At 42.4% G+C, this 72,089-nt stretch overlaps 1 protein-coding gene across 2 annotated transcripts; it reads right to left on the minus strand.

Moving 5' to 3' along the window:
- Positions 1 to 5,030: 5,030 nt before the first annotated feature.
- LOC132391246 (prosaposin-like) lies at positions 5,031 to 33,542 on the minus strand. 2 transcript variants are annotated; one of them, XR_009511137.1, is made up of 4 exons: positions 33,478 to 33,542; positions 17,751 to 17,831; positions 9,978 to 10,088; positions 5,031 to 5,806 (listed from the first exon to the last, which is right to left on the minus strand). XR_009511137.1 is itself a non-coding variant. In XM_059964167.1 (4 exons), exons 1-4 carry the CDS (start codon positions 20,384 to 20,386, stop codon positions 5,765 to 5,767), a joined length of 249 nt encoding a protein of 82 aa, XP_059820150.1. In that variant the 5' UTR covers positions 20,387 to 20,632; the 3' UTR covers positions 5,031 to 5,764. The 2 variants fall into 2 exon arrangements, 1 of the variants encoding a protein (XP_059820150.1); XM_059964167.1 differs by lacking the exon at positions 33,478 to 33,542 and adding an exon at positions 20,372 to 20,632.
- Between the last annotated feature and the right edge of the window lie 38,547 nt (positions 33,543 to 72,089).

Genomic DNA, 72,089 nt, shown 5'->3' on the forward strand with positions numbered 1-72,089 from the left:
TGACCTGACACATGATACTATGTGCAATTTTTGCTTACATAAGTAACTTCCTTGCAGATTATGCTGCTTCCAACTTTTTGTGCACTCCTGTCAGGGTACAGGGAAGTGGTACGAGCGGCAAGATTTACAAGTAATTGACATCTTGCTACAAATGATTACTTTATTTGAGGCTTCAGGACTGAAGAAGAGTCTTGGCCTGAAACGTTGACTGTTTGTTTATTTCCATAAATGCTGCCTGGCCTGCTGAGTTCCTCCAGCAATGTGTGTGCGTTGCTTCTTCCCATTATTTCTCTCAAGGGTGAGGGTGAGCATTCAGAAGTGTTGGTACATATTGTTAGCAATGATATAGGTATACGTGGTGAGGAGGTAGCGAAGAGAGATTTTAGGAAGTTAGGCAGAAAGCTGAGAAACAGGACCTCTAAAGAAGTAATCTCTGGATTGCTGCCTTTGCCAGTGAGGGTCAGAATTGGATGATTTGGCAGGTGGATGCATGGGTGAGGAACTGGTGCATTCAGATTGATGGAAAATTGGAATCTCATCTGGGCATGGCATGACCCATACAAACGGGGAGACTGAACTTAAGGGGGATCAATATCCTTGTGGGCAGGTTGACTTCAGTTGATTGAGTGGATTTAAACTCATTTGGCAGTGCAACTGGAACTGGAGTGATAGTGCTGAAGATGAGGTAGTTGGTTTACAAACAGAGGCAGTGTGTAGTCAGACTCCGAGCAAGGTGAGGCTGATGAAGGGGCAAAATTGCAGTCAACAGGATGAGTTGCAATGTGAAAGGTGAAGAAAATTGACAGACATTGTATCGAAATGATAGCCAGGAAGGCAGACAGGGTGGCATGGCTCTATTTGTAAAAAATAAAATTATATCATTAGAAAGAGGTGATCAGGGGTCAGAAGGTGTTGAATCATTGTGGATAGAGCTAAGGAACTGCAGGGGTAAAAGATTCTGATGCTAGTTATATACAGACTCCCAATCAGTAGTAAGGATGTGGTCTACAAATTACAATGGGAGATAGAGACTGCATGCCAAAAGGGCAATGTTGCAATAGTCACGGGTGATTTCAATATGCAGGGAGATCGGGAAAATCAGGTTGGTGCTGGATTCCAAGTGGGGGAATTTCTAGAATGCCTCCGAGATGGTTTTTTAGAGCAGCTCATGGTTGGGCCCAATAGGGGATCAGTTATTCTGGATTGGGTGTTGTGCAGTGAACCAGAATTGATTAGAGAGATTAGATTAAAAGAGCCCTTAGGGGCAAGTGATAATAATATAATTGAATTCACCCTGAAACTTGAGAAGGAGAAGGTAAAGTCAGATGCGTCAGTATTATAGTGGAGTAAAGGAAATTACAGAGGCATGAGAGAGGAGTTGCCAGAATTGATTGGCAGGGATGACACCAGAGAGCAGGAATTTCTGGAAACATTTTGGAAGGCACAGGATAATTACACCCCAAAGAGGAAGAAGTATTCTAAAGGCAAGATGACACAACCATGGGATAGGTGACACAACAAGGGACATCAAAGCCAACATAAAAGGCAAAGAAAGGACATATAATAGAATAAACATTAGTGGGAAGTTAGAGGACTAGGAAGCTTTTAAGTACTAACAGAAGGTATTAAGAAGATAAAGATGGAAAATGAAAGTAAGCTAGCGAATAATATTATCGAGCATACAAAAAGTTTCCTCAGATACTTAAAGTGTAAAGGAGAGGTGGGAGTGGATATTGGACCGGTGGAAAATGATGCTGAAGAGGTAGTAATGGGGGACAAGGATGAATTGAATAAGTATTTTGCATCAGTCTTTTCTCTGGAAGACACTTGCAGTACAGTGGAAGTTCCAGGCATTGGGGGCATGAAGGGTGTGTAGTTACAAAAGCTAGAGAGAAGGTTCTTGGGAAACAGAAAGCTCTGAATGTAGATAAATCACCTGGACCAGATAGTGCACACCCCAGGGTTCTCAAAGACATGGGTGAAGAGATTGTGGAGGCATTAGTAATGATTTTTCAAGAATCACTAGATTCTGAAATTGTTTTGGAAGACTGGAAAATGGCAAATGTCACTCCACCCTTCAAGAGAGAGAGGCAGAAGAAAGGAAATTATAGGCCAGTTAGCCTGACCTCAGTGGTTGGGAGATGTTGGAGTCGATTGTTAAAGATCAGGTTTTTGGGGTACTTGGATTCACATGATAAATTAGACCATAGTCAGCATGGATTCCTCAAGGAAAAATCTGTTGGAATTCTTCAAAAAAATAACAAGCAGGATAGACAAAAGGAGAATTGGTTGATATGTACTTGGATTTTTAGCAGGCCTTTGACAAGGTACCATACATAAGGCTGCTTAACAAGATAAGAGCCCATAGAATTACAGGGAAGATTCTAGTATGGATAAAGCAGTGGCTGATTGGCAGGAGGCAAAGAGTTGAAATAAAGGGAGCCTTTTCTGATTTGATGCTGTTGACTAGTGATGTTCCACAGGAGTTAGTGTGTGTTGTCCCTATTCTTTTTACGTTATATGTCAATGATTTGGATGATGGAATTGATGACTTTGTTGTAAACTTGGAGGGGAAGGTAGTTTTGAGGAAGTAGAGAGGCTAAGAAGGACTTCGACATATTAGAAAAATGGGCAAAGAAGTGGCAGATGGAATATTGTGTCAGGAAGTATATGGTCATGAAATTTGGTAGAAGAAATGAAAGGACAGTATTTCCTCAGTGGAGAGAAAATTTAAAAATCAGAGGCGCAAAGGGACTTGGGGGCCCTTCTGCAGAATTCCCTAAAGGTTAATTTGCAGGTTGAGTCTGTGGTGAGGAAGGCAATTGCAATGTTAGCATTCATTTCAAGAGGACTAGAATATAAAAGCAAGGATATGACATTAAGTCTTTCTTAAGTGCTGGTGAGGCCTCACTTAGAGTATTGTGAACAGTTTTGGGTGGAAAAACATGATGCTGCTGCTCAGGTGCATAGTTCACGATCAGAATCAGAATTATTATCACTGACATATGTCACGAAATTTGTTGCTTTGTGGCAGCAGCACAGTGTGATACATTAAAAAAACAGAAATTACAGGGAGAATCAGCTGACACATGATTATCGCAGCCTTGACATGAGCAGATCTGGAAGCTGTTGGCAATAGCTGAACCAAACTCTGACTATATCCCAGTGTTCGGCAGATATGGATTGAACTGATTTGTCATTGATGCAAAGTGATTTCCCACCTCTGCTGCTGCATGTCTAAAGGAAAGAACAGGAAGTTCACTACTGACTTGTGAAGGGAGTACAGTAACTCAGATCCTGCTACCTGGAGGTATTGCCATGACTATTTTGATGGAATGAGTCTCATTTGACAGAGTGCCATGCAACAGCAGCAATTATTTCATTCGTCTGGGAACGGCACCAACTGATTTAATCACCTCCTGTTCTCTTCATTTTTGTCCTTGCGTTCTGTTCGCTGGAACCCTGACAATGATTCCCATAGGATGTTGCAGAACTCACTGTATTTTTGTTATGACCTTGCCTTATTTTGTTCAAGCATTCTGGCTGATGTTTCAAATGTTGCAGAGCTGAGAAGAGAGATAATTTACTGTGTTTTACAGCCATTCCAGGTTGCAGAAACTGGCTGTTTGTCTTGTTTCAGGCTGGAAACATCAGTGTGTGATTCCCAGGTCTTAATTTTGTAAAATGTTTTTGAGTGGATTCAACTGCGTAAGACCTTTGGTCAGTCCTGAACACTGAAGGAGGGTGGTCTGGGGATTTGGGGTGTTTTTCGGATTGGTTGAAATAAGTTTTACTCTTGCTCTATTTTATAAAAATTATATCACTGAAATATTTCCCTGTCTGCTTCCTACCTTTCAGCTCATTTCTGTCAACCAGGGTAAATAAAATTTTCAGAATTGTTTAAGCATTGAGCAATTGGTGTCAGTATGAATGCTGCGTTGTTGATATAACTGAACAAGCCTTAGCCACCTGAAGAGTAATGCCATATGTGTGTATATTTTTAAGCATTTGGCATTATTATATATATATTTTTTAATCTACTTCTCTATTGCTAGTTCCAATTCCTTGCTTTCTGCAGATATAGCTTTTACTTTGTGTCTAACAAATGTACAAGCCCGGATGGTGGTGATCGACAATCTTATTTGATCAGGATTTGGTCCTCAGGAAACTGTTTGTTTTGTGCATACCCTTACCCTGGCGCACTTTGGATAACGGAAAACTAATTAAATTTATAGTTTTATAGTTCAGAGTTGCACAGTCACACAGAACAAGGCAGCAGGCCATTGACATCCCAAGTCTGTCTCAACTATAGAGTACATCTTTGCATGAACCCTACACAATCCTGTTGTTATTCTCCTCAGATTCTACTAGGGACAGTTTACTGGGGACTTCAACCTACAAACCTGAACATCTGTGGGATGTGGAAGGAAACTAACAGCACCTGAGCAAAAGGCACATGGTCACAGCAGGAACATGTAACCTCCAAACGGTCGGAGGTTTAGGTTTAAATCTGGGTCACTGGCCAGCATTCTATTGCGGGGAAGATGGATTCCTTATAGGAAAGTCAAATGAGGAAGAAGCGGACTGTTGGGTTGTGTTGACATTTTGCTATGGCATTGTGTTTTGACATCAAATCATCGAGAAGTACAGAACAGAAACAGGCCCTTTGGCCCAACTAGTTCATGCTGAAACCACTTAAACTGCCTACTTCCATCCTGTACTGGGACCAAAGCCCTCCATAGCCCTACTATCCATGTACCCATCCAAACTTCACTTAAACATTGAAACTGAGCTTGCATGCACCACTTGTGCTGGCAGCTCATTCCACACTCGCACAACCCTCTGAGTGAAGAAGTTTCTCCTCATGATCCCTTTTTAAAATATCTCTGCAAGGGCTCTGGCAATTTCCGCAATTGCCTCCCATAGGGTCTGAAGGAGCATCTTGTCAGGCCCTGGGGATTTGTCTACCCTGATTTGCCTCAGGGTAGCAAACACCTCCTCCTCTGTAATCTGTACAGGGTCCATAAAGTTGATGTTGCTTTGCCTCTGTATTCATCCCCTGAGTAAGTACAGATGCAAAAAATGCATTTAAGATTTCCTCCATCTGTTTTGGCTCCACACATGGATTACCATTGTGATCTTCCAGAGTACCAATTTTGTCCCTCTGGGTCACTGGACTCCACTTTGAGGAAAATGTTTGCATATAGGAACCTCAAATGATGGAAGGGCTGACCACAGGGCTGTGTTGATATATCTGCTGTGGTGTCATGTTTTGTTTGGGTAGGAAAGGCTGTGTTCTCAAGTTGATTTGTTTATGATGCCTTCTACAGCAGGGAAGTGTTGAGCCTTGTATGACTGACTACTTGAGGCAGGTTCAGCAGCCAGATATTGAAGGGTACGAGAATGAACCACAACTCTAAAAGCTTATTTAAGAAACAGAACATGATCTTAAAGCACTTTAGTCTGCTGAATTTTTACAGTTGATGAAATCAAAACCCCAATCAATATTTGTCATTGAAACTCTGCGTATATGGCATCTGGCAATGTTGATTCGATGGAAGTAAAGGATTACCAATAATCTCGTCTCTGTAACATCTCACAATAAAAGAGATTGCATTGAATGCACAAGCTACAGCAACACAAAATTGCTTAAAGGAAACATGCAAACACACAAGCAGAATCATCATTTAACTGGTACTAAAGGAAGAGCCTTTGCATTTTTTTAAGTATTCAATTTCTGTTGCCTTCCACCAGTGATATGAAATTAGCCCTGTTTCCAGCGGCGTCTCTTACAGTAATCAACAGCCTAAAAAAAAATCCAAATAGAAATAAGATATTTTTGTATTATCAAATTCATAATACTCTTTCATTTTACAAGCACCTGATCTTTAAAATTGCTTACATTTTTCTTAAGTTCCTCTAGATTGATTATAATCTGTTATGGGTAACCCTAGGTAATTTCTGAATTAAGTACATGTTCAGCACAGCATTGTGGGCCGAAGGGCCTGTATTCTGCTGTAGGTTTTCTACGTTTCTATGTTTGTTAATTTTATTTAGCGATACGGCATGGTAGCAGACCCTTCCAGCCCAATGAGCCCATGCTGTCCAATTGCACCCATACGCCCAATTAATCTAGTAACCAGCAGGTCTTTGGAATGTGGGGAAACCAGAACACCTGGAGTAAACTCACGCAGTCATGAAGAGAATGTACAAGCTCCTTGTAGACAATGGTGAAATTGAATCTGGGTCACTGGCACTGTAGTAGCATTAGGCTAACTGTTATGCTACTGTGTCTTGTCACCATTTTGGCTGCATATGGCATGCTGCGTGACAAGAAGGGCAATGTGTTTTTTTAAGTAGAGAGATAACTGCAAGGTGTATCTGAAAGATCAAGAAAATGGCACAGAAAAGGAGTTGAGGCGGGCATATATCATAGTGAACGGTGGGGCAGGCTTGAGAAATGGAGTGTCCTACTACCCCTCCTAACTTTTCTTTTGTGAAAGAACACAAGAAGTTAACGTGAGGGCATACCGAGTAATTAAGATAAATGTTACTTTAGCCCACAGCGAAAAAAAAGTCAGAGTACAAGTATAGAGATGTCTTCCTCTAATTATTTAGATCCCTGGTGAGACTGCATTTGAATTACATACAGGTTCAGTTTCCCTACCCAAGGAAGGATCACAGTGACTTATCCAACTTGATGCTTTCCAAAAGCTCCAGCACATCCTTTTTCTTAATGTCTAAAAGCTCAACCTTTTCATTCCACTGTAAGTCATCCCTACAATCACCAAGATCGTTTTCTGTAGAGAATACTGAAGCAAAATATTCATTAAGTACCTCCACAATTTCCTCTGGCTCCATACACACTTTTCCACTGTCACACTTGATTGGGCCTATTTTCTCACAACTTATCCTCTTGCTCTTCACATACTTGTAGTATGCCTTGGGGTTTTCCTTAATCCTGTCTGCCAAGGCCTTCTCATGGCCCCTTCTGGCCCTCCTAATTTCATTCTTAAACTCCTTCCTGCTAGCCTTATAATCTTCTAGATTCATAACATTACCTAGTTTTTTTGAACCTTTCATAAGCTTTTCTTTTCTTCTTGACTAGATTTTCAACAGCCTTTGTACACCATGGTTCCTGTACCCTACCATCCTTTCCCAGTCTCATTGGAATGTACCTATGCAGAACACCACACAAATATCCCCCGAACATTTGCCACATTTTTGTCGTACATTTCTCTGAGAAAATTTGTTCCCAATTTAAGTTTCCAAATTCCTGCCAAATAGCTTCATATTTTCCCTTACTCCAATTAAACCTGTCTGTTCCTGTCCCTCTCCAATGCTATGGTAAAGGAGATAGAATTGTGGTCACTATCTCCAAAATGCTCTCCCACTGAGACACCTGACACCTGACCAGGTCCATTTCCCAATACCAAATCAAGTACAGCCTCTCCACTTGTAGGCTTTTCTACATATTGTGTCAGAAAACCTTCCTGAACACACCTAACAAACTCCACCCCATCTAAACCCCTTGCTCTAGGGAAATGCCAATCAATATTGGGGAAATTAAAATCTCCTACCGTGACAACCTGGTTATTATTGCATCCTTCCAAAATCTGTCTCGCTATCTGCTCCTTGATGTCCCTGTTACTATTGGGTGATCTATAAAAAAAACACCCAGTGGAGATATTGACCCCTTCCTGTTCCTAACTTCCACCCATAGAGACTCAGTAGACAATACCTCCATGACTTCCTCCTTTTCTGCCACCGTAACACTATCTCTGATCAACAATACCCTGCCCTCACCTCTTTTGCCTTCCTCCCTGTCCTTTCTGAAACATCTAAAGCCTTGAACTCTTAAGTAGCCATTCCTGCCTCTGAGCCATCCAAGTCTCGGTAATGGCCACAACATCACAGCTCCAAGTATTGATCCATGCTCTAAGCTCATCCGCTTTGTCCATGATACTCCTTGCATTAAAATAGACACATCTCAAACCATCAGTCTGAGCGAATCCCTTCTCTATCACCTGCCTATCCTCCCTCTCACACTGTCTACAAGCTTTCTCTATTTGTGAGCAAACCACCCCTTCCTCCATCTCTTCAGTTCTGTTCCCACCCCCCAGCAATTCTAGTTTAAACTCTCCCCAACAGCTTAAGCAATCCTCCCTGCCAGGATATTAGCCCCCTCAGATTCAAGTGCAACCTGTCCTTTCTGTACAGGTCACGCCTGCCCCAAAAGAGGTTCCAATGATCAAAAAATCTGAATCCCTGCCCCCTTCTCCAATCCCTGAGCCACGCATTTATCCTCCACTTCAGTCTATTCCTATACTCACTGTCACATGGCACAGGCAACAATCCCAAAATTACTACCTTTGAGGTCCTGCTTCTCAACTTCCTTCCTAACTCCCTGTAGTCTGTTTTCAGGATCTCCTCCCTTTTCCTACCTACGTTGTTGGTACCAACATGTACCACGATCTCTGGCTGTTCACCTTCCCACTTCAGGATATCGTGGACATGATCAGAAACATCCTGGACCTTGGCACCTGGGAGGCAATCTACCATCCGTGTTTCTTTCCTGCGTCCACAGAATTGCCTGACTGACCCCCTAACTATAGAGTCCCCTATCACTTCTGCCATAATCTTCCTTTCCCTACCTTTCTGAGCCACAGGGCCAGACTCTGTGCCAGAGTCTCAGCCACTGCTGCTTCCCCCAGGTCAGATGTGGGAAGTCCAGGAGTACTTATTGTAAAGGGGGACAGCCACGGGGGTACTCTCCAGTATATGACTCTTGCCCTTCCCTCTCCTGACTGTTACCCTCTTATCGGTTTCCTAAGGCCCCGGTGTGACTACTTGCCCATAGCTCCTATTACCTCCTCACTTGCCCTGATTAGACGAAGGTCATGGAGCTGCATCTCCAGTTCCCTAACACGGTCCCTAAGGAGCTGCTGCTCGACGCACCTGACACAGATCTCGCCGTCCGGGATGCTGGCAGTCTCCCGGACATCCCACATCTTAACACATCCCAGTACAGAACACCGGCCTCACAGACATACTTTCTATTCCTATTCTTCACAAGTAACTTACCTTGCCTCAACCTGTTATCGCTGAAGCCCTGTTGAGCCAAAGCCCTCCTATTCTGACTCCCTCTACTCTGTCTCCCGCTCTATAAAGCTGTCTTATTTTAAAACTCTTCCTGCTGGTCTAACTCATTGACATTCATACGCTTTCACAGTTGTTCCTCGATCAAACCACCGAAGTAATAATCATTTCCTGTTAAACACTCCTGCTGGTCTAACTCACTGGCATCCATGCGCCTGCGCATTCGTTCCTTGATCTTTGTTCCTGATAGCTGTAACACATTTGTGGAAGAATGAGGTCCTGTTCCCTGAGATTGCATTGGGCTTCATTGGAAAAGAGTAAATAATACATTATCTATCTGATGTCACGATAGCGTAGTGGTAAGCATGACACTATTACAGCTCGATGCATTCCAAAGTTCATTTCCAGAGCTGTCCTGTCTCTGTATGTCCTCCCCATGGAATATGTGGGGTTTCCCTCGTTGCTCCGGTTTCCTCCCACATTCCAAAGACATAGCAGGTAGGTTAATTGGTCATTCAAAAATTGTCCTGTAACTAGGTTAGGGTTAATTGGGATCGTGGGGTTGCCGGGCCGGTGCCTGGAAGGGCCTACTCTGCGCTTTATCACTAAATAACCGTTGCAGAATACCTTGTTCCTGTTGTAGTCATGGTGGCTCTAGTGCAGCCCCCCTGATATTGGTATAAATTATATTAAGGTCTTTAAGTTGGATGCGACCACAGTGTGAAAGGCAGGCTCTCGGATCCCAGTTTTGTTGGTTCAGTGCAATACTCCAGAAGGAAAAATAAACAATCAGATCTGTTTGTCACCCACTGTCTTCTTTTTTATCTCTGGCTGCTAACACTATTCCTGTATCACATCAAAAAATAACGTTTACTTACAGTACACTTGGTGGCTGTAAGTAGGCTCTTACACCAGTACGCTGGTCCCAAAGTACATACAACCCGTCCAAGCATTCGTACAGTCTGTTTCCTTACACAGAGGTCCAGTTCCTATCAGTAAATCAGAGGCATAGATAGGGTGGATAGTCAGTACCTGTTTCCCAGGGCACCAATAGCAAACACCAGAGGGCATATGTACAAAATTAAGGGAGGGAAGTTTAGGGGAGACATCAGGGGTAAGTTTTTTTTTGCACAGAGGGTTGTGAGAGCGTGGAATGACTTGCCAGGGATGGTGGTGGAGGCTAAAACATTCGGGGTATTTAAAGAGCAGGGAATCTGCAGATGCTGGAAATTCAAACAACAACACACACAAAATTCTGGTGGAACACAGCAGGCCAGACAGCATCTATAAGAAGAAGCACTGTCGACATTTCGGGCCGAGACCGTAGTCCTGACGAAGGGTCTCGGCCTGAAACGTCAACAGTGCTTCTCCTTATAGATGCTGCCTGGCCTGCTGTGTTCCACCAGCATTTTGTGTGAGGGGTATTTAAGAGCCTCTTGGACAGGCACATGGATAAAAGAAAAATAGAGGGTTATGGAGTAGTACTTTTTTTAAAGGATTATATGGGTCGGCACAACATGGAGGGCTGAAGGGCCTGTGCTGTAGTATTCTATGGTTCTAAATGTGCAACATTACACTAGTTAAAATTACTTTGAAACATTATGGGTTTGTACAACTCCAAAAGATCATGCTGGAAATATTCAGCAGCTGAAGAAATATCACTTCAGGTTGATTAAAATTACTTTTCGCCGAAACTAGTAAAGGTTTGGAAGCAAGTGTAATTTAATTAGAGAACAACTGGGAAAATAATGGAGTGAAGTCAAGATGGCGCTAAATGGCGACTCCTTTGTTTGCATCTTCAGAAACATTTATATCTTTGATATCTCTCTTTTCTCTTTTCAAGGTTCTTCTGAAGACTCTGGCCCGGAGTTACTCTCTGACTTTGGTTCTCTGTGGGAATGGGACTTACATCCTCGATTGAAAATCAATTAATGAAAACTAAATCTGATTTTTATATACATAGTGATAAATCTGGTAAACTGTTAGCTAGTCAATTGAAGAATGCTCTGGTTAAACGTCAAATCACTAAGATTGGTCAGCAGAATGGGAATCTGACAGTAAATCATGATGAGATAAATAAGGCATTTCAAGATTTCTATACCTCCCTGTATCAATCTGAATTTCCTCAAGATTATAATACCATGTCTGATTTTCTTGGAAAGTTAAATTTTTCAAGGTTATCATCTGATGATCTTTTGATATTGGATACTCCTATTACGGATGTAGAAATTAAGGGTGCTATTTCCTCAATGAATTCTGGGAAAGCACCGGGTCCAGATGGTTATACAGTTGAATTTTTAAAATTTTTTTCCGCTACTCTTTCCCCTTGGTTAGGTAAGGTTTTTGAGGAGGCCATTAGATTAGGGAATTTGCCACAATCTTTTTATAGAGCTTCCATTTCTCTAATATTGAAGAAAGATAAAGACCCTACTAATTGTGCTTCTTATAGACCTATATCTTTATTGAATGTAGACTCCAAGATTTTTTCTAAGTTACTGGCATCAAGATTGGAGAAGGTATTACCCAAAATTATTTCAGATGATCAAACTGGCTTTATTAAAAATCGTTATTCTTTTTTTAACATTAGGAGATTGTTGAATATTGTTTATACTCCCTCACATGATACTTCAGAATGCGTGATTTCATTAGATGCAGAGAAAGCATTTGACAGAGTTGAATGGCCTTACTTATTTAATGTGTTGGAGAAGTTTAATTTTAGTCCGATATTTATATCATGGATTAAATTGATTTATCATACTCCAGTAGCCTCAGTGGTTACCAATAATCAAAGATCTCCCTTTTTTCGCCTATTTCGGGGCACTAGACAGGGATGTCCTCTTAGTCCATTACTATTTAACATTGCCTTAGAACCTTTGGCAATTGCCATCAGACAATCACAGGATATTTTGGGTATTAATCGTGGGACAGATATTCATAAGTTATCTTTGTATGCAGATGATTTATTACTATTCATTTCTAACCCGGAGAAATCCATTCCAGCAGTTTTATCATTATTAGCTCAATTTAGTGAGTTTTCTGGGTATAAGTTAAATCTTAATAAAAGTGAATTGTTTCCATTAAATAAACAGGTCCCAATTTATGGAAATTTACCCTTTAAATTAGTTAATGACTCTTTTACTTATTTAGGGATCAAAATCACAAAAAACCATAAAGATTTATTTAGATTTAATTTTTTACCCTTAATTGATCAGATTAAAGGTTTGTTTACTAGGTGGTCACCTTTGTCTCTATCCTTAATAGGTAGGATTAATGCTATTAAGATGGTTATTTTACCTAAGTTTTTATATATTTTTCAAGCGATACCAATTTTTATCCCGAAATCTTTTTTTACTAATGTTGACTCTAAAATTTCTTCATATATATGGCAGTATAAAAATCCCAGGTTAGGTAAAACATATTTACAGAAGACAAAAAAGGAAGGCATTACCTAATTTCAGATTTTACTATTGGGCAGTTAATATTAGATATTTGTTATGTTGGTTGAAAGATGGGGGTGGATCTTTTGGCCCTTCTTGGGTGAGTTTAGAAACTAAATCGGTATCAGCTTATGCTTTGGGTTCTATTTTAGGGACTTCTCTCCCTTTTGCTCTTTCTAAATTGCCGAAACGAATTGACAACCCGATAGTTAAACATACATTGCGTATATGGTTTCAATTTCGGAGATTTTTTGGGTTGACTCAATTCGTTTTAAATAGTCCTATTGTATCTAATTGTTTTTTTCACCCTTCCATTATAGCTTATTCAGCTTGGAAAACTAAGGGATTACTAAGATTTTCTGATTTATTTTTAGATAATTGTTTCATGTCTTTTGAACAATTATCCAACAAATATAACTTGCCGAGATTTCATTTTTTTAGATATTTACAGATCAGACATTTTTTAAGTTCTGTACTCTCTACGTTTCCAAATTTTGTGCCTTCAGATATTTTGGAGAGTTTATTTGAATTAGACCCTTTTCAAAAAGGGCTTATTTCAAAACTTTATAAAATAATTATGAAGATACGTTCAGAGCCTCTTTATAAGACTAAACAGGATTGGGAAAGAGAGCTTAGTTTTAGTATTTCTAGTGAGAATTGGGATAGAATTCTTCAATTAGTTAATACATCATCGTTATGTGCCAAACATTCACTAATACAATTTAAGGTCGTACATAGGGCCCATATGTCCAAGGATAAATTAGCTCATTTTTACTCTCATATAAGTCCTATTTGTGATAGATGTCAATCTGAAATTGCGTCTTTAACTCACTTGTTTTGGTCTTGTTCGTTCATTTTTGGAGAAATATTGGAAAGATATTTTTGATATTATTTCTGCGGTTTTGAATATTGATTTACAACCTCATCTTATTACCGCAATTTTTGGTTTACCAATGTTAGATTCACTGCATTTACCTTCTTCAGCCCGTCGAATGATTGCATTTCTAACTCTGATGGCTAGAAGATCTATATTGTTGAATTGGAAAGAAATTGATCCTCCCACTGTATTTAATTGGTTCTCTCAAACTATGTTATGTTTAAATTTAGAAAAAATTAGAAGTGGTACTTTTGAGACTTCTATTAAATTTGAAAAGTTATGGAGACCATTTATTCAACATTTTCATATGATGTAATATGACCCTGTGCCAAGTTCATTTGATTTCCCAGCTTTCAGCTTATGTATTTTGAGAGGACCGGAAGTGACGGCATTGATGAATACTTATTTTTGTGAGATATTATAAACAGCCCGCTTTTTTTTCTCCTTCTTTTTTGTTTTTCTTTCTTTTATATTACTTATTAGTTATAGTTATTAGATTAGATTAGCTAGTTCTGCATTATATAAATTTTTTTTGGTTTTTTTTCTTTCTTTTTTTCTGTTTTTTTTATATTATACATTATGAAATATTTAGATTTACTATGTCCATACATATATCTTATGGCTTATGTCTTGGTGAACTCATTTATATTGTAACTATTATGTATGTTTTTTTTTCATATGTAATGGAATGTGTATGTTGGTAATTTCTTTATCAATATATCATCTGTATTCTGTCCATATTACTAATATTAATAAAAAGATTTAGAAAGAAAAGATTTGGAACATTGGAACTTAAAACAGTACAGGTCCTTCGGCTTATCATGTTGTGCTGACCCTTTTACTTATGACAAAATCAATCTAACCATTCCTTCCCCATACAGCATTCAATTTTTCCATCATCCATCTTAAATGTCCCAAATGTATCTGCTTCTAGCAGAACCCCAGGCATCGTGTTCCATGCACTCAACATTGGTAAAATAATTTACCTCCTATACTTTCCTCCTTAAACCTTAAAGTTAAACCTCTCGCTGCTTTGGGCGGAAGTTCCCACTTGCTTCAAAAGGAAACAATTTTACCAGTGCTTAAGAAGAATAACGTGAGCGGCCTTAATGACTATCACCCAGTAGCACTCACATAGACAGTGATGAAATACTTTTGAGAGGTTGGTTATGACTGGACTGAACTCCTGCCTCAGCAAGGACCTGGACCCACTGCAACTTGCCTATTGCCACAATAGGTCAATGGCAGATGCAATCTCAATGGCTCTGCACACGGCTTTAGACCACCTGGACAACACAACTACCTATGTCAGTGTGCTGTTCATTGACTATAGCTCAGCATTTAATACCATCATTCCCACAATCTTGATTGAGAAGTTACAGAACCTGGGCCTCTGGTGTGTGCTTAGCCCACTGCTCTATTCTCTATATACACATGACCGTGTGGTTAGGCATAGCTCAAATACCATCTATAAATTTGCTGAATTTATATAAATAATATAATATAATAACATAAATACACCCATTGTTGGTAGAATCTCAGGTGGTGACGAGAGGGTGTACAGGATGGAGATATGCCAACCAGTGGAGTGGTATCACAGCAACAACCTGGCACTCAACGTCAGTAAGACAAAAGAGCCGATTGTGGACTTCAGGAAGTGTAAGATGAAGGAACACAGACCAATCCTCATAGAGGGATCAGAAGTGGAGAGAGTGAGCAGTTTCAAGTTCTTGGGTGTCAAGATTCCTGAGGATCTAACGTGGTCCCGACATATCGATGCAGTTATAAAGAAGGCAAGACAGCAACTATACTTCATTAGAAGTCTGAAGAGATTTAGTACATCAACAAATGCACTCAAAAACTTCTACAGATGTACCGTGGAGAACATTCTGACTGGCTGCATCACTGTCTGGTATGGGGGGTGGGGTGGGGGGGGGGGGCTACAGCACAGGACCAAAAGAAGCTGCAGAGGGATGTAAATTTAGTCAGCTATATCTTGGGTACCAGCCTACAAAGCACCCAGGGCATCTTCAAGGAACGGTGTCTCAGAAAGGCAGCGTCCATTATTAAGGTCTTCCAGTAGCCAGGGCGTGCCCTTTTCTCACTGTTACTATCAGGTAGGAGAGATAGAAGCCTGAAGGCAAACACTCAGTGATTCAGGAACAGCTTCTTCCCCTCTGCCATCCGATCCCTAAATGGACATTGAACCTATGAACACTACCTTACTTTTAAAAATATGCATTATTTCTGTTTTTGCACAATTTTTAATCTATTCAATATATGTATACTGTAATTGATTTACTTTATATTAAGTGTTATTATTATTTTTCTTCTTCTACATTATCTATTGCATTGAACAGCTGCTGCTAAGTTAACAAATTTCATGACACATGCTGTTGGTAAAAAACCTGATTCTGATTCCTTTATATTAGCTTATTCCCAACTACCCCCCCCCCCACCACCTCGGAAAGTCTGGTTGTCCACTAAATCTATGCATCTTATCATTTCACCTCTCATCCTCCTCTCCAAAGAGAAAATCCCTAGCTAGCTCAACATATTCTCATAAGGCTGCTCTCTAATCTGGGCAATGTCTTGGTAAATCTCTGTACCCTCTCTGAAGCTTCTACATCCTTCCTATAATGGGCCATCTAGACATAACACAGAAATCAATGTGAGAAATTCTCTACTGCTCCTAACTGATTCTATAACTTTCAAGGGCTCTTTATAATTTTATTTGCACAGTTTATCTTCTTTTACTTATTGGTTTATAGCTGGCCTTTGTTTATGGATAGCTTTTTGTAAAATTTGATTATGTCTTTTTTTTTCTGTAAATGCCTGTCAGAAAATGAATCAAGGTAATACTCACAAAATGCTGGAGGAATTCAGCATCTATGGAAAAGAGTAAACATCGACTCTTTATTCTTTTCCATAGGTGCTGCCTGACCTGCTGAGTTCCTCCAGCACTTTGTGTGTGTTGCTTTGAATTTTTAGCATTTGCAGCCCTTCTCGTGTTTGCGAGTACATGCTAACATTTGCACAATGATAATACACTTACTTTGAAATTTGAATTAATTGTTATATTTGATGAAGCCTCATCACAACTGGCCAGTCTTGACACAAACTATATTGGCTGGCTACCTGGAATTGTTGAATTCAATATTCAGCCCTGATGACTGTAGCACAGCTATGGGAAAATAAGGTTCTTTTCCCCAAGATTATGTTGGGTTACATTGGAGAAATGAAGGCAAAGTCAGAGAGTTCAGAGTTGGAGCAGGATGGAGAATTAAAGCAATAATCAGCCGGAAATTCAGGATGTCCTTACAGACGTCTCAGACGTGTTCTCTGAAGTGGTCAGCCAATTCATCTTTGCTTTCTTCAATATACAGGAAACCACAATGTGAGCACCCAATGAGCAAAGTCTGGGGGAAGGAAATGGGAATCACTCCCTTGTGGATGGAATGTCTGGGGCCTTTGGTGAGGAAGGAAGTAGATGGATAGGGGTTACTTTTCCTGCAGCTGTAGGGAAAATGGTGTGAATAGGACAGGAGGTGGATGAATAAACCACTATGTTAGGAATGATCCCTTTGGAATGCTGGATGGGAAGGTGATGTCTCTTGATGACATGACATCAGAGGTAATGGAAATTACCAGGAAACCATTGCAAAGTGGACAGGGAAACCATTTTTGGTGTGGGGAGGGGAGAGGGTGTAAAAGGAGGAAATGGAACAGATGTAGTTGACCCTAGGGGAAGGAAGCTGTGGATATGGAAGCACGGGTGGGTAAGTTTCCTTGGTTAAGAACAGGTGAATGGAGCCATCAGAGGGAAGCAAGATGGGAGGAGATGCAGTTGAGGTAGCCGTGTTCCAGTTTAAGATGGCGTTGGTGAAGTACAGCAACAATTTGCTGACATCAAACACAACTATTAACTACATTTTATTAACTACACTATTAACTATATTATTAACTACCAGTATCTGCAGATTTTTTAGCTTTCCAAATGGATCAATCATGCCCATTTGTAATTCCAAAGGCATTTTGTAAAATAAGGGGGATACATCCTCGTGGAATAATAACATTAACTATCTGCGATATTTTAAACAGCCCAAATTAGTGTGGGCCACAGCAGACAGAATCAGCAGCTTACGTACCTTGTCATGCAGCAAAGACCCCTGTGCTCCCTCCATATTATCACCTACCAGTCTCACGATTCATAATGGTGAATGCAAGCAGTCGTTGTTTCAACTAAACATTTCCATAAAGAAATATCTGAACAATAATTACTAAATATCCCTCTTTGCAAACGTGGAGAATACCTGAAGGATATCATTTAAACTTACCCAACAAATGTCCTTTTCCTCCTGGGACTTTTGAAGCAATTTGCTAAGCTCTTTTTTGTAAGATTGAACGAAGTTTTCACACTGAGAAGACCAAAGCAAACAAAGAAAATCAGTTCCATCCAGGTAGAAGTAACAAATTCTGCTGTACATTGTTCTTACCATCAGTACAGTGTACACCAACTACCAGAAAGCAAAATGAGACAGTTACAGATGAGCATGGGGAAGTATTACATAGAACACTTCAGCCCACGTTGCTGTGCCGATCTTTTAACCTACTCTAAGATCAATCTAACCTTTACCTCCTACATAATCTTCATTTTCTTATCATTCATGTGCCTATCTAGAGTTCCTAATCAAAATCAAATCAAATCATCTCTAGTTATCATTCAAACAAACATAGATACAGCTGAATGAGACAATGTTCCTCTGAGGCCAAGGTGCAAACACACAAAATAGCAAGCAAAAAAGCATATTCATTTAAGAAAATATAGATAGTCCAAGACTCTGATGGTACAGTCTCCCAGCAGTCCACAAACGCACGGAGTCCAGCCTGTTACTCCATTGCTCGAACACAGGAGAGTGGCACTAACGGGAGAGGCCAGTCCCCAGCCAAGCTCGGATGCCACACTACAACACTCACACGTCTTCTCACCTGGTCCAGCAGCAGCAGGCAAGCCTGATCATTGAGGCTTAGTCCTCACTACATGGAGGCTGCACAGCTCCCATGTCGCCTGTCACGCCACCAGACAAGGGTAAAAGGCTGTGGCAGCCTACATTATCATTGCTCAATAGAGAGTGAAATATCCGAGACAATCTCCTACCGTTATACCGCATGCCACCTTTGCGCACCAACTTCGATGCCTTGGAGTAGCAGGCCGTAAAATGCTCTGCAGCCAGGTCTGCATCTCCGAACCCGCATCTGCTCTGACATCCCAAATGGCTCCTTACCTGAGTTTCTTCAATGCCCCTAATGTACTTGCCACTGCCAGTACTTCTGGCAGAGCATTCCATGCACTCACCACTCTCTGTGTAAAAAAAAAATATATATGTTACCTCTCCTATATTTTCCTCTAATCTGCTTAAAATTATGCCTCCTTGTATTAGCTATTTACACCCTAGGAAAAAGTCTCTTGCAATCCACTTGATGTGTACCTCTCACCATCTTCCACACCTCTAGCAAGTCACCTCTCATCCTCCTTCACTCCAAAGAGGAAAACCCTAGCTCACCCAACCTATCCTCATATGACATTTCCTCTGGTCCAGGCATCATCCTGGTAAATCCTTTCTGCACCCTCTCCGCTCTCCAAAGGTCCACATCCTTCCTATAAAGAAGTTTCAAAGTACATTTATTATCAAAGAATGTAAAAATTATACAACCTCGAGATTTGTCTGCTTACAAACAGCCACAAAGCAAAATACCTGAAATAACCCGATTAAAAAAAGACCAACACCCGATGCATAGAGAAAGGAAAAACAAACAATTCATGCAAACAATAGGAGCGAGCAAGAACATTTCGAATCAAGTTGAGTCCTTAGATCCAAATCCTTGGAGCAGCCCGGACTAGGCCCAAAGCCTCAGTCTCAGTTCATCATATTAGCGCAGAGGTGTCGAACTCAATTGCACATGGGGCCAAAACTCAAAGCACACTTTAGGTCGCGGGCCGAACGGGATAAACGTTTATTGAACACACTAAAACTAAACATTTTTTGAACATAAATATGAATAAAAACAGACAGGAATACTATTCCAGAAAAAATAAACTAAAACTTTAAATAACTTAAATATTTTGCTCTCCATAAAAATAGCTCCTGTATTATACAAGTTAGAAATATGAGCATGCTGCAAAAAAACCCTGAAAATATAAATAAAATTTGTGCTTTTCAGCAAAAGTTAAAACAACAACAAATCAAAACACTCAGTTTTCTTTGCTCTTATGCCGTTTTGTCAGAGCTGGATGCTTGGCATCTTTTCTTGGCAATAGGTTCGTTTAGGTTTGGTGTAAGGTTCTGTGTTGTGGAGATTCTCAGGATGGACTGCAGGTGTTCATCAGTGAGACGACTCCTGTGTGATGTTTTGTTAATCTTCATCACTGAGAAAAGCTTCTCACACAGATATGTGCTACCAAACATGCACAACGTTCGAGCCGCATGTAGACGGAGCTGAGGCATTGCTTCAGGAATGGAGCGAATAAACTGTACGGGCCCTGCAGTGTCATACTTTGCCTTTAGTGTCCCATTACACTGCAGCTCTAACAGCTCCATCTGAATCTGTACAGGTGCAGTTTCCACGTCGACGGCAAATGGGTTGCAAAGCAGCTCGAAATTAATGTTTTGAGCTTCAAAGTCACCAAAGCGCCGTGCGAACTCAGTGCGAAGTGCGCTCAGTTTATCAGCAAAGTGCGCATTTGGGAACATCATTGTGCCCACCTGGTTCAACATTACTTGGCAACAGGGAAAATGAGGCAAGTTGCACTGGTGCATTTGTGTCTCCCATAGGAGCAGCTTCACTTGAAATGCCTTCACTGCATCATACATGTCAGTGATCATGCGGTCACGTCCCTGGAGCTGAAGGTTTAAGACGCTGAGATGTGTTGTTATGTCAGCCAGAAACGCCAACTCACATTTCCACTTTTCATCCCGCAAAACTGTGCAGTCTTTTCCTTTACTGTCCATGAACTGACAGATTTCCCTGTTGAGCTTAAAAACTCTATCGAGAACTTCTCCCCGACTCAGCCAACGCACCTCTGTATGATAAGGAATGTCGGCAAACTCTGAATCTAGCTTCTGCTCTGCGTTCAGGTTTTTCAGCTTATCCTGATGTTTGGTCTCGTAGTGCCGTCTGAGATTAAATTCCCTAATTACAGCCACATTAGCTCCACAAATAAGACACACGGATTTACCGGCAATGTCAGTAAACATATACTCAGCAACCCATCGGTTTTGAAAGACTCTTTTTTTCAGAATCAACTTTTCTCTTCGCCATTGTTAGGGGTTAGCTTTGACTTCAGAATTGCGCTTGACGCTGGAATGTTCCCGGGTAGCCTATCGGCAGCTGTTGCGCTCCATTATGGGATCTGTAGTTCGTGTGTTATCGCCGGGCCATTAATAATTAAAATAATAGATCTATCTAAAATGATCTCGCGGGCCAGATATAATTGTACGCCGGGCCGGATATGGCCCCGCCGGCCTTGTGTTTGACACCTATGTATTAGTGGGACAAATCTTCATGAAACACAGCAGCCAGGGCAGTCTCATATCCTCAGCGCCATGGAGAGAGGAGTGAACATCGCAGAAGAATGAGCAAAATTGGCTCTCCCTCCAATTCTGACACCCTGTCTTTCCAGTTTACCTGGGCCAGCAGATCATACCTCACATTAGGACCCAGGTACCACTGCAGCAAAAGGCTCTGGGCCTAGACCATGAGGCCTAACAATTCACTCTGGGCCCAGACTTCACTTTGAGACTTCCTACCTACTTTTGATTTCTTCTCAATTTTAACAGTCATTTCACTCTGTTGCACAAATATTTTCTGTAATCAGGGAGTGGATGCAAGGTTAACACTTACTGCTTGTCCCTTCTTTTAAGTGCTAAAGTTCCTCTGGCAAGACCATAAGACCAGAACAGAATTAGGTCATTCAGCCAATCAAGTCTATTTGATCATGGCTGGTTTTATTTTAGGTCAGTACTCCCACAATGTAGTTGGGCAGGGTGTTCAAAGGCAGTAACAATGAAGGACTGGCAGTATTTCCAAGCCAGACGTCCTCAGGCACCTTGGCCTCCTAGGTCAGTGGAGATGCAGGTTTGGGTGGCACTGTCAGAGTAGCCAGGGTGCGTAACTGAATTGCATTTTATAGATCTTGGAGATCTCCTGTACAGACTGCTTCATTAGCTTTGGCAGTTCCACATGTATTTAAACATTGTCCATCCTGCAGCAAGTATCCTTCTGACCAGCAGGCTCCTGTATGGAGACCGCAGGGAAGGTTTGGGAATTACTGATACTCCTTTGCTGGCTTTTCCAATCCCCACTACATCAATTCACAAGCCAGGAGAGATCATCCTGCCAGCCACAGTCACGCCAGGAAAATGTCAAAGTAGACCCAACAGACTGCATGACCTCATTTTGCGATGTCTTGTGGCATTACAATGGAAGATTGTTTCGAATTCAGCTCTCTGGACAAGCTCAGTATCGGCTTGTGAAGTCCTTGTGAAACCCAATCTGAATGTTGGTGAGTCCGGTTTGCTGAAAAATGCTGTTGAATTCTCCTTCTGAGTCTCTGTGGAGGACTCAGAGTGAACCTACTAGGCAGTGATTAGATTGGATTTTCTTGCCTTTTTATTAAAAGGACTTCCTAGGCAATTGTGCATATTAGTAGTTTAGTAGTTGAATATGGAAATAGGGTTAGAGATGCGGCTATTCAAGTTAGCAGACTTTCAGTTCTACCGCTGGGACGTTGTCTAATTTGAAAGCCTTTTCTATTTTCCGAGTTATCAGTTGTGTCTTGATATCTAAAGCATCAGAAGACTGGCTTGTGAGAGCCTTGGAGAAGCTGGGATGGATCTTCCATCCATGACTTCTTGCTGAACAAATATATTTTGGGAAAATGTAACCAGACATTTCAATGTGCTGACTCACTCTTAACATGAGTGTCGCACACGCATCTACCAAACCCAGCATCTCCACCAGTCACCCTGGAAGGGCAGAATCTGGAGGTGTTTGAACATTTGCAGGACACCTTTAAAAACAAATTATTTTATTGAAATTCTGAGTGAAGATGAATTTCTGGCATCATTGCTGTTGGAGCCCAAACGTACACTTTCACATCCCCATTAACTCACCAGAGAACTTTGGGTTCCAGACCAGGAGCTGCAACCTTTCTCCAGCAGTGTCTTCACTTCTGAACCACTCTTCTGAGCCTGTCTGAGATGTTGCGCAATGCTGTCACATGCATCACAGGATATGATATCCCGCTGTTCATACAAAAGTTCTGGATTGTGGAGGGATTTGTATTAGATAGGCTACAGATTTTATCAGTGCAACTTCGATCTTTATGATGTATAATTGCGATAATGGAGAAATCCAACTATAAAAATTTCACTTACACTGGTGATCCTACTGTGGGGATTTAGAAAGTTAGGGAAAAAATAAACTACTGTGTGGTGAACTTTTGGAATTCTTGAGTTTGGAGTTGTGGAGGCTCACTCATTGAGTTTGTTCAATTTGACTTCCCATTCCAATGTATCAGGCCAGGGTCTCCTCCTATGACGCAGCAGCAACACCCCAATCTGTTTGGATAGCGTCCAGCCTGATGGTGTGAACGTCACACTTTAATGGAAATACAGTGAAATGCATTGTTTGTGTTCAGACTGGACTGGAGGCAGGCTGCAAGTGTTGCCATATCTCCAGTGCCAACATAGCATGCTCATAATTTACTAATCTTAACTTGAAATGGAAACTCAAGGAAACCCCTGTGGTGCGGTGGAGAGAATGCATGAAACTCCTTACAGATAGCAAATCTTGAACTTACAGCTGGCACTGTAAAGCATTATGATAACTGCTATGCTACTGCGCTGCCCCAATATTGTGGAACTGAATGAAACCATTAAGTCATAATACCTATCACTTCTCATTCAGAAATTCCACCATTGTTCCTTTTTTCCCCACTTTCTTCCCAGGAATATCCAATTAGATCCATTTTTAGTTCTTTTTATACTATAAGACTATAACTGAAGGAGGAAATATTGGGTCCATGTTTACCTCAGCATTCAATACTTTCATGATTTCCATCTCAACAATTTAGCCACCCACCCATATCCCTCAGGATCTGAATCTGCTGATCTTTAGCTTCACTCCTTGTTGATGCACAATCCCAGCAACCTACAAACAGGCTGAGGGATTAAAGAGGCAAGAATTCCATCAAACTCCTGACTTGGGCTGTGCAGAGATATTTTAGTGAGTCAGGAGGCGAGCTACCTGTTACAGCATATCAAGCCTTTAATTGTGTAAGTACTGAAGGTGCAGAAGCAAGTCAATCTGGTCTGATGGAAATTGTATATTTCTCCTTATAGTTCTATACTTGTATTAAGAAACACACGGTGAACTTCCAGTTCTGCTTTACCATGGCAATGAACTACTTGTTCAGTAGATTCAAGCCACTTCCTCATGAGAAGTGGTGAGATCATATTTCAGCTCCTCGAGTGCAGCGGCTGCAGGATATTTTGAGGTAATTGTAGTGTTCTCACTCGGGTGTAACAGAACCCGAACACCGAGGTAAACTGTCGTTAATGAAAACAGGGTCGCAGTAAGATTAACCATTTACTGTTCAATCTTCCACATTAGCGTATGGTGAAAATTGTTGATAAAACAATACAAGATTGGTACAGTATTTGTTTCCCTCTAGATATCACACTTCCATCGTAAATACTTGCAAAGGTAAAACTACAACAACAACATTACATTAAAGTGCAGCATACAGTCAGAATCTACTTACGCCATTGACTGCTTTAAATACACTTCAACACGACTATCCGCAACTCTTTAACTAACGAAAACATAAACCTTATCGACCGTCGTTACTTTTAACAGAATCAGCTTTAACATTTTAATTCAACATATCGATTATCTATGAACTTACAGCGTTGCTCCACTGTGATTTCTAATGCGTAGAAGACAACTTTTCTTGTGCTGGACTCGTACATGTGAGCCCCCCACCTTTCCGTCTTTCCCAAACCGGTATTTTCCCACAAGACGCGGTGAAACCGGATGTGACGTCATCGCATGCCGCGATATATTACGGACAACGAATTTACTTAAACAATCCTAACTTTAACTAAAAAATGCTAACACACGAATTACTAAGCAAAAATATTATAAACTAAATAACTGCCATAAAGGCAACACACTCCCCGCTTGACCTTCGTAAGGTCACAATGAACATAATACAAAACTTCAGTCTCTAAATCAGTCCTTAGGTAGAAGTAGAATGACTTCTGTAACTGGCCTTTGGTAAATTTTCACATCGCCTTGGTCGGTAGTTTTCGACTCGACCTTCCTGACATGTCCATCCCTACTAGGGAATGTGGCAGTGATTCTGGCCATTGGCCAGCAGTTGCGGGCGATTTGCTTGTCCCTGAGCAGGACTAAATCTCCAACTTGAAGATTCCTGCCAGGTTCTGTCCACTTTTGTCTGTGTTGCAACAAAGGTAGATATTCCTGTCTCCAGCGAGACCAGAACCGATTTGCCAGAGCCTGGACTTGTCTCCATTGCTTTGTGTACAAATCCTTATCAGAGAAGTCCCCTGGTGGAGGGGGAGCTCCTGCCTTCTGCATAAGGAGCATTGATGGCGAGAGTATGAAGGGGTTTTCCGGGTCAGAAGACACATGTAGGAGTGGTCGTGCATTTATAATGGCTGTGACCTCTGCCATTAGTGTGCACAGTACCTCGTGGGTCAATCGGGTGCGTTGCTGCATCTCAGGTTTCCTTTTCAGGATTTTTGCAAGGGCGTGAACCGCTTGACTGCTTGCTCTTTGTTGTTTGGCAAGCACTGGCGTGGTTCTCTGAAAGGCAGTGGGGCGACCCCATTATTTGCTTCATCTCTGAAGACTGTGGTGTCTTTTGTTTTCAAGAAAATGGCATCTTGAGCTGATGAAGCATGTTTATTACCATGTTCCGTTTGAGCGAAGACTGACTGACCCAGCGTCTCGTCAGTTACTTTGCGCTTGTTAAAGCCTTGTTGTGCTTCCTTAATACACGGGACACTTGTGCGGGGTTGAAAAGTTGAATGGCAGCCACTCTCTAGCATGTTGGTCTTGAGTGTGCTAACCGTCGGTTTGTGTACATCGCCAGGGCACACTTCTCCTATCACCACCCAGCCCAGATCCAGGCGTTGCGCAAAGAGGGCGTCGTGTGGTCCATTGACCTGCTGCCTAACCTTGAGTACCCGGAGAACATCTCTCCCTAATAGCAGGAGTATTTCTGCTTTGGGATCCAGTCCTGGGATGTGTTTGGCGATGTGGTGGAGATGTGGCTGGTGTAGTACCGCACTTGGCGTTGGGATCTCAGTGCGGTTATTCAAGATTTCATTGCACTCTAAGAGTGGAGGGAGACAGATGACGACTTTACCATCCAGGGACTCGATCTGGAAGCCTTCTGCCTTCCTTCCGTAAGTTTCCATGTTGCCTGAACAAGTTCTAAGGTAGTATGGGAACTGCTCACTCTCAATGTTGAACAAGTTAAAGAACTCTGGTCTGACTAGTGAGCGATTGCTCTGGTCGTCCAGAATTACATAGGCTTTGATGGCCTTGTCTTTGGCTCCCTTAGGGTACACCTTAGTGAGACAGATCTTTGAACAAGAATGGCTTGACTGAGCTTGACCGCAAACTTCTGTACAGCTCCAGCTGACAACAGTTGTCCTGGAGTGAGCCTCTCCCTCCCCACCGTCCTGTTGTGGGGGTGAAGGAGCGTTGTCGGTTTGCGGTAACGGGCCGGGATGCATGGCCCCATCGTGATTAGTGCTATTACATTCCGGGCACTTCACGGCGATCGTACACTCTTTAGCAAAGTGAGAGGTCGAGGAACAGCATTTAAAACATATTCTTTTTTCCTCGAGAAGGGCCATCCTCTCTTCAAGGGGTTTTTCCCTAAATGTTCTGCATTTCTTGAGGGGGTGGGGTTTGTTATGCAATGGACAATTCTTGCAAGGGTCATTGTTGTAAAGGCTTCAGTCTTAAGCACTGAGACTGGTGTATTAATGTTGAAATTATTCGAAGAGGATTTATCTGGCTTGGTGTAAATTGTACTGCTTCCTGGACCCATGAGGCGAGGGTCATTTCGCTTCTTCGCCTCCTTGCACACAAACCTTGTGAAATACTCAAAGGGAGGAAACCGACCTCTACGATCTTCCTTGTACTCTGAGGCAACAGACACCCACCTGTCCCGCAGCCCAAATGGAAGTTTGTCCACGATTTGTCTGATCCCGGATGGAGTATCTAGGTATACTAGACCAGTTGAGTAGCCATCTTCTTTGGCACCTTGAATCTCCATGAGTAAATCTCTGAGCTCCCTTAACTTAATGTGGTCCTTGGCTGACACCTTAGGAAAATTTTCCAGACGTCGGTATAGCGCCGCTTCAATAATTTTGGGGGCCCCATAGCTCTCCCTAAGTCTCTTCCATGCTTTGCTCAAAGCTAGCTCGGGTTTGTTGAGGTACACTGAACGTATGCGTCTCACCTGTTCGCATGATTCCTTTCCCAGCCATTTCGCCATAAGATCCTGGGTTGCTCTGAGCTGGACTCCGTTGATAGCATTGGTGAATGTGGAGTACCATGCACGGTAGCTTTCAGGTTTATCGTCGTACTGGTATAGTCCTTGTGGTGAACTATGTGCCTGTCTGGACACACCCCCTTCTGACTGCTCCTGTGGCTCCTCTGGCTCCTCCCACAGGCCCCTGTATAAAGGCGATTCAGGTCTAATCCTCTGCCTCATTCTCCAGGATGTAATATGATGGCCACTCACTGCTGGTTCCTTCTTCAGTCAATAAAAGCCGATATCTCGCCTTACGTCTCAGTGTGAGTTATTGATGGTGCATCAGTCCTGAAGTGATGAGATCCCGTTGTGCTAAATACCGTGCCATGGATTCGACTGCAAGTGGCATGCGGGCTGGGGAAACATGTCGGCGGGTATACGACTGAGGGCGTACATCTGTTATGGAATTTGCTGTTCTGAATTCGGTCTTTGCCTCTCTTCTCCCCAAATCTGGTAAGTTTGGTGTCGAGAAGTACTTGTCGTGAGCCCTTTCACTCTTGAGTTCGTCGCGGAGTTGCAAGCGTAAATTGATTTCCTTGGATGGATGTGATGCGATCGGGCCTCTCTGAGGCTCCTCATGACATGGGGCGTTATCAGAGAAGTATGGAAGGGAAGGACGAGTCTGCCAGTCTATTTGAGATTGGACATAGTCGCTTGTGCGCTCCAACCTGATCTTTTCTGAAGTAGATTTTCCGTCGATCAGATCATGCATTTCTTCAGCCTCTTCTATGTAATCTGCTTCCACCCTGGCAGCTTCTTCTTCTCGTTCTAGCATCAGCACTTCTAACTCTGCCGCTATCCTTGCCCTTTCCAACTGGTTTTCAGCTTCTCTGGCAGCCGCTTTCATTTTCATTTTTGCTTCTTGTTTGGCGTAGCACACTCGCACCTTGGCGGCTTCTGCTTTAGCTCTTGCTTGGGCAGCCTGCGATGATGCCCTACTGCCCCTGTCGCTGGTTTGTTCACATTAAGCGACAGGTTGTTGGCTCTGCACCAGTCCGTTAGCCGCTGCACCTCCTCTCTGGAAGCTGCCTCGTCGTTCTTGCTGATGAAACCCACCACGGTTGTGTCATCGGCGAACTTGATGATGTGGTTCGAGCTGTGTGTTGCAGCACAGTCGTGGGCCAGCAGAGTGAACAGCAGTAGACTGAGTGCACAGCCCTGTGGGGCCCCCATGCTCAAACTGATGGTGCTGGAGATGCTGCTCCAAATCCTGACTGACTGAGGTCTCCCAGTCAGGAAGTCCAGGATCCAGTTGCAGATGAAGGTGTTCAGGCCCAGTAGGCTCAGCTTTCCAATCATGAGGGATGATTGTGTTGAATGCTGAACTGAAGTCTATGAACAGCATTTGAATGCATATGTCTTTTTTGTCCAGGTGGGTTAGGGCCAGGTGGAGGGTGGTGGCAATGGCATCATCTGTTGAGCGGTTGGGACGGTACACAAACTGCAGGGGGTCCAGTGAGGGGGGCAGCAGGGTCTTCATATGCCTCATGACGAGCCTCTCAAAACACTTCTGAGCTTGAGCCTGAGTTCCTGGTCAAGCCAAGAACGAGTTCTAGTCAAAGAGCGTCCCAGCCAAGACCTGAGTTCTCAGTCAAGTCCCAGTCCAGGTTTTCTGGTTTGTTACTTTATGTTCGCGTCCAGGTTGATATTTTGTCCTCGCTCCTTGGCTTCCCTAGTATTCTTAATAAACATAGTCTTGTTCAGACTACTGCAGTGTCTGCGTCTTGCATTTGGTTTCGTTCCTAACGCCCCCTTGTGACAGAACGGTCCAGCCAAACATGGACCCAGCAACACAGACACTGCCGTTAAACTCTGGTCAGCCGGGGGTCCCCCTTGTTGAAACCACCCCACTCCAACTCACCTGGATCATCGATAATCTGGGAAAGCTGGTTGGATCGTCAGGAGGCTCCCATGGGGGTGGGGGGGTGGCGGTACTGTCACGGTCCGGTCTGTGGATTCTGTATTCTGGTTGTTTCTGTTTTTCCTTGTTCCATTGGGTCCTTTAATTGAGGCAACTGATCCTCATTTCGAGCTTGCAACATAAATAGCTCAGGGGTCCATCTATTCCTTTTCTGGAACATCCCTGTCAAGAAACCCGCACCAGGAAGCTTGGCGTCTGAAACCCACATCTGGAAGCTCAGCATCAGAAATTCATACCAAGAAGAGTCCCAGCTCTGTGTCCTGTGTCCAAGAAGAGTTCCGGCTCTGTGTCCTGTGTCCAAGAAGAGTTCCGGCTCTGTGTCCTGTGTCCAAGAAGAGTCCCGGCTCTGTGTCCTGTGTCCAAGAAGAGTCCCGGCTCTGTGTCCTGTGTCCAAGAAGAGTTCCGGCTCTGTGTCCTGTGTCCAAGAAGAGTCCCGGCTCTGTGTCCTGTGTCCAAAAAGAGTCCCGGCTCTGTGTCCTGTGTCCAAAAAGAGTCCCGGCTCTGTGTCCTGTGTCCAAGAAGAGTCAAGTCTAGTCAAGTCTGAGTCTGAGCTTGAGTCCGAGTTCCAGGTCAAGAGCCAAGTCAAGATGCAGGTACCTAGTCCCGGCCAAGACCCGAGTTCTCAGTCAAGTTCAAGTCTCAAGTCCTAGTCCAGGTTTTCCAGTTTGTTATTTTACATTCATGTCCAGGTTGATATTTTTTCCTCACTCCTTGGCTTCCCTAGTATTGTTAATAGACATAGTCTTGTTCAGACAACTACAGTGTCTGTGATTTGCATTTGGGTCCATTCCCAACACCCCCTTGTGACAAGAGAAATAAATTACCCATTGTCACTTGCTGCGAAGGGGGCAATAGATGGATGCTGGCTTGCAGCAGAGCCACTAGCTGTGTTAAAGGCCAGACACATGACCTACAGCCAATGACACTGGAATGCAATATCTGAATTGGTAAGAAAGGAATATAAAAGCAGTGCTAGTGACTTTAACTCTGTAGGAGAACAGCTATCGGGGATGCGAGGTGCCCTGCTGACACCTGGAGATTTGTAAAAGGACGATGAGGAACATGTGGCCAGCAGCAGAAACTCCTTTTTAACCGGTATTATATTTTCTGTTCTTTGACTGTTCATGGAAGGTCAGGAAAACTTAGCTGGTTTGCACACAGGTATTGGTTGTCTAAGTTCACATGTTCTTCTGTTGAGACAATAAAGGTACTTGGCGGTAAATACAGATTCTCTCTTGTGCCTACAAGGGGTGATTCTTGTAACAAATTCTTTCAGGTTTCTTGCTTTGTGGCTACCTGTAAGCAATCAAATCTCAATGTTGTATAATTTACACATTCTTTGAAAATAAATGTACTTTGAAACAAAGCTACAAATTCCATCATCTAAATCATTGACATACAACATAAAAAGAAGTGGTCCCAACACAGACTCCTGTGGAACACCGCTAGTCACTGGCAGCCAACCAGAAAAGGTTCCCTTTATTCCCACTCTGTATCCTGCCAAACAACCACTGCTTTATTCACAAAATACACTGCTGGATTCCATGCTGGAATCTCTCTTGTAATACCATGGGTTCTTAACTTGTTAAGCAGCCTCATGTGTGGCACCTTGTCAAAGGGCTTCTGAAAATCCTAGGACACAACAGCAATCGATTCTCCTTTGTCTAACCTGCTTGTTATTTCTTCAAAGAACTCCAACAGGTTTGTTAGGCAAGATTTTCCCTTGAGGAAACAATGCTGACTGGCCTATTTTATCATGTGTTCACATCCTGAACAATCAACTCCAACATCTTCCCAACCACCGAGGTCAGGTTAACAGGTCTGTAGTTACCTTTCTTCTGTCCCCCTCCCTTCTTAAAAAGTGGAATGACATTTGCAATTTTCCAGTCTTCCAGAACCATTCCAGAATCAAATAATTCTTGAAAGATTGTTACTAATGCCTCCACAATCTCTTCAGCCATCTCTTTCAGAACCATGGCGTGCATACCATCTGGTCCAGGTGACCTCATCTACCTTCAGACCTTTCATTTTCCCCAAGAGCCTTCTCTCTGTAATGGTAATTTCATACATTTCATGACTTCTGATACCCTGGAGCTTCCACCATACTGCTAGTGTCTTCCACAATGAAGACTAATTCAAAATATTTATTCCGTTCACCTGCCATTTCCTTGTCCCCCATCACTACCTCTCCAGCATCGTTTTCTAATGGACTGATATCCACTCTTGCCTCTGTTTTACACTTCATGTATCTGAAGAAACTTTTGGTATCCTCTTTAGTATTATTGGCTAGTTTACTTTTGTGTTCTATCTTTTCCTTCTTAATGATTTTTTTTAGTTACCTTCTGTTGGTTTATAAAGGCTTCCTAATCCTCTAACTTCCCACTAATTTTTGCTCGATTACATGCCCTCTCTTTGGCTTTATGTTATCCTCTTGCTCTTGATGTATGTACAGAATGCCTTGGGATTTGCCTTGATCTTTTCATGGCCTCTACTGGCTTTCCTAATTCTCTTCCTTAGTTCTATTCTGGCTTCTGAATACTCGTCATCTGCTCCGTTTGATTCTAATTTCTGAATCTTTACATACTTTCCCTTTTTCTTCTGGACTAAATTCATCAGCTCTCTGTGGTCTTGCCAAGAAAAGGTGGTCCCAATTAACTCTTCTTAGTTCCTGCCTAATGCCCTCATAATTTGCCCAATTCCAATTTAAAACTCTCCCATAAGGACCATACCTATCTTTATCTAAAGTTAAGGAGTTGTGGTCACTGTTCCCTAACTGAAAGGTCAGTAACCTGGGCACACTCATTACCCAATGCTAGGTCCTCTCGTTGGTTACCCACATATTGATTTAAGAACCTTCCTGGATACACATAACAAATTTTGCCCCATCTAGACCCCTTGCATTAAGAAGGTCCCAGCTTATATTAGGGAAGTTGAAATCTCCACGACAACAGCCCCTTTATCTGATTACATACCTGTTCTTCAATGTCCCAGAGGCTATCAGGGGATCCGTTGGACAATCCTATCAGTGTGATTGCACTTTCCTGTTCCTGAGTTCAACCCGAATGGACTCAGTATCTGACCCCTCCATTATGTCTCCCCTGAATGCAGCTATGACCCCGATTAATAGCACATCTCCACCCCCTTTTTTACCTCCTGCTCTATTTTTCTAAAACTTTACAAACCTGGCACATTAATCACCCATTCCTGCCCCTCTCTCAACCAAATTTCAGTAATGGCCACAACATCATAGTTCCTCGCACTGATCCATGCTCTAGGGTCATCACCCTTCCCTACTATAATACTCCAAGCATTAAAATATAATACTCCAAACTATCCAACCAATCATATCTGTTGTTCTGATTTTGCCTTTCAGTACTATCCCTGATGTCTACCTCTGGTTCGATCCTTCCCTTACCAACCTGATGCTCCAGTTCTCAGTTTTCTGTAAAACTAGTTTCAACTCTCATGAATAGAACTTGCAACCCTCCCGGCTAGGATATTGACTCCCCTCCATTTCAGGTGCAACTTGTCCCTCTTGTACAGGTCATTGCTTTCCCAGAAAAGGTTCCAAGAACTTGAAATCCTGTCCCTGCACCATCTCCTCAGCCACTTATTCATCTCTGCTTTCACCCCAGTCCTACTTGCACTAGCCCGTGGTACTGGGAGTAATCTGAAGATTACTACCTTGGAGGTCCTTCTCTTCGGCCTCATTCTTAACTTTATATATTCAATGAGTAGGACCTCTTCCCCCTTTTTGCCCATGTCATTGGTGCCAATATGCGCCATGATCCCTGGCTGTTCACCCTTCCCTTAAAAATATCCTGCAGCCACTCTGTTACATCCTAGCACCCAGGAGGCAACAGAATCTCTTTTGTGGCCCCAGAATCTACTTTCTATCCCGTTAACTATCAAGTCCCCTATAACTACCACACGGCCCGACTTTACCCTCCCCGTTGAGCCTCAGAGACAGCGACTTTACCACCAGGGCTGGTTGTTGCTGCCGTGATCTGATGGGTTACTGCCCCCCTCCCCCCCCAGTAGTATTCAAAGAGGTATACTTGTTGCTGAGGGGAATGGCCACAGAGGAATCCTGCACTTTGGTGGTCACCCATCTACAGTCCGAAGCCTGACTCTGTGTCTCACCACCTATTCAAAAGTCTCATATAAGTATTAATGTCTTCAGCCTCATGAATGATCCGGAGCACATCCAATCCCAGCTCCAACTTTTTGACCCAGTCAGCCAGGTGCTGAAGTTGGGTACATTTCCTGCAGATGTAGTCATCAGGGAAACAGTCAGGTATCCAAAATTTCCACATCTGACAGGAGGAGAATTCCTTCCTGACTACTCTGACCTAAAAAGGCTTACCTCTCCTTAACTATAACTCTGCCTGTTCACACCAAAGCCTTCCCACACTGTCACTGGCACTCAAACAATGGCCGCTCTGCTTAAGCCTACCTTCCTTTTATTTGCAGCTGAGTTTAGGCATCTGATGCTGACACTTACCATGCCTGCGCAGCTGAAAATGTTCGGCCTTGCCCAAATCTGCTGCTTTTAGTTGGGGAACACCTAGGAGACAGTGAAGAAAACATCATGAGATTAAAGTTGTCTATAGAAAAGGAGCAATGCAAAGTAAAAGTCATTAGTTGGAGAAAGACTAATTTCAATAGATTGATGGAACTTGACATTGAGGGTTAAAACTGCAACAGAGATTAATCAGATTTCCTGAACTTCTGGTAATTGCTCCAACCACCCCCCCTTCATTTCCCATTTCCGTTTCCCTCTCTCACCTTATCTCCTCACCTGCTCATCTCCTCCTCCTTCCCTTTCTTCTATGGTCCTCTGTCCACTCCTCTCAGATTGCCCCTTCTCCAGCCCTTTAACAAACCAATCAGCTCTTTATTTCACTCCCTCTCCCAGTTTCATCTATTATCTGCCACCTTGTACTTCTTCCTCCCCTCCCCACACCTTCTTATTCTGACTTCACCCCTCCCTTTCCAGTTCTGAAGAAGGGTCTCATCCTGAAACGTCAACTGTACTCCTTTCCATAGACATTGCCTGGCCTGCTGAGTTCCTCCAGCACTTTGTGTGTGTTTCTTTGGATCCCCAGCATCTGCAGAATTTTTCAAGTTGGTGGCATTCTGAAATATCCTAGCAAGTCAGTTTATCACCTGCTACATTAAAACACAGTTGGAGCACTGGTCAGTCAACTGTTCGATGCTACTCATTCGTGACCCTGAGTGTACCCTGTTTCATTGGAAGACCAGTCCTTTTAAGACTGACAGTGAACTTAAAGAGGATAATACACACAGCATGCTGGAGGAACTCAACAAATCAAGCAGCATCTAAGGAAGGAAATAAACAGCGAGGTTTGATATACCTATGTCAAGCAGAGCTACTCTTTAAATACTGATGGAATCTGATGAGATGCAACATTTCAAGTACAAAACCACAAAATCGCAGATGCACTCAATAGATTAGGAAACATTCACAGACAGGTTAAACACAGATAGGAAATCTGCTAATGAACACCCACCAACCCCAGCTGATGAATCAGCAATCTCTCACAGACAATCAATAACAATAGTGAACAATGGATGGGAAACAACATCACCAACAGAGACTCTGTAGCACCATCACTGACCTCCTGAAAAATCCTAGAAAGGTTCTTGGTTATAGATCACTCCATCACAGATAAAACCCTCTCCACCACTGAGCATATCTACATGGAGCACTGTCATAGGAGCACAGCGTCTATCATCAAGAAACCCCACCACCCACCCAGGCCATGGTCCCTTCTCACTGCTGCCATCAGGAAAAAGGTACAGGAGCCTTGGAACCCACACCACCAGGTTCACAAACAGTTATTACCCCTCAATCATCAGGCTCTTTAACCAGAGGAGATAACTTCACTCGTCCCATCACTGAACTATTCCCATAGCCTATGGACTCACTTTCATGGACTCTTCCTCTCATGTACTTTATATTTATTGCTTATTTATTTATTATTATCTTTTTCTTTTTCTATTTGCACAGTTTGTTGTGTTTTGCACTTTGGTTGTTGTCTATCCTGTTGGGTGTATTCTTTCATTGACTTTACTGTGTTGCTTGGATCTACTGTGTAAGTTTGCAAGAAAATGAACCTCAGGTTTGTATATGGTGACATATATGTACTTTGAATTTTTGATAATAGATCTGCAAACCCAAAATGTTAGTACATAGGGAAAGCATGGTGGTGTAGCAGTTAGTGCAACACTATTACAGCACCAGTAATCCAGGTTCAATTTGGCGGCTCTCTGTAAGGAGATGGCACATTCTCCCTGTGAATGCGTAGGTTTCCTCCCACATTCCAAAGACGTATGGGTTAGTAGGTTCATTGGTCACATGGGTGTAATTGGGTGTCATGGGTTCGTGAGTCCAAGCTTTCCAATGTTGTGCCTAACTTGCTGTGTTTTTCCCAGCAGGAAGAGTTCTGCTTTTATTTTATTATTGCTTCTCTGTATTTGATTTGGGAAAGAGAAAAGATAGATAAGGTGGCAAAGGCAGCAGATAATATACTTACCTTTACTGGCTAAAACATTAAATACAAGAACAGGGTGTGTCACGCTAGACCAAATAATACCTCAGAAAGACCACCATGTTAGCATGGCATACAGTTCTGTCTGGAAGGATGTGATTTCTCTAGAGTGTGTAGAGATTATTTGTGGCACAGAATAATACCATTCAGCCCATTATAACCATGCTGGAAAAAATAATTGATAACAGGTTAATCCCAAGTCCAAAATCTTGGCTCTTAATGAAAGGATCATCTTTAGTCAGAATCAGGTTTATTATCACTGACATTTGAAATGAAATCTGTTGTTCTGTGGCAGCAGTATAGAGCAAGAGAAAAAAATGCTATAGATTACAATAAGAAATTTAAAAATAAAGATTAGGATTCTTGAGGGTTTTTCACCTGAGGTCATGAATGAGCATTGCTAAGTTCAAAGAGGTTATGTCGGAGCTTTTTAAACAAAGGTTTAAAGCCATCTCTTCATTATCCTACTCATCTTAGAATCGCTCTGTAAGATGGTTCTAAAGAATGGTTTCGCTCGAGTGGAGAAACTCAGGATTTTTTAAAGACAATGGATTGACTGTTTAGTACCTTGTTATAAGAATAATTGCTTCTCTTACTTTTGGTGAACCTTCACAGCTAAACTTCCTTGTGATTTAAATGTTTTACTTAGAGAATAAGATTTTAATGAGTTAATGCCAAGTGTGATTATATGTTATGACTTTTGATAAGTTTTTTATTACTTTATACACTTTTCTAAAGGTTTTTTAAATCAATATGGCTTATTTTTGGGTATTTTTCATTCTATTGTTTTGAAACTGTAATAATTAATCTATTTGTGTTATGAGGGCTAAGTTTTTTACGGCCATTATTTAGTCTAGCCTGGAATACAGTTGATCTTGGAATTAATTTGGAGTCAAATCAGCAGGTTGTTTTGGGAGGGTGATGTCATTAGCTGTAGCTGCCAGCCTTCTTTTGGCTGGCCTTCTGACTTTGGGAGGGGTGGGTGTCTTTCTTTGGGACGTTAGCCAAATCTGTTGTTTGGTTACCCTATTTCAAGGCTTATTCTTTGGTTTTAATGTTCATTTTACTGGTTATTACTTTAATTTCTCTATTAAATAGAATAATGGGTCATACTATTAACTTACCCAGTCTTAATATGAAAGGACTAAAACACCCTGTGAAGCGGAATAAGATTTTTGCCTATATATTAAAAAAATTAAAGCCCCCAATTATTTTTTTACAAGAAACACATGTATGTAATTGAGACAACTTGGGTCTTTTCAGTAGATGGAAAGGACTACATTTTTACTTCTCTTTCCATCTCTAAGTCTAGAGGAGTTTCAATTTTTATGGATAATTTAGTTCCCTTTGTCCAACATAAAGTAGTGCCTGATAATAATGGGTGTTTTGTCATAGGGTCAGGAAAATTAGATAATAAATTAATGGTATTTGCCAATCTGTATGCTCCGAATACATATGATCCAGGATTTTTGAGTGTTTTTTTTTCGTTTCTGCCAGACTTGAGCCTTTTCTCATTGGTGATGGGAGAAGATTTTAATTGTTGGTTAGATCCAGTTTTAGATCAGTCATCCTTTGAAACAGCAACACTGAATAAATCAGCTTTGTTTATTCAATCTTTTTTAATGAAATATGGCATTGTTGATATATGGCATTTCTTACATCCACTACGTAGGGAGTATTCGTTTTTTCTCATGTCCATCATACTCAGTCCAGGATTGATTACTTTCTTATCGATAGTCAAATGATTCCTTTAGTTCGATCCTGTGAATACAAAGAAATTGCTGTTTCGGATCATGCTCCGGTACTTTTATCTTTAAATTTAGCTGGTCTTCCTCAAATAAACAGATCTTGGCATTTTAATTTAACTTTGTTATCTGATAAAGATTTCTTAAAGTTTCTGGAGAGACAAATTATTCTTTTTTTAAGAGAATACTTTGGAAGAAACTTCTAGTCTTATTAGATGAGACGTCTTTAAGGCTTTTATTAGAGGTCAAATTATTTCCTATACTGCAAATGTCAAGAAAAAAAGCTAATAAAGAGAGAACTGTTAGCTAATCAGTTAAAACAATTAGACTAAATATATGCCTTGGCTCCAGATCCTGTTTTATATGAAAGGCATGTTGAAATTTGAACTAAATATGATCTTCTTTTAACATATCCAATTGAAACTCAACAGGTAAATTATTGGCTAACCAATTAAAAACCTTTATAGCTAAACGGCAAATTAAAGAAATTTGTAAAGCCAATTGGTGATAGGACAACTGACCATTTAGAAATAAACGATATTTTTAAAGAATTTTATTCTATTCTTTATAGTTCTGACTCTCCCAAAGATAATACTGTAATGAATAATTCTTTAGATCAATTAACCATTCCTACACTTTCTGTTGATAACCAAAAACAGTTGGATCAACCTATTTCGTATGAGGAAATGTAATGTTAAAATTGTACAAGGCATTGGTAAGGCCAAATTTGGAATATTGTGTGCAGTTCTGGTCACCGAATTATAGGAAAGATATCAATAAATTAGAGAGAGTGCAGAGACGATTTACTTGGATGTTACCTGGGTTTCAGCACTTAAGTTACAGAGAAAGGTTGAACAAGTTAGGTCTCTATTCATTGGAGCGTAGAAGGTTGAGGGAGGATTTGATCGAGGTATTTAAAATTTTGAGAGGGATAGATAGAGTTGACGTGAATAGGCTGTTTCCATTGAGAGTAGGGGAAATTCAAACGACAGGACATGATTTGAGAGTTAGGGGGCAGAAGTTTAAGGGAAACACGAGGGGGTATTTCTTTACTCAGAGAGTGATAGCTGTGTGGAATGAGCTTCCTGTAGAAGTAGTAGAGGCCAGTTCAGTTGTGTCATTTAAGGTAAAATTGGATAGGTATATGGACAGGAAAGGAGTGGAGGGTTATGGGCTGAGTGCGGGTAGGTGCGACTAGGTGAGATTAAGGGTTCGGCACGGACTAGGAGGGCCGAGATGGCCTGTTTCCGTGCTGTGATTGTTATATGGTTATATGGAAATTGTCGAGCCTGTACATTCTTTGCACTCAGGGAAGGCTCTGGGTCTTGATGGATTTTCTGGAGAATTTTATAAGGCTTTTTCCTCACTGCTTATATCTCATTTAAGTGCAGTTTTTTTGGACTCCTTTAAGTTGGGTAGGTTGTCACAATCTTTTTATGAAGCTTCTATTTTGCTCACTCTTAAAAGGAATAAGAATCCAACTGAATGCTCTTCATACAGACCAATTTTTTAATGTAACGTTGATACTAAAATCTTATCTAAAGTTCTGGCCCGTAGAATTTAAACTATTTTACCATCTATCATTTCTGATGATCAGACGGGATTTATTAAAATTGATCTCTTAATACGCAAAACCTTATTGGAGGCTCAAAGAGCAACAATAGCAAGAGGTTCCAGAGCCAGGTTAAATAACAACAGACTAAGAGGGCAACCCTGCCAGGTACCTCTATATAACCTAAAATAAGACTTTTGATTATTAGTTATAATAATCAAACCATACTCTTTTATTTAACCAATAAAAAGATTGATAAAGAAAGAAGAAAAATCGATATTCCCATTTTAATATTCATTGTTTATTAAACGCTATTTATTCCCCTTCTAAGGAGATATCGGAATGTGTGATTTTTTTGGACGCTGAGAAGGCTTTTGATTGGGTTGAATGGAATGACTTAAAACTTTAGAAATATTTAATTTTGGGCCCGATTTTATTCAATAGATTAAATTACTGTATCTATCTCCTTCTGCTAGGGTCCTTACTAATTTTCAGTATTCCAAACCTTTTAAAGTTCAATGTGGAACTAGACAAGTTTGTCCGCTGAGCCCTTTGCTCTTTGATTTGGCTTTAGAACCCTTAGCCATTGCTTTTCGAGAAAATAATGATGTTATTGGTATTCTAAGGAGAGGGACTGTTCATAAAGTTTTGCTTTATGCTGATGACCTATTGGTTTTTATTTCTAATGTCAAGGCTTCACTACCTCCTGTGCTTTCTCTACTTACTTGTTCTAACCAGTTTTCAGGATACAAACTGAATTTACATAAGAGTGAACATTTCCTCTGAATAATCCAAGAATTATAAATACCTATTTAATGAAAGTTTTCTTACCTTACTGAATTTTGTAAAAAGGACACTATCAAACTGGTTGCCTTTTTCGTTATCCTCGATTGGCCGAATCAACTCTATTAAAATGAACATTTTACCTAAATTTATATACCTTTTTCAGGTATTACCTGTTTTTAATTCCTAAATCTTTTTTTGATTCTCTTGATTCTATTATATCTTCTTATATATGGAAAAACAAACGTTCTTGACTAAATAAAGCTCATCTTCAAAAATCTAAGAAGAATGGAGGTTTAGCTTCACCAAATGTTAGGTTTTATTATTGGGCAGTCAATATACGAAATCTTGTGGCGACCCATTTCCTGGCACATCCGAACCGGCTCACAATTAGCCAGCGTTCCGGCTAAGGGTGATAGCCTACGGGGATTTGCGAGCACAGAGCTTTGGAGCCTCTGCGCCACGGGGGGCAGGTTGAGGGAGGCTTAAAAGCAAGGCTGGGGATTTCGAATAAAGTTTTTTCTTCGACTGCAGTTACCGACTCCGTGTCGTAATTTTAGCGCTGCATGTAGCACACTGCTACAATCTTACGCTTTGGTCATATTATATTAACCATGAGAACCTTCTGATATGGGTTTCTTTAGAAGCTAACTCTGTTAATAAATTTTCTATTATTTCTCTTCTCAGATCCTCACTCTCTTTATCTTTTAGTAAACTAACTGAAAATTTGGTAGTTAAACATACTTTAAGAATCTGGGTACAATTTAGGAAATTCTTTGGTCTATTGAGATCTTCTTTGTCGAGTCCCATTTGTTTTAACTATTTTTTTAAACCTTTGATGGCCGATTCAGTTTTTAAAGAATGGGATAGATTGGGGATTACAAACGTTTGTAAATGCTTACAGGAGTTTTTGTTGGAGGAAGTCTTCTTTCATTTGAGCAAATGTCAGTTAAGTATAGTTTATCCAAAACTCATTTTCTTAGTTATTTACAAATTAGAGACTTCCTGCGTTCTCAACTATATACATTTCCTATAAGTTCTGATAAGGACTTAGTAGATATAATTTTTAATTTAAAACCTTTTTATAATGGTTCAATATCCAATATTTATGGTATGTTGCTTGGAATAAGAAACGCTCCTATAGACAAAATTAAAAATCTTTGTAAATTGAAGATTTACAGACTTCAATTTCTGTGGAAACTTGGAATGAAAATTTTTAATTGGTGAACACTTCCTCATTATGTGCTCGTCATTCCCTTTTACAATTTAAAGTGGTTCACAGGACTGTCATGTCTAAAGATAAGCTATCTCATTTTTATTTGGATAGATCTTCTTTCTGTGATAGATGTAATAATGGAGAAGCTTCATTAATTTAAATGTTTTGGACATGTCCAAGCCTTGAAAGATACTGGAAGGAAATATTCCAAACTTTCTCTGTACTTTTCAAGGTAAATTTCAAGCCTAACCCTTTGGCCGCATTATTTGGTATTGCTGGAGGAAAAGACTTTATTTTGGAGACACCTGATTTGCATATTTTGTCTTTTACTTCTCTTATAGCTAGGAGGGCACTCTTGCTTAAATGGAAGGATGCTGTTCCGCCTACTCATGCTGAATGGTTACGGTATTTTATGTCATGCTTAAATTTAGAGAAGATCTGATGTTCAGTTTTTGAATCTAGCCAAGACTTACATAGATCGTGGGGGCCATTTTTGAGTTATTTTCAAAACCTTTGATTTGTTGTAAAAGTACAGATGATGGTTAATAATAATTTTTATTATATGATAAGGGTTCCCCCCCACTTTTTTCTTGCTTTTCCTAACAGCTCTGACTTTGGTAGTGGGTTTAAGTTTTTTTTTCTGTATAACAAAATTATTATATTTCAATATTATGATTTAATTTACTTTTTATGAATACAGGATTTTGTGATTGTAACTGTATTTTTAATACAATGTATTTGGTACTATTTTATTTTTTTCTTTTGACTTATAATATATATTTTCTTGTACTCTGTATTCCTCTATGCAGAAACTAATAAAAAATATTGAAAGAGTCACTGAATATTATTTATTTATTTATAAATAAATAAATATTCATAAAAAACAAATGGTTTAAATGGTGTCAGGCTTCTGGTTTCACAACACTCAGACCATATCACATAGAAGCAGTTTGCTCCACCATTCCATCATGGCTGACTTATTTTCTCCTCACACCCTATTTTCCAGCCTTCTCCCTATTACCTTTGATGCTCTTTCCCCTATTAATCAAGAACCTATGCTTTAAATATAACAACTTGACCTCCACAGACATCTGTGACAATGAATTCCACAAAGTCTGGCTAAAGAAATTCCTCATGTTATAAAGGAATGCTCTTTTCTCAGTCCTAGACTCTACCACTATAGGAAACATCCTCTCCACCTCTATTCTATCTAGGTCTTTCAATATTTGGTAGGTTTCAATGATTCTAAACTCCAGTGAATACAGGCCCACAGTCTTCAAATGCTCCGCAAAAGTTAACCCTTTCATTCGCAGGATCCCTTCAGAGAATAAGTTCCAGCTCTTCACTCACTGAGCAAGATAATTTTCTCTCATCTATTCCCTAATCCTTATAACAATTAACGTAAAACTAATCTCCCTAGTTACTGAACAGTCCACCATGGAGAACTGGTGAATCCTGTTCCCTTGTCCAAGCCTCCCATGATTTTACACACCTTTATCAAATCTCCACTCACACTTGCTTCTTATATAGAAACCCAACACTGGCCAATCTCGCATCTGCAATTTTCCACACCTGGAAGCAACCCTGAGGCATATGGCTTGCATCTTGCCTCAGGCACAATGGCTTCTTCTCTCATTTGATGTAAACAAGGTTGTTGCTGGGTCTGGCAGACCTGAGTTATAAGGAAAGATTGAATGGGTTAGGACTGTCTTCCTTAGAACACAGAAGACTGAGAAGATGTTTGGTAGAGGTATACAAAATTATAAGGGGTATAGACAGGGTAAATTCAAACAGGATTTTTCCACTGAAGTTGGTGGGACTCTAACCAGAGGTCATGGGTTAAGGGTAAAAGGTGAAATGTTAAGGGGAACGAGAGGAAACCACACACAAAGCAGACCAACATACAACCAATGTGCAAAAGAAGTTGACCAGGGACATTCTGAATCGCAATATGTTCAAGCTAGGGTCATAGACCGAGTTGGTGTTACTGCTGCCGGAGATGGAACAAGTGATTTGGAGAGGAGTTAATGCAGAAGAGATTCAATGCCCTTCTACTTAACCCAGGTGCGAGGATGGATTACTCCAAGCGCTGAGTCAATTTGGTGAGATCAAGGATAGCTTCGGGCTGGACGGTCCAAGCGTATTGCGACGCCAGGGTCTGGGTCTTAGAGTGAGGCACTACCGGGCGCTTGGATAATTTAAACATTGCAACAGAGAGACTGCCTGAATGATGGAAACAGAGGCGAGAGCCAGGCTGATTTTGCTCCCTCTCTTGTGAACTGATCCGGCTGCTGTGCGTTTTTGCCTTGCTGAGTTGGGACCAATGCTTGGGCCTACTCCGGTTGTTCTGGGAGTAGATCTAGGGACTCAGTCTGGTTCAGAATGCTGTTGCCTTGCTCCTGTTGTTAGCATGATTTGTGTTTTTTCTCTTTCTCTGTGCAGTGGTTTTTTCGAAATTGGGTCATTCGAGTTTCTTGCTTTGTGGCTGCCAGAAAGCAGACAAATCTCAAGGTTGTATAATTTATAGATTCTTTGATAATAAATGCGCATTGAATCTTTGAGAATTCATAGGGCGGACAGACCACAGTTCTTGAATGAACCATAACGCACCTAAGGTGAATCTGCAAAGTAACTAGAGATGAGCTTTCAACAAAGATTTTACAGCACAAACCATTGTAAACAGTGAAGAATTAGGCAACAATGGTACATCAAGGTGCCCTGTATCGTAAGAGAACGTTTGATACTGCATACCACTGACCGAGAAGATCTCTCACCTCTCATGCTTAGACTGAGAGCCACTGGGCTCACAGGTAGAGTCAGAAAGCCATCAATCCTGGGCGCCAGGGACTTAAATAAATCAGTGGATTGCACTCTTCTCTGTATGTTATTCCATTAACATTTCACTTTGACATTTAATTATATACCACCAAATCCACCTGAACTGGCATCGGGATGGTTACAGGGAAGGAAGGAATCTGCTCTGGATTTAGGGATTGGGTTCGTGTTGGGATAAATCTGGTGAGGATGAGATGAAGCTGAATTTGTCTCAACACGTGGCGCAGTTTCGGTGAGAGGATGCAGAGTTCCTTCAGCGGGAGTTTTAAAGAAAGTTAACAGAAAGTCAAGTCAACTTTTATTGTCATTTCGACCATAACTGCTGGTACAGTGCATAGTAAAAATGAGACAACGTTTTTTTCAGGACCATGGTGTTACATGACAGTACAAAACACAAAAAACCACGTAATAATAAAAAAAACACAGAGAAAGCCACACCAGACTACAGACCCACACTGGACTGCATAAAGTGCACAAAAACAGTGCAGGCATTACAATAAATAATAAACAGGACAGTAGGGCATGGTGTCAGTCCAGGCTTTGAGCATTGAGGAGTCTGATGGCTTGGGGGAAGAAACTGTTACATAGTCTGGTCGTGAGAGCCCGAATGCTTCGAAGCCTTTTCCCAGATGGCAGGAGGGAGGGTCTTGCGATCCGAGACGGTGCAATTTCCGAACCAGGCAGTGATGCAGCTGCTCAGGATGCTCTCAATACAACCCCTGTTATTAAAAGAGTTTGACAAACCCACGTCGCTACAGGGTCTCAATTACTAATCGGAGCGGTGCCTGGTGCAGAAGGAGCCGGTGAACCAAGAAATTAGCCAGGGTCTGTCCGGATGGAATCGCTCAGTCCCGGCAAAGTTATTTCGGAGCCCATCCCGCGTAAAGAACGCAAACAATATCCCAGTTGGTTGTAAACAGAGACCGACTCGGTTACACTGCTGCGGGCAAGCAGTATTAACAACCCGTGCCCTACCTGGCGAGAGACACAACACAACGAGGAGGAAGGTGAAGCCAGCCATCGCCACTTCAGTGTCGAGAGAGGAGGAACCGACACGAACAGCGACTTGCCCCGACAGCAGCCCCGCTCCCTCTCTCCTGCTTTAAACACCAAGGCTCGGCCAATGAGGAGAAGGGCGCGCCTCTTGCCGCGCCCAGCACCTTATGTCTCTCAGATTGTGCCCCCTTTCCATCTCTGCGCGATTTTCACATCTCCGTGCTGGAGTAGATTAAATGTTGAACTTGTTACTTGCATCAGACTCATGTTGCGCTGAAACAGGGCCTTCGCCGCGTCCCATGCCCGTTCTCCAAGATGCCTGTCTGAACCGGTCACAAACATAAACACACGAGATTCTGCAGATGCTGGAAATCTTCTGGCAAAACCCACAAAAGGCTGGAGGGACTCAGCAGGTGAAGCAGCACCAAGTCACTCTTTCCCTCTGAGAATCTGCCCTCTCATGTCCACCACCTTAACCATTTCTCCCCTCAACCAATCTCCTCTGCTCTAGGGGAAAAAGTCCCAAGACTATCCTTACAACTCAAGTTGTCCAGACCTGGTACATTCCTCATAATCCTTCTCTGAACCCTTTCCAGTTTTTTCTTTATCAATCACTGCATAAGACTATTTTTGGTTCTTTGGTCAGTTGCCTATATTTTACGTCTCTGTCTTTGTTCAGGTCCAGAACATACAGTGAAATGCATTGTTTGTGTTAATAACTTACACATTATGGCACCAACATTTCATATCCCCAATGCTTGGCAGAACAACACAGAATACAACAAGCAACAAAGCAACCTCCTCCCTCCCACCCATCCATATCATCTGTAGCAGTTTCCATCAACAAACTTGCTTTCATAATCTTAAATCACTCTACTAGATATTCTTCTTGTTCAAAGAACAGTCCCACCTCATAATTGAAGCCCCTCATCCCTGTGATCATATAAGTAAATCTCTTCTGTTGCCCTGCTAAAAACCTTTTATCTTTTCTCCATGACTCTCTTCTTGTACCTCTTCTGAAAATATTCCCTCCAGGTAACAATGTTTCGTCTCATTATTTTGAAAGAGTTCAAACACCGCAGTACTAAATTTCACTGCTATTTCTATTAGTGGGAGGCTGAGAAGATTTGGAACATTACCAAAGACTTGTACAAATTTCTATTTGTGTATGTTGGAGAACATTCTGACGGGCTGCATCACAGGCTGGTAAGAAGGCTCCAATGCTACAAGGCTCAAGGACAGCTTCTATCCCACTGGACTTTTCACCTCACAATCTACTTTGTTATGATCTTGCACCTTATTGTTTACCTGCACTGTGTCGTGCCTGCATTCTATTCATTCGAGGAGTAGGCAGGCCAGCTGTACTTGCCTGCTGCTGTTTTGGCATAGGAATACATGAATTAGATCCATGGCTGATCTGACCGTAACTTCATCTCCATACTTCTATCCAACTAGGGGAATGTTTCAGTCCTTTGGTTAACCAAAATCTCTGCCTTAAAAATAGGCTCCACATGTATCACCCTTGAAGAAGAGAGAAAAGGACTTCTCTGCTCCTCCAGTCTTGTGTGTGTTGATCCATCTTCTTTCCACCTTAGATGGGCAACCCTTGATTTTAAACAGCTAATTCAGACTCTTCTACAAGAGAAAACACCTCCATATCCACCTCAAGACCCCTCAGGATCTTACATGTTTCAATAAAATTACCTCCCATTCTTCCGAACTGTGGGGAAATACAAACTTAGGCTGACCACCTTTCTACTGGGTTTCCTAATTACCTGTTCTGCATAATAACCTTTTGCAAATCATCTACTTTGCCTTTATTTCTTCAAATTGTGTCCTTTCTTGTGTAATTTCAGTTTATTTTATATACATTCAGTGGATACCTTACTAGGTACTTAATAATTTGAGTTACTGTCACATTCCTGTCAGTTTGAACCAGTCTGACTGGTCTCCCATGGCCTCTCTCATGAACTAGATGTTCTCGCCCACAGAACTGCCACTCATTGGATTTTTCTTGTTTTTCTTCACAACATTATCTTTAAATTCTGGAGACTGGTGTGCATAAAAATCCCAGGAAGTCAGTATTTTCTGAGATACTCAAACCACCCCATCTGGCACCAACAATCACTCCATGGTCAAAATCACTTAGATCACATTTTTTCCCATTTTGAAATAAATAATGTGACCACTGATTTATGTCTTTCTTGTGAATGTTGTCTATCTGATATCTGCGATGCTGCTGGAAGTAAGCTTTTCATTGCACCTGTGCTGTACGTAAATTTGACTTTGACACCTAGACTCTTCTGCACGTCAGAGCTCTGCAACCTCCCACCATTTAAAGAATATTCCTTTCTAAAATGTTTTCTTACCATAATTTCATATTTTTCCCCTTTATACTCCATTTTCCAGATCTTTGATCAGTTAATGATAGTTAGGGGAGCAGACGGGAGATTCTGTGCATGTGAAAAGACACCGGATTTTGTTTGCCTCCCAGGTGCAAGGGTCAGGGATGTCTTGGATCAGGACCACAGTATTCTGAAGGGGGAGGGTGAGCAGCCAGAATTTGTGGTACATATTGCTACCAATGACATGGGAGAAATTATGAACATTATGAAACATTATAACATTATGAAATGGGAGAGGTCTTGAAGAAAGAATATAGGGAGTCAGGCAGAAACCTGATATGCAGGACCTCCAGGGTAGTAATCTCTGAATTGCTGTCTGAGCTACCTGCCAGTGACGGTAAAAACATGATGATTTGGCTGAGAAATTGGTGCAGAGAGCAGGATTTCAGATTTCTGGATCATTGGGATTTCTTCTGGGGAAGGTATATAAAGTATACCTTTACAGGTATATAAAGTCATACTTTATAGGTATATAAAGTGATACTTTATATATTTATAAAGGTATAGGAAGGTATACATGGTTATAACTGAACCCAAGGGGGATCAATATCCTTGTGGGCAGATTTGCTAGAGCTTTTGGGGAGGGTTTAAGGTAATTTGGCAGGGGTATGGGAACCTTGAGGATGGGGCACTCTGTATACAAGTAGATGCAGTGAGTAGTGAGACTGTGAAGAAGGATACAGCTACGAATACATGGCTACTCCATAGAAAGAGTTAAATGCAGCAAGTTCCTGGGAGTTCACATGACAGATGACTTCACTAGGTCCCTTATTAACAGCGTCCTGAACAAGAAGGTACAGCAGTGCCTCCACTTCCCAAGGAGATTGAGGCAAGCAAGGCTCCCCCACCCCCCATCTTAACTGTGTTTTACAGGCGCATGATTGAGAATATCCTGATAAGCTGCAGATCCATCTAGTACGGGAGCAGCTGAGCATTGGACTAGAAGTCCGTACAAAGGACTGTGAGAACAGATGAGAGGATCATAGGGTCTCCCTACCATCCATCAGGGACATTTATCAGGACTGATGCATACTTAGCATTATTAAGGATCCCACCCATCCATCCAGCATCCTGTTTGACATTCTGCCATTAGACATGATGCTATGATGCATAAAAACAAGAACAGTCAGGATGGGAAACGGTTTCTCCCCCCAGGCCATTAGGGTTCTGAACTCCCGGCAGCATTGTATTCAAAGTGCCACTGGCTAATTTGTTCTGTACTTACCAATATTTAAAATTAATTCACTTTAGTTTATTATTTATGTGATTCATCTGTAGACTTTTTCCGTGTCTTCATGAGTTATCGTGTGCTTTACACCCTGGTTCGAAGAAACATTATCTTGTTTCTATATACATTACATGGCTATCTATATTATATACATGTATATAGTTAAATGACAATAAACGTCACTTGACTTGACAGGCAGATCACAGGGCAAAATTGCAGTCAATGGGATGAGATGAAGTACAACATGAGGGCAAAATCAAAAAGGGTGATGAATACAGAAATGAAGGCATTATATTTGAATGCACACAGTATATAATGTAGCACAATTAGAGATAAGCTGGTACAACATTATGGGCATCACTGATTCATGACTGAAAGAAGATCATATTTGAGAGCTTAACATCTAAGGAGTGTATCAAAAGGACAGGCAAGTAGTCAGAGGAAGTTGGGTAGTGCTGTTGGTAAAAAAATGAAATTAAATTCTTATTAAGAGGTGACATAGAAGATGTAGAATCCTTGTGGGTGGAGTTAAGAAACTGCAAAGTTAAAAAGACCCTGATGGGAGTTAAATGCAGGCCTACAAATAGTTGCCAAGATGTTGGATACAAATTACAATGTGAGATAGAAAAGGGAAATTTTATGATAGACATGGGGAATTTCAAAATGCATTTAGATTGGGAAAATCAGGTTGGTGCTGGATCCTAAGAGAGGGAATTTGTAGAATACCTACGAGATGGCTCTTTTGAGTAGCTTGTGGTTGTGCCCACTTGGGGATCAGCAGTTCTGGAGTGAGTGCTGTGTAATGAACTAAATTGGATTAGGGAGTTCAGGGTAAAGGAATCCTTAGGAAGCGGTGATCATAATATGACAGAATTCACCATGCAGTTTCAGGGGGAGAGGATAAAGTCAGATGTAGCAGTACTACAGTGGAGTAAAGGAATTGTCAGAGGCATGAAAGAAAAGCTGGCCAAAATTGACTGGAAATGGACACTAGCAGGGATGATAGCAGAATGATAATTTCTGGGGATAATTCGGAAGGTGAAGGATAGATAGATCCCAAAGATGGAGTATTCTAAAAGGAAGATGAGGCAACTATGGCTGACAATGGAAGGCAAAGGCAGCATAAAAGCTAAAGAGAGGGCATAAAATATAGCAAAAATGAATGGGAAGTTATAAGACCGGGAAGCTCTTAGAAAACTAAAAGAAGGCAACAAAAAGCTATCAGGAGAGAAAATATGAAATATGAAGGGAAGCTCGCTAATAATATAAAAACAGATAGCAAAGGTTTTTTTCACATATCCATATTATGCACACATATAATATGCTAGAAGACACTAGCAGTATGCCAGAAATTTGAGAGTGTTAAGGGCAGAAGTGAGTGTAGCTGCAATTCCTAAGGAGAAGGAGCTTGGGAAGCTGAAAGGTCTGAAGGTAGATAAATCACCTGGACCAGATGGACTACACCTACATCTGAAAAAAGTATCTGAAGAGATTATGGAGACATGATGCACCATCAATAACTCTCCGAGACGTGAGGCGAGATATAGGCTTTTATTGGCTGGAAGAAAGGACAAGCAGCAATTGACCACCATACTACATCCTGGAGACTGAGACCAGGGCTCAGGCCCCAATCGCCTTTATACCGGGGTCCGTGGGAGGAGCCACAGGAGCAGTCAGCGGGGGGGGGGGGGGGGGGGGCGTGTCCAGACAGGTATATGTAGTTCACCACAAGACATTAGTAGTGATCTTTCAAGAATTACTAGATTCTGGAATCATTCCTGAGGACTGGAAAATTGTAAATATCACTCCACTGTTTATGAAAGAAGGGAGGCAGAAGAAATGAAATTATAGGTCAGTTAGCCTGACTTTAGTGGTTGGGAAAATGTTGGGAGTCCATTACTAAGGGTAAGGTTTTGGGGTACTTAGATGCACATGATAAAATAGGCCAAAGTCAGCAAAGTTTCCTTAAGTAGAAATCTTGCCTGACAAACTGTTGGAATTCTTTGAGGAAATAACAGGCAAAGTAGACAAAGGAGAGTTAGTGAACGTTGGATTTTCAGAAGGCCTTGACAAGGTACCATGCACGAGGCTGCTTAAGAAAATAAGAGCCCATGTTGTTACAGGAAAGGTAACACCAGGGAGAGAAGATTGCTGACTGGCAGGAGGCAGGAGTGGAAATAAGAGGGGCTTTTTCTGGTGGCTGCTGGTGACTAATGGTATTCCACAAGAATCAGTGTTGGAACTGCTTCTTTTCATATTACATGTGAATGATTTGGATGATGGAATTGATGCTAAGTTTGAAAATGATATAAAGAAAGTGGAAGGACAAGTAGTGTTGAGGAGGTAGGAAGTATGCAGAATGACTCAGGCAGATTGGGAAAATGGCAAAGAAATGGCAGATGTCATGCGCTTTGGTATAAGGAATAAACGTGTAGACTATTTTCTAAATTAGAAGAAAATTCAAAAATCAGAGGTGCAAGGGGACCTGGGAGTCCTTGTGTGGGATTTCCTGAAGGTTAACTTGCAGGTTAAGGCTATGGTAAGGAAGGCAAATGCAATGTTAGCATTCAATTCGAGCAGACTAGAATATAAGGGCAAGGATGTAATGCTGAGGCTTTATATTGACTGCATTGTGAATTTGTGATTTGTGAATAGTTTTGGGCACTTAACGAAGGAAAGATGTGCTGGCATTGGAGAACATCTGTGGAGGTTCACGGGAATGATTTCAGGATTGAAAGGGTGAACATGTGAGGAGCGTTTGATGGCTCTGGCCTGTATTTGCTGGAGTTCAGAAGATTGGAGGGGGGAACCTATCAAATATTGAAAGGTCTGGATAGAGTGGATGTTTCCTTTAGGGGGTGAGCCTAGAAACAGGGGGCACAGTCTCAGACTAAAGGGAGGTCCATATAGAACAGAAAAAAGAAGGGATTTCTTTAGCCAGGGGGATGTGAATCTGTGAAATTCATTGCCACAGGTGGCTGTGGCGGCCAAGTCATGGAGTATATTTAAAGCAGAGGTTGATAGTTTCTTGATTAATCAGGGCATCAAAGGTTACATGGAAAAGGCAGGAGAATGGGGTTGAGAGGGATAATAAATCAGCATGATGGCACTTGATGGGCCAAATGACTCAACTCTGCTCCTTTGTTTTATGGTTTTAATTTTTATCCCTTTATGGTGTTTTTATGCATTCTTTGTAACTAACCTATCATTAGTTTATTAGTAAATTTAGTATCTGTGGCTTTACTGGCTTCTTCCAAGTCCTATGAGTAAATACTAAAGTGTTGAAAACATAGCACTGGTGAGCTGCTTACACCTTGGCACCCAGTAAAGAACCCATTTATGCCTTTTTTCAGAACCAAACTCAGATTTATAATCATTGACTTATTGTAAATGATGTGAAATTTGTTGTTTTGAGACAGCAATGCAATGCAAAGAAATACAATTACTATAAATTACAAAAATAAATAAGTATTGCAAAGTAAAGGAATAATAAGGTAGTGTTCATGGGTTCATTGACCACTCAGTGTCAGGGGGGATAAAGCTATTTCTGAATCAAGGAGGGTGTCTGCCGGCTTTTGTGCAACACACTCAAAATGCTGGCGTGAGCTGACCACATAGCATCTACGGAAGGGAGTAAACAGTTGATGTTTTGATCTGAGTCCCTTCAACAGGCTCCTGTGCCTCCTGCTAAAGGCAGTAAGAAGAGGAGGCAATTTTCTCTGATGACAATAATGGTCTTTAATGATGGATGCTGCCTCATTGAAGAGGTGCTTTTTGTAGATATGGTGGGGAGGACCATGCCCATAATGGAGCGAGCTGAGTCTATAACCCTCTGCAGCCTCTTACAATCCTGTGCATTGGAGGCTTCATACCAGGCTCTGATGTAACCAGACTGAATGTTCTCCACTGTACATCTGCTGAAATTTTTAAGTGTTTTCAGTGACGTACCAAATCTCCACAAGCTCTGCTCCGAATGATAGAGCCACAGGCATTCTTTCTTTCTGATTACATCAATGTACTGGGCCGAGGATAGATCATTCCTGTTAACATAGAATACTACAGCACAGTACAGGCTTTTCGGCCCACAATGTTGTGCCGACCCTTAAACCCTGCCTCCCATATAACCCCCCCACCATACCTGTCTTGTAATCTCTTAAATTTCATTAGTGTATCTGCCTCCACCACTGACTCAGGCAGTGCATTCCATGCACCAACCACTCTCTAAGTAAAAAACCTTCCTCTAATATCCTCCTTGAACTTCCCACCCTTTACCTCAAAGCCATGTCCTCTTGTATTGAGCAGTGGTGCCCTGGGGAAGAGGCGCTGGCTGTCCACTCTATCTATTCCTCTTAATATCTTGAATACCTCCATCATGTCTCCTCTCATCCTCTTTCTCTCCAGACAGTAAAGCCCTAGCTCCCTTAATCTCTGATCATAATGCATACTCTCTAAACCAGGCAGCATCCTGGTAAATCTCCTCTGTACCCTTTCCAATGTTTCCACATCCTCCTATAGTGAGGTGACCAGAACTGGACACAGTACTCCAAGTGTGTCCTAACCAGAGTTTTATAGAGCTGCATCATTACCTCGTGACTCTTAAACTCTATCCCTCGACTTATGAAAGCTAACACTCCATAAGCTTTAACCAAGCAGTCTTCTGTTCACACTGCAAGTACACCAACACTTTTAATTTCCTCACTAATATTTGATGTAGCATCTTAACAAGTGCCTCTTGGATATATCAAACCTACAAATTCCGTCTTCCTGCCCCTCACCCACCACATGACATTCTTCAAATATGATCAAGTATGTTTTCCTTTACAAAATCATGTCAATTTTCCTGATTAGCTTGAACTTTTTCTGACCTGGTACAATGTCTTGATTAATAGCTAATTTGTCTGTAACAATACACTCAGTAGCTACTTTATTACGAGGAGTGATTGATAAGTTTGTGGCCTAAGGTCGAAGGAGTCAATTTTAGAAAACCTAGCACATTTACCTTTCAACATAGTCCCCACCTACATTTACACACTTAGTCCAGCGGTCGTGGAGCATACGGATCTTGGACCTCCAGAAAGTGTCCACAGATGGGTGATTGATAGGTTCGTGGCCTAAGGTAGAAGGAGATGAGTTAAACAGCTCTCGTTACATGCACATGCAGGTCATCTCTTTGACTGATTATGCAGGAGGTTTGAAGTTAATAACTCATCAGTTAATAATTCATCAGAGGTGATTGATAAGTTTGTGGCCTATGGTAGAAGGAGATGAGTTTATTAACTTCAAACTTCCTGTATAATCAGTCAACGAGCTGACCTGCATGTGCATGTAACAAGAGCTGTATAACTCATCTCCTTCTACCTTAGGCCACGAACCTATCAATCACCCATCTGTGGATACTTTCTGGAGGTCCAAGGTCCATATGTTCCACAACCGCTGGATTAAGTGTGTAAATGCAGGAGGGGACTATGTCGAAAAATAAATGTGCTACGTTTTCTAAAATTGACTCCTTCTGCCTTAGGCCATGAACTTATCAATCACCCCTTGTAAGTACCTCCTGTATATTCATGGTCTCCTGCTGCTGTAACTCATCCACTTCAAGGTTCAATGTGTTGTGCGTTCTGCATGCCACTGTTGTTACGCATGTTTATTTGAGTTACTGTCACTGACCTGCCTGCCTGAACAGTCTGGCCATTCTGCTCTGGCATCCCTGATAACAAAGCCTTCTTAACTCACAGAACCGCTGCTCTCTAGGTGCTTTTTTGTCTTTTTGCACCATTCTCTGTAAACTCTAAACTGTTGTGCGTGTAAACCCCAGATCAGCGGTTTCTGAGATACTCAAACCACTCCATCTGGCACCAACAAACATTCCATGGTCAAAATCACTTAGATCCCTTTTCTCCCCTATTCTGATGTTTGGTCTGAACAACATCTAAACTTCTTGCTCATGACTGCATACTTTTATGCACTGAGTTGCTACCACATGAATGACTGATTAGACATTTGCATTACAAGTAGTGTATAGGTGTAGCTAATAAAGTGGCCAGTAAGTGTAAGTTTCAACTCATAAAGATGTGGACAGTAGGATATTGAAAAAAGAGTTTTAACACTTACCCAAAAGGCTGGAATATGTCTAGGGGAAACGGAGATCCAGCCACTCACCAACCCACCTCCCGTATGCGCAGGTGCTGTGAGAATCGAGTTTATGCCTCGCGCCCGCCAACAGTATCAAACCCACAACAAATACCATTATGAAATACACTTTAAAGAGTTTACTAAAATTAAAAGAGTATTAGGCAATACAATATATATATTTAAGGAAAAAAACAAAAGGCGCCAACTTATCAAAGTTCAGTCTGTTTAGTGCACTCGTTGGAGCTCAACCATCGAACCATTCGACCCCTCGTCGCTTGCCTCCGACTTCCACGTCTTCCACCCCAGACTCCCCGGTGATCTTCTGAGCGCACGTCCACCTCCCTCGGCGTCTTTCTCCCGACTCCCCTCATACCAAAAACCCGCGAAAACCCCTCCCCCAAGTTCCCAGCCTCACAAGACACAATAACATTCCCCATTGATTAACAAATGAATACAATTACCATATCAGCCATTCTAAAGTGAAACAACAGCGAGAGAAACACTTATCAGACAAAGAAGCATTCCTACTCGTTACAAACCAAAGAAGCCATTTTGAGTAACATACACAGGACATTGTACATTCTCTCCCCACCAGCAAATGTCATGCCCTCATGTCATTACTAGAGTTCCCCAAAGCTTCTTGCAAAACACAAAACCCAACCCAGGTGCAGAAAGCAGTGACATAACTACCCAGAGCAGTAGAAATCACACTCGGTTCTCCCGGTACCACATATGTCAACCGCTCCGGGGGGGCGCCTAATCCTCTGAGATCTCCATACCCCTTCTGCCCCACTGGGTTGCCTCGTCACTTGCGAACCCACTGTCTCGGATACCCCAGGTCTACCTGACAGACCCGCACCCCTTTCCTCACGGGGGTCCTCCCTCACCTGAGATCTCTCCGGCTCACGCTCGGGTTCCACCCTCTCTCCCACCAATGTAGGCTGCCTCTCCATCTGACCCTCAAGACCTTCCCTCCTCTCACCCAATTCAGTATGGGAAGGGCCAGGAGCCTCCTCTCCTGGTACTGGAGCACCAGCGAATGGGAACGGGGCCCACTCATCTGAGTCGTCCTCTTCCGAATCGGTAGCCATTCCCAGGTGAGGGACCCGTCCCCGCTCTTCAGCAGCAGGCTCTTCCCTTTCTCCGTGCCCTCGCAGAGTCCTTGTACTAGGCGTAACCTCCCACTCGGGCTCCTTATCCACCTGCACCGCTTGACCCAGTGGTAGCAGGTGATTCCGATGGAGTACCTTGATAGGCCCTTTCCCATCCTCAGGTTTCACCCGGTAAACTGGCAGGTTCGGCATCTGGCTCTCTATTACATAGGGGCTGGCCGCCCATCGATCTGCCAACTTGTGCTCATCAGGGAGTCCCAAATTCCGTAAAAGGACCCGGTCGCCTGGCAATAATTGGACAGACTTCACCTTTCGATCATACCGCATCTTATTCCTCTGATTTTGTTTGGTAGCCGCCGCCTCGGCCAACTCGTACGCCCGCTGTAACTCCCTCTTCATGTCGGACACATACTTTAGATGGGACTTCCCGGGTAATTCACCCACTCCACCCCCAAAACACAAGTCAATGGGCAACCTCGCTTCCCACCCGAACATCAGATAATAGGGCGAATACCCTGTAGCATCATTGCGAGTACAATTGTAACAGTGAACCAATTGTCCAATATGACGACTCCACCTGCTTTTCTGCCCAATCTCCAGCGTCCCGAGCATATCCAACAGGGTCCTGTTGAACCTCTCTGGCTGAGGATCTCCCTGTGGGTGATAAGGGGTAGTCCTGGATTTCTCAACCCCAAGCATAGTCAGTAATTCCTGGACAAGGCGGCTCTCAAAGTCCCGCCCCTGATCACTATGGATTCGCCTGGGAAGGCCGTAATGCACAAAATACTTCTCCCATAACACCTTCGCCACTGTCGTCGCCTTCTGATCCTTAGTGGGAAATGCCTGAGCATAGCGAGTGTAATGATCGGTGATGACTAAGACATTCGCGGTGTTGCTGGTGTCAGGCTCAATCGACAGAAAATCCATACATACCAGGTCCAGAGGTCCCGCACTCTGCAAGTGCGACAGTGGAGCCGCCAACGCTGGCAGGGTCTTCCTCCGGATGCAACGACTGCATCCCCTACAGTATTCTTCGACTTCCCCCCTCATCCGGGGCCAGTAGAACCGGTCTTTGAGTAATCCATAGGTCTTTTCCACCCCCAACTGTCCAGAATCATCATGTAAGGCCTGGAGTACAGCCTGCCGATACTCCTCCGGCAGGACCAGTTGCCAACCGCGGGATTGGTCCGGAGGCGTCGTTACCCGGTACAAGATTTTGTTCTTTAACTTCAACCGAGCCCACTCCTTCAACAACAGAGGCACGCATGGGGGTTTCGCCTTCTCAGCCAACGCCCCATCCCCCTTCTCGACCACTCTCCACACTGTGCCAATGCCCGGGTCATTTTGCTGAGCAGTTGCCACTTCCCCCGGACTCAGTTCCGGCAACTGTTTAGTCCGCAGTGCGGTCAGGTCACAGTAAGCTAGGGTTATGGCGTCGTCAAAAACCCCCAAATGGTCCACGGCTCGTTCCAGCCTCCCTCTTTCCTCGGCCTTCACGGTGATAGCAAACTGACACATCGCCTTCACTCCAGGGGCAGGGACACTCTCCCAATCCTCGTCCCTCTCCTGTTCCCCCGGCTCCCGACGAGACAAAGCATCCGCATCAACATTCTTGCTTCCGGGACGGTACCTCAGGCTGAAATCATATACCGACAAGGCCGCCAGCCACCAATATCCTGTGGCATCCAGCTTCGCCGAAGTCAAAATATAAGTGAGAGGATTGTTATCCGTTCTCACCTCAAACTTGGCTCCGTACAGGTAATCGCCCAGCTTGTCCACCACAGTCCACTTCAGCGCCAGGAACTCCAACTTGTGAGTGGGATAGTTTCTCTCTGATGGCGACAAGCTTCGGCTGACAAAGGCTACCGGTCTCAATGCTTTGCCATGCTCCTGGTACAGAACAGCCCCGAGACCCTCTCAGCTGGCATCCGTATGCAGCACATATGGCTTCTGGGGATCGGCAAAAGCCAACACCGGGGCCTGGGTCAGTGCCCTTTTCAAAGATCGGAACGCCTCTTCACATCGATCATCCCATCTCGAGCCAAAAGGTTCTGCCGGGATCCAGTATCCTCCAGCGTCCTGCCTCTGGTCCCCCGTCCTCTTCTTTCCCACCGGGGGATAACCACACAACAGCTGAGTCAATGAGTGGGTACCTCCCCTGTCCCTCCCCTCCAGAGGGGGTTCCCTACTCCCCGGGGGATTGTCATTCCTCCACCCAGCCACCACTTCTTGTATCGCTGAGGATCGTTCCCGTAGGCCTGCGCCCCTTTTCCGCCCCAATGCTCTCTTTTCCTCTCGCACCTCTCTAATCAGTTGCCCGAAGGATGGAGGGGGGCCTTTCCTATAAGCCTGCCGGATAGTCCACGCCACCTTGTCCTCCTCCAGAGAGCCACTGAATAGCTGACTCATCCTCACGCTAGCCACGTCAGTCGCCTTCACTACCCCCCGGCGCCGCAGCCCCGAGAGCATCCCCTCCATCCTAAATATGTACTCGGAGAGCTTTTCCCCTCTCCATTGTTCCAGGCGTTGGAACTCTGCTAAAAGCAGCCAGGGTTCCCCTGACAACCCAAACGCTCCCTCCAAAACTTCTATATATTCCTCCACTGAGGCCCCAGGCTTCTCAGCTTTCAACTTCCGGACGGTTTTGGCTGCTAAACCCCTCAAACTTCCCACCAATCGCTGCCTCTTCTCCTCCTCTGAGCCTGGCCACTCCTCTAACATCAAGGACATATGCTCGATCCAGGTCTCATAGTCCACCTCCCAGTCCGGAGTAGGCTTGGCTCCGGAGAACACCCCCAGCTTCAGCCGTGGCCTCTCGGCCACCCCCACCAGGGAGTTAAGTGCGGCTGTCAACTCCGAGGTTTCCACCCTACCTGGGGGGCGGGGCCTAGTCACGACTCCCTCTTCCCGCCTCCCTTTACTAGTGCCGGGCACCTCTCGGGGGTCCACCTCTAGCTCTAACTCCTCCTCCGATGTCTCCTCAGCCTCATCCTTGGAAAAGGAGTGGAGCCCCCACAGCCCCTCCTCCCCCGGTACACTGACCGTCGCCGGCAGTTCCACCGTCCTGACGTCAGCACTCGTACTAACCAACACCCAACTGGACTCCACCTCTTTACCACACCGTCTAGCTACCAATTCTACCTGCCCAATACCTTTTGCCAAACTTAACCCCTGCACTACCGCGCCTCCCGAAACTCGAAAATCCACTCCGCTCACTACGCATGCATACTGCACCGGTACACCTTCAAATTCGCACCAACAAGCAATCTTATCTCTGTCCACCTCCGCTCTGCTGCCTGCGTGATTCCACAGCCCCTGACAATCCAATCCGGGACGAGCACCCCACAAATGTAACACTTACCCAAAAGGCTGAAATATATCTAGGGGAAACGGAGATCCAGCCACTCACCAACCCACCTCCCGTATGCGCAGGTGCTGTGAGAATCGAGTTTATGCCTCGCGCATTATCAAAGTTCAGTCTGTTTAGTGCACTCGTTGCACGTCCACCTCCCTCGGCGTCTTTCTCCTGACTCCCCTCATACCAAAAACCCGCGAAAACCCCTCCCCTAAGTTCCCAGCCTCACAAGACACAATAACATTCCCCATTGATTAACAAATGAATACAGTTACCATATCAGCCATTTTAAAGCAGAACAACGGCGAGAGAAACACTTATCAGACAAAGAAGCATTCCTACTCGTTACAAACCAAAGAAGCCATTTTGAGTAACATACTCAGGACATTGTACCGAGTCTTGGCCCAAAATATCAACCGTTTGTTTGTCTCCCTAGATGCTGTCTGTCTTGCTGAGTTCCTCCAGCATTTTGTGTGGTTTGCTGTGGAAAACAAGTTTGGTTAAGACATTAAGTCTGCAAATGTATTTAATTATTCACATCAGTATGCAGTCTAGCGTAATGCAATTCCCTCTCATGAATTAAAAATGTCTCAAAAAATAAGAAAGAGGACAAAATATTTGAAGACGCTATTTACAGGGATTAAAAATTCAGCATTTTTGGATGCCTTTTTTGTGTATAGACATTCACTCTGCAGACCCTGAGGGTGAACTTCTACCACAGATGTCTCTCCTGCACAGACTGCAGATCCTGCAGCTATTCAATGTGGTCAGTAATTCTTGGAATGCTTCCCAGGATCATTGCTTGGCAGACTTCTCACATTTTGGATTTTGGCATATGTGGCACCATTTCCAAATTTGCACTCGACATAGAGCATGGAGCTGCAGTGAACTATGACAGTGACAGATTTCAAGAAGATATAGACTGGATAAGAATGAGAATCATTGATAAGTCTCTATATAGTTCTATTAGTCAGAATTACAACTGACTGATAGGGTCATACAGCATAGAAACAGACGCTTTGGCCCATCTAGTCCACACTGAGCTGTATTCTGCCTAGTCCCATTCACCCACACCTGGACCATAGCCCTTCATACCCCTCCCATCCATGTACTTATCCACTTTGCAGTCAACACCCCATCCACTACTTCTGCTAGCAACTCATTCCACACTTGCACCACCTCCTAAGTAAAGAAGTTCCCCTTCAGGTTTCCCTTACATATTTAACCTTTCACCCTTAACTTATGACCTCTAATTCCAGTTGCATCCAATAGAAAAAGCCTTATCCAATTAACATTTAACTTGTATGTATTTTTCTTATTGTAATTTATAGTGTATTTTTTGTATTGTACTGTACTGCTGCCTTAAAACCACAAATTTCATGACATATGTCAGTGACAATAAACCTGATTCTGATTTAGATTCTGTACTCTTCATAATTTTGTGTACATCTCATTCTCCTACATTCCAGGGAATAAATTCCTAATCTATTCAACCTTTCCCTAGTTGTGATGCTTACGGAGTATTAGAGATGCAAGAGGACACTTAAGAAAGAAATCGGGAGGGCTAAAAGAACACATGAAGTTGCTCTGGCAGACAAGGTGATGGAGAATCCTAAGGGATTCTACAGATATATTAAGAGCAAAGGATTGCAAGGGACAAAATTAGTCCTTTGGAAGATCAGAATGGTAATCCATGTGTGGATCCAAAACAAATTGGACAGATCTTAAGTAAATTTTTACATCTGTATTTATGGACCCTATATAATTACAGAGGAGGAGGTATTTGCTGTGCTGAGGCAAATCAGGGTGGATAAATTCCCAGGGGCTGACAAGGTGTACCTATGGGAGGCAAGTGGAGAAATTGCTGGGGTCCTAACAGAGATAATTAGCTCATCCTTAGCAAGAGGTACCAGAGGATTGGGGGATAGTCAATGTTGTTCCACTGTTTAAAAAAAGGCTCTAAACATAAATCAGGAAATTATAGGCCAGTGAGAGTGACCAGTTGTGGGAAAGTTATTGGAAGGTACTCTAAGGGATTGGATATAAAAGTATATGATAGACAAAGACTGATTAAGGATTATCAGTATGGCTTCTGTGTAGTAGGTCCTGTCTAACCAATCTTATAGTTTTTTTGAGGAACTTAACAAGTAAGTGAATGAAGGCAACGCAGTGGATGTTGTCTACGTGGACTTCAGTAAGGCATTTGACAAGGTTCCGCATGGGGAGGCTGGTCAAGAAGGTTCAGTGACTTGGCATTCAAGATGAGGTAGTAAATTGGATTAGACATTGGCTTTGTGGGAAAATTCAGAAAGTGGTTGTAGATGATTGCCTCTCTGACTGGAGGCCTATGACTAGTAGTATGATGCAGAGATCGGTGCTGGGTTTATTGTTGTTTGTCACCTATATCAATGATCTGGATGATAATGTGGTTAACTGGATCAGCAAATTGGTGGATGATATCAAGATTGGGGGTGTCATTGAGGACAGTGAGGAAAGCTATCACACCTTGCAGAGGGAAAAATGGCAGAAATAATTTAATGCAGACAAGTGCAAGGTTTTCCATTTTGGTAGGATGAACCAGGGTAGGTCTTACAAAGTGAACTGTAGGGCACTGAGGAGTGTGGTAAAACAAAGGGATCTGGGATTACAGGTCCATAATTAATTGAAAGTGGCATTGCATGTTGTTAGGACATAAAGTAAGCTTTTGGCACATTGGCCTTCATGAGTCAATGCATTGAGTACAGGAGATGGGATGTTATGTTGAAGTTGTATAAGATGTTGGTGAGGCCGAATTTGGATTGTGTTGTGTGCAGTTTTCGTCACCTACCTGCAGGAAAGACGTAACCAAGGTTGAAAATGTACAGGTAAAATTTACCAGGATGTTGCAGGGTCTGGATGACCTGAGTTATAAGTAAAGATTGAATAGTAAGACTGTATTCCTTAGAACATAGAGATTGAAAGGCAATTTGATAGAGTATACAAAATTATGAGGTGCATAGATAGGGTAAATGCAAGGAGGCTTTTTCAGCTGAGATTGGATGGGACAACAATCAGAGGTCATGGGTTAAGGGTAAAAGGTGAGAAGTTTAAAGCGAACATGAGGGGAAACCAGGCATATAGAGGAGGGTAGTGCAGTGGATGTGATCTACATGGATTTTAGTAGGTTTGGTGGCAGGGTGGAGATATGTCTCTACCAAAGGAGTTGTAAGGCACTGATTCCCTCTGCTAGCCCACAGGACACCATTGGACAAAGTGTAGTACCTGCGTAGTGCACCCCACCCCCCCCCGCAACCTGATCAGGGTTATGTGAAGCCAAGGGAGCAGCTGGCGCAGATCACAAGTCCTGGTTATGTGACCACTGACGCCAGGCAGACAATCTCTGAAGAGTATTGATAATGGCTGGGATCACCCATCTTATAAAGACACTGCCCTGAAGAAGGCAATGGCAAACCACTTCCGTAGAAAAATTTGCAAAGAACAATCAGAGTCACCATGATTACCCATAAGACACGACACATAATGATGATGATGATAAGTTGCATAAAACAAATATTCCTGTGAAGTATAAAAACACAACATGACAAATGGTTCATCTATGTCGAGAAGTTAGAGAAAACAAGAAGAAAGAGGCTGTTAAACACACTCTGTGGCCACTTTATGAGGTACTTACCTTTATGGTCTGCTCCTGTAGCCCATCCACTTCAAGGTTTGATGTGTTATGTTTAGAGATGCTCTTCTGCACACCATTGTTGTAACGTGTGGTTATTTGTGTTATTGTCGCCCTTCTGTCAACTCGAACCAGTCTGGCCATTCTCCTTTGATCTCTCTCATTAACAAAGCTTTTTTGCCCAAAGGACTGCCGCTCACTGATATCTTTTTGTGTTTTGCACTATTCTCTGTTGTATGTGAAAATCCCAAGAGAACAGCAGTTTCTGAGATTCTCAAACCAACCTGTCTTGCACCAACAATCACTTCACAGTCAAAGTCACGTAGATCATAGTTCTTCCCTAGTCTGATGTTTGGTCTGAACAACAACTGAACCTCTTGACCATGTCTGCATGCTTTTATGGATTGAGTTGCTGCCATGTGATTGGCTGATTAGATATTTGCATTAACAAACAGGTGTACCTAATAAAGTGTATATTAATAACATAGGTAGGAATGTAGGTGGCCCATGTGTTGTTGGTAGTAAGGAGGATCATAAGTAGGCTACAGGATAGTTTTGAACATTTGGTAAGAGAGACAAAGTCATGGTAGATGGAATTTAATCCTGATAAGTGTGAGATGATGCTTGTTGAGAGGACTAATTAATAGTTGAGATTCTCGCACAAACTTACCCAAGAAGTGTCTCAGACAATGTACGTACATAATCAGAGCACATTGCACTGGGTTTACCCAATGAGGTCACACACCTTGCCACAGTCTTCCTTTCTCTATATATATCCCCTCCCTTACCCCCCTTCCCCTACCCCTACTGCTCTCAGATTGTGGTGGACATATATTGGATCTTTGGCCTTTGTTTGTGACTTTCTTCAATATTAGCACATCACTCAGGCAGGAATGAAAGTGAGTATGAACAAAATTGCACCGTCTAAACAGAAATCTGTTTGGCCAAACAAATTGTGTTGCCATTGTGGCAGGGGCTCACATACACCAGACCAATGCAGGTTCAAATGCAAAATTGCAGAAAATACAACAAAGTAAGACACATACAAAGAGCATGTTGGGCAGTCAAAAATAAATGGACTGCACAGGGAAGAGAAGAAGATAAAAAGTCAAGTGGCAGTTTCAAAAAGAGAATTAATCTGCATGTTATTGATGAAAAATCTCATAATGTAGAGAGTGACAGAGGACTGAGTAACTTTGAGATTTACAAGTGAAAAAGAACACCAGAAGTGAACCAGAAGTAAATTAATTAATATGGAATCTGACACTGGCTCAGCTGTTTCAGTCATTCCATAAAATAAATTTGAATGGCATTTCAAAAATACTGAATTGAAACTTGCAGATATCCAACTTAGAACTTGTACTGGAGAAAAGATAACTCCTGTAGGAATGACATTTGTAACAGTGAAATACAACAAACAATAAGCCACATTGGGATTTTTTTGGGGTAAAAACAGGAGGGACCGTGTTGTGGGAACATTAGTGACTGAGGCAACTACACTTGATTGGAGATCCATCCACCATTTGCATGCCGCATTCCCTGCAATGGAGTCAACTGAAAGCTAATTAAGAAAGGGACTGAATGAGGCTAAGGCCACAGCAGTGTTCAAGGATGGCAATGGAAAACACAAACGTTTCAAGGGTAAAATAATGTTAAATGAAAATGCCATATACAAGTTTTACAAAGCCTGTCCTGTTCCATATACCATCTCTGATAAATTAGCCAGTGAGCTAGATTGCATGGAGGCTGAAGGAATTCTTTCCAAGGTTGAGTGGAGCCCATGGGCAACACCAGTGGTCCCAGTGGTCCAGAAGAATGGGTCTGTCAAAATCTGTGGTGATTTAAAGGACACTATCAACCCAGTACTGAAAGCAGATCAATAGAGAATATCTTTGTAAACATTTCTGGAGGAAAATATTTCAACAAAGTGGACTTAACTGAAGCCTACCTACAGATGGAGATAGAAGAAAAGTCCAAAGTGTTTCTCACCATAAACACTCACGACAGCTTTATCACTATAATAGTTTTTTTTTGGAGTAGCATAAGCATTTGCAAATGGTGGAAAGCTATGTGCCTGTTGCTGCAAGGCTGCTCAGGCACTCAGTATTATCTGGATGACATCATTGTTACCAGCAAGGATGACAAGGAACATCTCCAAAATCTTAAGACAGTGTTAAAAAGACGAGAAGTTTATTGGCTCAGAGCACTACACAACTCATGTGAATTCTTTAAAACAAGCATCACTAACTGTGGTCACACTATTGACTCACAAGAATTACACAAGTGTGCTCAGAATATTCAAGCAGTGGTGGATGCCCCAAGGCCAAAGGGCATGCTACAGTTCAGATTCAGACTAAGTTTATTGTCATTTAGAAACCACAAATGCAATGCAGTTAAAAAATGAGACAACGTTCCTCCAGAATGATATCACAAAAGCATATGACAAAACAGACTACACCAGAAAATCCACATAACGTTTAGCAATCCCCAATCCAGTGTCCGGAGAGGCTGCTGCGTATTAATATTGCGCTACCATCTAGCGCGTTCCCCGGAAAGGAGCTCCCCAGACAAAACAAGACCAAAAACTAAAGCTACAAAACCTGCACAAAACCACATAGTTACAAAATATAGTTACAACAGTGCAAACAATTGCATAATTGATAAAAAAAAAACAGACCATGGACACGGTAAAAATAGTCCAAAGATGTTAAAGGACTATAAGTTCAAAAGAAATCACCACACAGTTTCCACAAGTCCCCAGGATCCTGACAGACTTGCCATTCCATGCCGGCGGCAAAAGGGAATACCCCCACTATGGACTTCCACGGCGCCGCCCGACTCAGCCTCGCAGACGCAGCACACACCAAAAACGACCTGTCCGCAGCGGACTCCGAGTCCGTTGAATCTCCGAGCCTCCGACCATCCCCTCCGGCACAGTTTTTCCAAGCACCATCCTCTGCCAAGCGTGTTAAGACGGCCCCGCCAACGGCCATCGGCAACGCGACCCCGAGGACTGGGGGCCTGTACTTCCCAGCAGAGTCCCGGACCTCACAACAGCAGCAGCAATGAAGAAGGTCTTCCTGGAGATTTCCCGATGTTCCTCCGTGCTGCCACGTCGGTTTTCAATCGATTATGATTGCGCACGGCACCCCACTTCACAAATAACAGATAATCAGTTCCGGAGTGGCCGCTGCAAGTTGCGTCGCGCTGCCCTGTTGGAAAATTGTTGTGATTCTTTTTAGGATGTGTCAATTACTATGATGGGTTCCTGCCAAACCTGGCTACTGTGCTCCACCCCTGTGCTACTGCACTCATTACCACAGATCGGGAAGAATTGGTAATGGACAAAACAGTGTGAGGTGGCTTTCCAAAAGTTAAAGGAAATGGTGACATCAGACACTGTACTCACACATTATGATCTACCTTGTCCAGTGAAGCTTGCCTGTAACCCCTCGCTTTATGGTATAGGTACAGTCCCTACCATTGCCAAGAAAAATTATGAACAGATTAACAGAGAAGCCTTGAGTTTGGTTGATGTAAAACATATGGGAGAGAGTTTACCCTCATTACTGACCATCAAGCGCTGGTGCTCATTTTTAATCCGCTGAAGGGTATGACACTAACAGCAGCAGCACAAATACAGAGATGGGCTCTGTTTCTTGGAGGACACAACTACAAGGTCGAACTCAAGAGGATAACTAATCATGAAAATGCTGATGGATTGTCCTGTTTACTCTTGGAAACGGAAATAGGTGAAAATTTTTAAAAGGATGTTCCTTTTGACGTATTCTTCCTAATACAAACTGGAAGTCTTCCTATCATGGCAGGAATGATCCGATGAAAGGATCCCCCACTGTCTCCGGCTTCCCAAAGTGGCTGGGATGTACAGCAGGAATTCCAGTTCCCCCACCTTTACCATGCCAGGATGAACTTGCCCTTGATGGATGTTACCTTATGTGAGGACTGAGAGTTGTTGTACCATCCAAACTTATAGCTGAAGTATTGGAAGAGCTACATGTCGGTCATCTGAGCATGGTTAAAATGAAAGCATTGGCTCAAAGCTTTGACTGGTGGCCTGGGATAGATCGGCAGATCAAGCAGCTTGCCATATACCGCTTGGGGTTCCAACACATCCAGAGGTGCCAAGAACAGTGCCTCTTCATCCCTGGGAATAGCTTAACTGTCTTGGCAAAGGATTCATGTGGATTTTGCCAGACCATTCACGGGCACAAATATCTTGGTAGTAGTGGATGCAGCTACAAATTGGCCAGAAGTGTTCCCGATAGCCTTCACTACTTCATTGAAAACAGGTGATCTAATTTTCTACATCAAGAAATTGGTTGACTTCGTAAGGTAATATAGTATATTGCAACTGAGTAAAGTTAATATAGTAATTACAAAGGGGATGAATACTTTTTAGTCTCACAATTTTGGTTTTAATTTTTATTAAATTATTGACAGGTTTTGGAATTTTTCTGTTGATTTGGCATGATGCACAATACTTTGTACATCAGCTCAAAATCCTACTTCAATATATTTTAAATTTAGAAAACGAGATAGTAAAGTGTGAAAATAGTTTTGGTGGCTGAATATTTTTTCAAGGCACTATAAAAGTATGTGAATGACGTACGTCATTATGACACCAGGTCATATGTGTGAACCTCACTAATGTAAAACTAAGTAGAGCTACTTCCCAGATCCTGTGTTTTTCTTTTGGTTAGTTTTTGGAGTTACAAAATATATCATTGGGGAAGCTATTGTTCCGCAACTTTTTCTGATCTGGTGCATTGGAGAACCCAAAACAGGCCATGATGCAACCAGTCAGAACACTCTCCATGATACATCTGAAGTAAATAACTGGAGTTGTTGGTTATATACAACATCTCAAACTACTCATTGAGCATGGCTTCTTCATGGTGGCATCAATAAGTTAAGCTCAGAATAGATCCCCTACAAAGGGATCTCTCGTCTCTTTGTGTTTCTACAAAGGGGTTTCCTGATAAGTGGTCTCGGCCCAAAACATCGACAGCTTATTCCTCTCTGTAGATGCTGCCTGACCTGCTGAGTTCCTCCAGCATTTTGCTTGTGTTGCTCTGGATTTCCAGCATTCACAGAATCTCTTGTATTTCTCATTTTTTCCAGTTATTATTTCTGCTCTGACTGCCCGTGAGAGATAAATGAGCAACATATCCAAAACTTGTGATGTGTCTGTCATGCATAAAGGTATCAGATGAGTAACTGGAGGAGAAAATGATGACTGAGCAGGAAAATGGGACTGAGCAGGACAATACACAATGGGCCAGGAGCCTGCCCATTCCGTGCAGCTGATCCTGGAAGAGAATCAGATTCAGAATCAGGTCTGATATCATTGGCATTTGTCGTGAAATTTGTTGTCTTTGGGGCAGCAGTACAATGCAATACATAATAACAGAGGAAAAATTGTGAATTATAGTAAGTATGTATATATATTAAATAGTTGAATTAAATAAGTAATTAAATAAGTCAACAGCTTTCTGCAGCTTACTTTGATCCTGTGGATTAGCACTCCTCCCTTCCATACCAGGCGGTGATGTAGGCAATTGGAATGCTCTCCACGGTACATCTGTAGAAATCTGCGAGATTTATTGGCTCAAGTCCAGAGTTTGAGGCCTGGTGCTTGGGGTCCTCAGTAGTCAAAATTGGCGAGTCCTGGGGTGGGTACAGAAGATCGAAGCCTGAAGGTCAATTGAAGTTTGGAAGATGAGCCCTGGCGGCCAAAGCCTTGGATATGCGAATCCATTAGCAAAGTTAAAGGTCCAGTGTCTGGGAGTCTATTGGTGGCTGGAGGTCCAGAGATGGGCTGTCCTGGAGTTAGAGGATTGTCTGTGTGTATGCACGGCTACGTGGGTGAGAGGGAGGTGAGAGATTTGCTTTGCTGTTGTTCTGTGTGATGAAAACTACAATTATTACTAAGCAATGCAGTGGTTTAATTATTGAAATACATATATTTCTTAAGTTTTATATGCATAGAAAGGTAAAATATATACTATATACTAAGAAAAACATTTGACTAACTGACGCTAAATAAGACCAGATGTACCTGTTCCGACTTCAATTCTGACTTAAAGATGGACTCGGGAATGGAACTCATTCATAACCCAGGGACTGCCTGTACTTTAAAATAATCTCTAGATTACTTATAATACCTAATACAATGTGAATCCTATGTAAATAGTTGCTACACTGTATTGTTTAGGGAGTAACGACAAGAAATAATAGTCTGTACATGCTCAAACTATGAGTGCTGGAGAGAGAACTTCTGGGTTTTCCCGATCCGCTGTTGGTTGAAATCGCACATGCGGAATCCGCAGATAAGGAGGGCCAACTGTACTTCTTTCAAATTTCTCGAACTTCTATGTTCCAAGGTCTCCAATGCAAGATTCTGAAGTAACACTGCTTCAGTTTTCAGGGAAGGGATCTCTCAAAGACCTCAGCAAACAAGCTTTTGACAAAGTATCTGCCAACTAACATTTGTTAGGCTTACCACTCCAATTATTAACAGCACTTGGAGGATAGAGGGACCGTAAGGTGACATACACATACTGTAATAAATTTATTTTAAACATCAGAAGTATTGACTGAAGGAAAATTAACAAACTGGGCTGCTATCCTAAAGGGAGAATGTATGACAGAGTCATTTGATACAGTTGTCGAAGGTGGTATTAGTAGAAAGACAGTCAAAGCAAGTTTTGGATTCTCTCTCATCCTCACATTGAAGGCAACTTTCATTGGCGTCTACATTACTCTTATTGTACACATCAGGTAGATTTAGAATAGATTTAGCAGCTCAAAATTGGGGTGGCACAGTGGTTAGAACAACGCTTTACAGTACCAGTGAATGCGTTAAACTCCTGTCATTCTCCCTGTGACTGTGCAGATTTCCTCCAGGAGCTCCGGTTTCCTCCCAAGTTCCAAAGACGTACTGGTTGTTAGGTTAATTGGTCGTTGTAAATTGTCCTGTGCTTAGGGTGGGGTGAAATCCGGAGTTGCTAGGCAGCACAGCTCGAAGGGCTGGAAGGGCCTACTCTGTGCTGTATCTCAGTCAATCAATAAATAAGTAATTCAACCAACCAGATATTCCAGGACAACATGGAACATCAGATCCCAAAATGTTTTGCCATTACCATCGAGCCAAGGATTTCCATTAAAAAAACCCAAACTGCTGGAGGAACTAATGCGTCTGGCAGCATCTGCGAAGGCAGAAGGATGGTTGAGTCGCCACATCACAGTGGCTAGGAGGGTGGGCTCGAGGGCCCAGTGACCAACCACCTCTCCCATTTTATAGAACAGAACAGTACAGCACAGATGTGCCAACATTTTAACCTAATCCATGATAAATCTAACCCTTCCCTCCCACATAGCCCTCCGTTTTTCATTCATCCATATGGCCAAGAGTCACTTAAATGCCCCTACTTACCTGCCTCTACCATCACCCACAACAGTTGCGTTCCATGCACTTAACTCTCTAGAGTAAAAAAAAATCTACCTCTGATATTTCCCCTATACTTCCCTCTATTCAATTAAAGTTATGTCTTCTTGTTATTGTTACCCTGGGAAAAAGACTGTGGCTGTTCACTATCTATGCCTCTTTATCATCTTATGCATGTCCTCCCATCCTCCTTTGCTCCACTGAGAAAAGCTCTAACATACTTAACCTATTCTCTTAAAATATGCTCTTTAATCCAAGTTGCATCCTGGTGAATCTCATCTCACCCTCTCTAAAGCTTCCGTATCTGACCACAACACAGTACTCCCAAATGTGATCTATCTAGAAATTTAAAGGCTGCAAAATAACCTCAAGGCTTTTGAACTCAATCTCTGACCAACGAAGGAACTATGAGGCAGGGTTGCAGTTTTTTTAAGTAAACTTTTTGATGTGTTACAGCATTAATAGCAAGAGAGGGAGGAGGAGCTTAGGAGGATTAATGATGCCTAACAGCTCTATTTCCATTTTTTCTCTTTCAGGGTTCTTTTGAAGACGCTGATCTGGAGTTACACGCCGACTACAGTTCTTTGCGGGACTGGGACCTGTTCTCGGGTTTCACGACTGGCCGTTATTCGGCACGCCAAGGGCTCGGCCTAAGAGCCTAGCTCGCCTCCGGAGGGTCAAGATTTCATGGCTCTGGGGACGGGCAAATCGAAGGTCGGTGTCCGGACAGGAGGTCGGTTTGTCATGGCAGATGAAAGATCTAAGGCTGCGCGCCCAGAGACCCGAGATCTTTGGGCACAGAGCTCGGAAAAAGTGGCGCAAAGGACTTTTAACACTGTAAACCAGTGAGTTGTTTGTTATATCTCCCATCTCACTGTGAAACGGAGACACCTTATTTCAGGATGTTCCCCCAGCTTGTTTGTACGTGTTGATTTCAGGATGTGTATTGTATACATTTCTCTGACATTAAATGTACCTTTGAAACCTTTGAATTCCAGTAAACTGTAAAAAAAAAATTAGATTATGTTTGGACAAGGAACAAAGAATCAAGAGCTTCTGCAGATGCTGGAAATCCAGAGCAACAAACACAACTCGGGATTGTCAGCAGGTGAGACGACATCTATGCAGGGAAATAAACACGCAAAGTTTTGGGCCTAAACCCTTTTTCAGGGCTGGAGGAGGGTTGCAGGGGAAGGAGTACCAGCTGGCAGATGACAGGTGAAGCCAGGTGAGGGCCCAAGTGGACGGTTTGGGGGAAAGAGGGAGGAAGTAAGAAGCAAGGGGGGTGATAGGTGAGGGGGAAGGTGGGTAGGAGGATGAAGTGAGAGGCTGGGAGGATACAGCATTGCTAAGTTATACCCAGCTCAGATCCTCCAGTCACGGGGGATGAGGTATCACAGAGATCAGATCCAAAGACAGAGTCAAGTTACCAGTGCAAGAGGGGAGGTATTAAAATTCCAGTAATTAAGCCCGAGTGTTAGCATCAGTAGCTGTGACCATGTTATTGTAAAACCCCATCCGTTATTACTGACATCTGTTAGGAAATTGTGGTCAAATCCATGGCGATGTGGTTGGTTCCTAACTGACATCTAGGTCAATGAGGAGCAACTAACATTGGACTTGCCAGCAAAGACTAGATCTAACAATCGAATAATGATAAACAAACACTCACAAGCTTGCGAAAGTAGTGGGTGCTAATTGGGAAGTTTGACCCTCATTGGTACAGAGCAGACAGACCTCTACAGTACTGTAAAAAGTTATATATTGCAAGGTCCAAGTGTTAATTGTAATGCTCTTAAAGAGACAGTTAGCAATTATTGTGAAAGATTGCCACAGAGAACAGCGAGTATATGTTGATGGTATACAGGGATGGCATACTGTTAATGGCAACAGTGCTGATGCAGAGAGTGACGTTGGGGTGCAAGTCCAAGGCTCCCTGAAAGTGGCTACCCATGTTGATAGGGTGCTAAAGAAGGCGCATAGCACGCTTGCCTTTATTAGTCAGGGCATTCACTTCCAGAGCCGGGAAGTTATATTATAGCCTTAA

This window comes from Hypanus sabinus, chromosome 1 (genome assembly GCF_030144855.1).
Source record: "Hypanus sabinus isolate sHypSab1 chromosome 1, sHypSab1.hap1, whole genome shotgun sequence".
In the NCBI taxonomy this organism is placed as follows: domain Eukaryota; kingdom Metazoa; phylum Chordata; class Chondrichthyes; order Myliobatiformes; family Dasyatidae; genus Hypanus; species Hypanus sabinus.

What these genes read in the sequence shown, in the direction of transcription:
- LOC132391246 (XM_059964167.1), bottom strand. An exon ending in AGGAAAAGGACATTTGTTGG is followed by an intron (nt 10,089 to 17,750) that starts GTAAGTTTAAAT and finishes ATTTACTGATAG; the next exon opens with GAACTGGACCTCTGTGTAAG. An exon ending in TTACAGCCACCAAGTGTACT is followed by an intron (nt 5,807 to 9,977) that starts GTAAGTAAACGT and finishes ATTTTTTTTTAG; the next exon opens with GCTGTTGATTACTGTAAGAG.